Consider the following 72089-nt stretch of genomic DNA (forward strand, 5'->3'; position numbering starts at 1 on the left):
GGCTGATTGGGATGTGCAAGCTAATTGGCTGATCGGGCTGGATGAGTCCATCCCCTGAGGGGTAGAAGAAGGACAGGAAGGAAACACCAGAGGGAGTAATCAGCGCTAGCTGAGTTCAGAGATCTCAAGGAAGGGAGCCCTCTGATCCTCCCCAGTCCTGTGGGAAAGGATTAAAAGTTGAGATGTGCTGTATATAATATTGCTGCATGGGAGTGTATTGGTATTGGTGATGGAAGTGTAAATAAACCACATGAAGTTGCCAGCCAATGGAGAGAGTCTGAAAGGTTCCTGTGGCATCTTAGGATGGGACGGCACATGCCCTGTTGCAGGGGGAAACAAAGAAACAAACAAAAATTATAACTTTTTTGGTCAAAAACCAGAAGCTTTCAAAGCATTTCAGTGAAAATATTTACCTTATGCACATATGTAATGGCCAAACACAATCCATCCTTCCACACTTACTCAGGTAAAACTCCTCCGGGAGTCGATGAGAGCAACAGCTGATGTGTAAAAGTGAGTTAGGAATCAGGATTCATTCCCCTGTTTCTCTGTTAAACACATAAAGAGGAAAATGTTTTTTCTTTGATGAACACATTAATAACCTTGATTTTCCAAGCTGAGGGAGATGTCACCCAACCAATTGGGAGGAAATTCACATAATTTCATATCAGACACATGTATGCCTCCACATACATAAAACAGATTATAACTTAAGCCTTTAGAGGAAGCTTACTGTGCTAATATTTAAGACAGGTACAGTGATAAATAGCTTCATGAATACAGAGAAATCTGTGCTAACTATAAAACTGCTGTCGGTAGAGAGAGATGGAGTAATAACTCTTTTCTGAGAAATAAGGGGGAGGTGGAGTAAATGGTGATTTATTAACTCCAATGAACATATACTGTTTAACAAGTACAGCAAATGGAGGTGAATAATACATGAAAACTGCAAGGCCTTCAACTTGGTGCATAGAGAACTGGATATTAAATCCGTGGCAGTGGAATGGTAAGTGAGGCAACTGAGAAGTGACAGAATATAATGTACAATGAAAGTGGAAATGGCCCTGATCTCAATAGCCTCGATGTTATAGGGCCCTAAACATAGAGACAACTAGATTGTCGTATGAAAATTGTGTAAAAACTTTTGGTGTAGCTAGGGGCCCTGTAGTGTGTGATATGTGGTGCTTAACTTATGGCTTTCTTTCACACTTGAAATGAGTCACAAGTGGTGCTTGACGCTTTTATGATTCAACGACATCTCTGAAAATGCAAAACAACCATGAGCTCCGCACTGCCAGCTATTCCCTGTCCAGATCACGTCCTGACCTAACCGCCGGGCTTTTTGGCCTGACAGTCTTTTGTGGGATTTCTCAAGCCCTAGAACCTGCTTCCAAGATTTCCCAGTGCTGCAGCTGTGAGGCTGACAATGAATAGACTAGAAGAAGAGAATGCAGTGAATTGGGGCCTGCCAGGCCAGGACCACCCAGAGGATTCAGGGGGCCTGGGGCCCTCAACAGCGGGTGGTCCCCGCTTCGGCGGTAATTTGGTGGCGGGGGGGGTCCTTCCTCTCTGGGACCCACTGCCGAAGTGCCCCGAAGACCCGCACCGGGGGCCCCCACCGCCGAATTGCCGCCGAAGACCCAGCTCTTTGTCGGTAGGTCCCGGGGCGGAAGGACCCCCCGCTGCGGGTCTTTGGGGCACTTCGGCGGCAGGTCCCGGAACAGAAGGACCCCCCCACCGCCAAATTGCTGCCAAAGACCCAGAGCAGAAGAAGCTCCGGGGGCCCAGGCCCCATGAGAATTTTCCGGGGCCCCCGGAGCAAGTGAAGGACCCCGCTCCAGACGCCCCGAAAAACTCTCGTGGGGGCCCCTGCGGGGCCCAGGGCCTGGGGCAAATTGCCCCACTTGCCCCCCCCCCAGGCGGCCCTGTGCCAGGCTTCAATGAAGACAGATCCTGAACTCTTCAGACCTACTATTGTCTAAAGAATATATTTCTTTTATGACAGTTTTTTTCTTTTGTATGGCAAAAATACCATGGCAACAGCGGTAAGGACATTTTAGGCTCTTCAGGTCTCCAGACAGGCATCTATATCAATCTGGCAACTGCAGCAGGATTCCTGCTACCACTCCGTTTTGGAGTCCCCTAGTGGCTAAATGCTATAATCACTCATTTCCCATTCCCACCCATCAGTTCCAAAACACGATGATAAATGGTTGGGGTCTAACTACATTTTTTGGAATTTTTGGAAAATCCAAAGGGAGATCAAAACACACTGGGTCAAATTAAATACTTCTGAGTATTTTAATAAAAGAAAAAGACATGAAGGGCTAGATTAAAAAAAGTGGAGGATGAGGTCCTGCCAACCTCTTTAACGGTTAGATCCTTAAAATATTCCATCTATAATCATTACATTTTTTTCTTCCAGTGTATATTAGATATCCTGTCATGTGTTGTTTCACTACCATGGATTTATTGTTCAGTATTAAATGCACAAAATGTAAGGCCATATTTCATAGCCCCAGTGAGCACTTGAAGCTCATAGAAGTGCAAATAGGCCCAAGTTGCAGAGTCTGGATCTGTACCCGATCTTCCCCAATTTCCAGGGGGTTTGAAAACAGGGTTTTTGCTTTGGTCCCCTTTCCACTGAGAAGGTAAGGAAATAACTGATCAGAGCTCAACAAAATGGAAATATTCTATTGCACGGGGTATGTGGTTCAGATAGCTCTAGACATGCTGGCCCCGTAAGACTTGACTCCTGAGCAGCAGTGCAGCCACTCTCTCTAAGTTTCTTTTTATTTTTTTCCCCTTCTGTTATAATTGTTTGGTGGACATTCTGACCATATATTTCTAGATTCCAAGACCGAAGGAACCACTGTGATCATCTAGTCTGATCTCCTGTATAACATAGGCCAGGCCGTAGAACTTCTCCCTAATAATTCCTAATCTATCTCTTTTAAGAAAATAAAGTCCAATCTTGATTTTAAAATTGCCAGTGATGGAGAATCCACCACAACCCTTGGTAAATTGTTCCAGTGGTTAATAACTCTCACTGTTAAAAAGGTATGCCTTATTTCCAGTGTGAATTTGTCTAACTGCAACGTCCAGCCACTGGATTCTGTTTTATCTTTCTCTCATAGGTTGAAAAGCTCATCATTAAATATTTGTTCCCCTTTAGATACTTATAGACTATAATTGAGTAACTTTTTAACTTCACTTGTAGTCATTAACATTCCTAGAGGATTGTCTTTAAGATTTACGGGAGTTAGTTCTGCTATCTTCAATTAAGATCTTCTTAACTAACCTTTCAACAGGGCATAGCATACCTCTTCACTTTCTGCTGCAAACGGTTGTGTAATATTGTGGTGAGCTGTTATATAGATTCCACGTTCCTCCCCAGAGTAGGCCACATTTCAGCGAAGGGTGAAATGATTCATAGACAAAACCTCTTCACTCCTTGAAGTGAAGTTTGTTAGTGCTTAGAAATGAAAGTCATTATGTAATAAAACAGTCAGACGCAGCTCTTATTAATATCTGGAGAACAGGTTGCCTGTCACATTGACACCTCATTAATGGAGGCTGGTGTTATCTGAAAATGGATAACACACAAAGGTGCATTTGGAGGCCTATTGTAAACCCTGTTGTAGCTAACTCTGTTTGCCAGAAGCTGGGAATGGGCGACAGGGGATGGATCACTTGATGATCACCTGTTATGTTCATTCCCTCTGGGGCACCTTGCATTGGCCACTGTCGGAAGACATGACACTGGGCTAGATGGACCTTTGGTCTGACCCAGTGGCTGCTCTTATGTTCTTAAAACGGGGTAGGCACTGCCTAATCTGTCTGCTCTGGTAAACCTCCACTGTTTTGTTCTCAGCCAACATAGAAATAACACAAGAAATGTCCATTGGACAGTACTTCAGCTGAAACTAGGAAGATCATAGGCACATGTAAACTGGACTTTATTTTCAGGGTTTGAATGTTGAAGGGGAGGGAAAAATGATACTCTCCCAAGTTCCACCCATAAACCGCACTCTGCCCATCTGAGACACCAAAACAAGACATTGCCTGTAGTACAGCATACTGAGGTTGAAAATCTGATCAGCTCACATTAATCTGAACTTCTGAAGGTTCATTCCCCTTGGATAAGGTTCAGATTCAACCGTGAGTTGAACTCAATTAAGGCAGAAGCATGTGAGACACCCGGCATCACGGGATGACTTCAGAATGCAAGCATCCATTTAAAAAAATCACTTCTAGCACTGCTGGTTGCAAAGAAACGGTTGAAAATGTGAATTGCATGTAAACTGAGGCAGCCATGCAGACAGCCTTCATTCAGGGTGGAACAGCACCTGCTAGACCCAAGGGGGAAGCCAGCAGGCCACACATTTGCCGCCCAAGTTTGAATCAAACTTTAAAAAGGCTTGGAAGGAAAGGAGGAGTGTATGGGATCTGTGCTTATTTCATCCAAAGTGTTTCCCCCCCATCCCTCCCTTATGTTCTCTTCTCTATATAGAAAACATTAAAAAGCACTTTAGGATCCTCAAGCCACTCAGGCACTGGACTGGCTGAATGGTTTCCAATCCTATAATTTTGTACACACAGAGGGCCTCATGCAGCGGAGCTTTTACTGCTCTGTAAATGGTTCCATTTTAACTCCCTTACTCTTCCATTTTACGGTTACAACTGCACTTGAAAACAGTCTTAATTATACTTCAGTAGAAACTTTCTAGTTCCCTCCACACACACTTGCCAGTCTTTGAAATTAGTGTATAACTGTGCCCCAAGGTTCTCTCTATTCGCCTGGTGTAGAAGAGCTCATCTTCACTTCTCATTCGCAGCTTAGATGAAGAGGGCATGTTGCTGCAGCCCTTAGTTCCACTGGATCAAATGCGCCCCTGTGCAAAAGGGTTTATGTTAGACTGAAGTGGTGCCATGGGCCTGGTGCTGGGCCTCTACACAGAGGTGAATTTCACCCAAAGAGCCCTCACAGAACTGAATGATACCCACTTTGAAGTGCACCAGTAGAAGCGCTGGCTGATTATATTTAGAGGTGATAGATGCAAACATAGCGTGTGGCGCTCCAGTGCGTAGCTTTCGCCTGGGGAAAGACCATGTCACAATGCTGAAAAGCGGGGATGGAGTTTCGAAGTGGGTCATACTGTGCTTGCTCTGCTGTGTGCTGAACCATTCACTAGATAATGGAGAAACAAATGGAAACATCAGCATCAGGATCCCAAGGCCAAGAGACCAAGCTAGAAGCATAAAGCAGCAGAGGTCTCAGTAGTGAAAGAATGTCTTTTATTATCCAATTAACCTAATAAACTAACATCTAAGGAGAGAATTCAAGCATACAGTTACCTTGTATTTTACTTACCAAGACCAAATCCTGCAGTCCATTATCAGAACTTCCTTTCTGTGGGACTGATGATGAGATTGCGAAGTTCAGCTCTCAAATGTATGTCCTTCATCTCCCTTAAGATCTTCTCTCCTGTGATATTTTGTCTTCCTTACCTAGAGCATTATAGGATCAGATTCCTCAGTGGGTTTCCTTTGTTATTAAACACTCTCAGAGGGCCACAGCAGAACCCACATTAAGATATGATCCATGTCCCAAAGAGTTTGTGTTCTATGACAAGTATAGGCTGGGGGGAGGGGGTGGAGGGGTGAGGGAGCCTTGATACATCAATTGCTTTGCATTCATACGTAACCCCAGCAGTGTCTTGAGCAATATACAGTTGGGTTTTCACAGTGCACAAAATCTGTATTTTTGGAGTGAAATAGCACTACATCCTTCCCCCCACACCCAAATAACAAAGTTTACAGAGAATGTAACACAGTTTTTGAACAACCCATACTGGTTTAATTCAGGGAACCATACAGGAGCTTGTTTTGTGCAAGGCACAAGAAGGAAATATATGTGCGTTCACACTCGGCAAGTGACTGAAAGGGCTGAGAAATGTCCCTGAGATCTGGACAAACAAATGCGATGAGTAACTGTGATGGCCACTCTTGTTACCAACACGTCAGGGATTGAACCATGCACCTCTAGAGCTACACCAGCCTGAACTAAGCTCTGTAGACTGGGACTGTAACACTTCATATACTTCCTGGATGGGCACAGACAGGGCTCTGTAACACACACTCAGCAGGGGGTTACATAGTGATCCCTCTGTGGTGGGTCACTTCTTCGGAGAAGATTGGAAGCTGCTTTTTGGTAGACACAGCACATTAAAACCCTCTCTCTGACAGCCCACACTAGGTATGGCCTCTCCTGTACATGCAGTGAGTCTTAGGGTATGTCTACACTGCTATAAAACACCTGCTGTTGGCTCAGATCAGCTGACTTGGGCTGCGGGACTATAAAATTGCAGTGTACACATTTGGACCTGAGCCCAAAGTCTACACTGCAAATTTATAGTCCCACAGCCTGAGCCCCAATCAGCAGACACAGGCCAGTCGCGGGTGTTTTACTGTTGTGTAGACTTACCCTTGGTGAAAAGCAGAGAGGATTTATTTAAAGAGACAGATGTAACACAGCACAGGTAAAGTAAACCGTGACTACTTTTAACAGGTTTGAGCATACGTTTTAACTGCATTACTAAAAAGGCAGTCAGCTGCTTTTGGTGGTGGTAGCCTCAGTCCCCATGGATTCACACCCACAGTAGTATTCTCTATATCCTACACAATGTCATGTGACAATGGCAAAGACCCTCAGAAAAAGTCCTTTCTTCCGATTCTGAATGAGGAACCTTATTAAAATAAGGAAAATCAGATTATCTCTAAACGACCCTCTGAGTAAAATCCTGGCCCCATTGAAAGTCAACAGCAAAACTCCTGTTAAATTTAATAAAGCCAGGATTTCTTTCCGTCTTTTTTTCTCTAGAACTTCTCCCAGTTCATTGCAGTCTGGCTAGTCCAACCAATTTAAAGAAGCAGTACACCTGTTCCCCCACACAGCAGCAGAGGACCTTCTACATTTCACAGCACGCCCACGGCATTGGGGCGTGGCAGAAGGTATCTATTAACAGACCGGAGAATCTGTAGTAATCACAGTGCAATACCAGACAGGTCAGCAGGAAGGCAATAATGTCAACATTCTGGTCTGTTCTCACATCTGCCTTGTGCAATGCACAAGGATCCCTCTGCAACGAGTTACAGACAGCTTAAGAGGTGAGTCTATAACTTCTTTTTTCTATGAGTCTTTTTTATGGGGCAATACAAAATCATTCATCGGTTGCTGGATCAGGAAGAAGCACCCATATATAGCAAAGTGTGCCAAGTAATGCTTCCCGGGGGGGAAATATCCAGCGTGTCTGATTCTTCCCTTTCTGACAACTGTGTTGTCCCTCTGCCTCTGCTCTTGCTTGTGGCGCTCTCAGGGAGAAGACTTGGTAGGACTTCTTAATGGACCAGAACATGAGGAGAAATAATTTCAAACATTCAAGGAGGAAATGGAGGGAATGGATACATTTATAAATGAGTCTCTGGCTTACAGACACTTTTGTTAGCAGCCTCAGCAGAGAAGCTAAGGAACTAATGAGTATGGAGAGTGAGCAGTTCTCTTACTCCAAAGCATGGACAAGCTTCTGTTTCCACTGCCCTATGCAATGCCTGTTCTACCGCTAAACTCACAACTGGTGGAGGCTGTGGAGCCAAATCCACCTTTTACAAGCTGTGATGGGGTGTAAAAATCCCACATTGAGCAACAAGAGGCTAAGGAACTGCTGTGGGCTCAGCCAGCCTCACCCTGCCACATCTATGGCTGGAGCTAAATGGCAGAAGAACAGCTCATTTCGGGGCAGACCAGAGAGGAGAGGAGACCTGCTACCAGCAGCTTCAGGGAGATGAGCTGAGAGAAGGCACAATCTCTCCCAAAACAGCTTCCCCAAAGCCCCTCCTTGCAGGAAGGGAGGACCTGCTGTGGAGACAGCCTGAGTGGGAAGCATTGTTCTCTCATATGAACTCTGGACTGGACTGATGCCCTTTATTTTTGTTTGGACTACCCCAGCAGGGGAAAGCCTGGGCTGAGCTGGCCCAGGAAGCCGGGCCATACCCCAGGAGGAGGCAGTTGTCTTCACACTGCCTTACACCAGATGACGACTTTGGGACAATTGCAGGGAGGTGGTAGGAAATGGCCTAGGGAGAGCAGCCTGAAGCCTCCTTGGCTGTCAGAACACTGATAGCCCTGAAAGGTCCCTGGGTCAGAGCCTGGTAGAACAGGAGGGCCCGGGCTCCCCTACCAACAACCCCCTACATGTTACTGGCCTAAGCACTAGGCGGCGCTCCCCTACCAACCAACCCCAAGTGAGGGTCATCACACAAGCACAAAAGTTCACTTGCTTTTAAATAAAAAAATCCAGATGTTGCCTTAGCTGAGTAGACAGTGTTCTGTATTTAGCACCTTCTCCTCTTTGCAAAACTGGAACTGATTTGGGGGCATTATCTGGAACTCAGCTGTGTCTGGAAGCTCAGCAGTCAAGCTTGAGTTAATTCTACACTCAAGCTATGTCTATGCTGCTGCAGGGTGAGGGTGGGATTTTCAGCCCATGTATATGTACCCACGTGCGCTGTGTTCTGGCGAGCTTGCCAAAAATAGCAGTGAGGATACAGCATTATAGGCATCAGCATGGGCTGCACAAGTGAGTACGTCAAAGGGAGGTCAAGCGGGCTTGTGCAGCCCATGCTGATGCCTGCAATGCTGCATCTTCACTACTACTTTTAGAGCACTAGCTAGAGTAGATATACACAGGCAAACCACACCCCAGCGGCAGTGAAAGTGTACCCTAGGAGAGTGGAGAGCAAAGCGAAGATACAGCAGTTATACACTGAGATTGGAGAGTGGATGAAGACTTAGCAAAAGCATGTAGGTTTCTATGGGGATTAGATGAGGGAAATTTTTCTGTCCTGATTGCAAGAGAAATCTAGCAAACCCTTCTGATAAAACAGTGACTTCAAGATTTTTTTTCCCGTGACCCCTAGCTCTCCCCCCCCGGGCCAACTTTTTTCCACTGAATTGAAAATAACGGGGTTTCATGTGTGTAAATCAGGGCAGAATGGTGGACCTGAGTGTTTTCCACAAAACAAGTATCTTCTAAATAACAGAAGATTCCTCTGCTCCACAGCCATGCGTGAGGTGGTATACTTTGCAAGCCTCCCCTTTAGGCATTAAGGTAAACCTTTCACAATGCAATGGTACAATGTTGATCACGTGTAGCAAGGTACTTCATGTATTTCTCCAGGGAAGAAGATAGGAAGGAGCGCCTCAAAATGGAACTTGGAGGGATCGTCAAGACACACACGGTCTGTTTTTTTTCCCCTGTTGCGTTGCACTGGTCATTTACAGCCATCAAAGTGAGAGTAAAGCCTACCTTTGCGCTCACTTCACCTAGGTGAAATTGACCACACAAGGTGCGGGGTAGTGGAGAATCAAGTCTACAAAGATAAATCTTGCTCTTGCTTAGACCCCTTGCCAGCCCACCAAAGTCATTGGGATTAGAAGTGAGTGAAGCCAGTGAGGATTCACAGATGTAAAAGAGAACAACATCTGGCCAATAGAGCCATGAGGCAACTACATTTATGCCTGTTACCATGTGCTTACTGTAAGTGTAACCCACGCCTGCTTGGTGTGGCACTACCTAGACCAGGTAGAGATTGTTGAACCTGCTACAGCCTTGGCTAAGAGAGAGATGTCTTTTAGCTCATGCAGCAAGCTCCAGAGGTTCAAGGTTTGCTGCTTTTGCCAACTGGGGTCTGTCGGTGCTACATAAGCAGGAGATCAAATGTTGACTTAACAATGAATGGCCCCATTACTGGCCATATTGCAAACACCTTATCACATTAGTTACTAACATAACTTTACATCCCTCTGTGAGAAGCATTGCAGCCAGCATATGCTGATGCTTGCTTTTCTTCTGCCTCCTTAAAAAGCTAGATGCTAAATTGTATGTAATGATAGACACGAGTGGCCAAATTTTGATTACAGTTACACAGAATTTGGCCCATAGTCAAGAAACAATCCTTCATAAATAGACACCGTCTGTATGTCCCTTCCTTTCTTCTTTCTAGTTAGTGACTATGTGTATCTGCGGGTCTGCCTGCCTTTGAGTTCATCTCTTACAAGTGTCACCTTCCCAAATCCCCCATTCTTTAGTAAGCCGGGTGCCTGCTGGCATGAGATTCTTAACGGGCAAATGTGTTGTGCAAGATATGTTGTTTATCATGTCAGTCATTATTGCATTTGAATTTACTGAGGTTTTCGGATGGATCTGTTCGAGATTAATGAGCTATTTGTTCTCAGTCAAGCAGCAATGAGAAATGCTCTCTTGACTCTAATGAGTTGTATGGATGAATCAGGTTTTGACCTTTCGTTTTCAGCTTTTTTTTTCCCCTGAGAAGTGATGGATTGTTGACGGCTTGAGATTTTTTGTTGCTTTGGCCAAGCATGTAGTAAAATTAACACTTGTTGCCGCGGATCTGGGCATTAGGCACTGTGTATTGTTTCAAGCGTGTCTTTCATATCTACATCTTTATTTTTAATGCAGAGGAAGCCAAGATAAGTGATTTAACTTTGACCTATCACTGTAGTAATTAATTTGAGCAACGTTTCTTAAGAAGTCTAGCCTTCCCTGAAGCATGCACATAACTTCCATTAGCATTCATTGGAGTTATGTGTGTATACAAAGGCATAAACTTCTAAGTATCTACTAATCAGGTAACAAATGATCCAATATTTCCTATGTTTGTTGTCTGTACTTTGATTTGACACATTCACAATGTTTTGTATGTTTGCATGAGCAACATTTTATTAAAGAACTATAGCATTTTTAGGAAACAACTCAAGTCTGATTACAAGGCTGCTATTTAACAGTTACTTCAACAACATAATGGCAGCAACCTGATTCAGTAGCTTACTCAAAGTGCCTCATATGTGTCTGTCTCTCTCTAGCCTACTTCCTTTAAAATGTCAGCAGACTCCATAAGGCCTATAGCCAAAAGTCACTTCCTGACAAAATTAAACCAGTTTGGAAGAAGAAGTAGGAGACTACCTGGTTTTCCCAGCCAGTTTGTCCAAAAAGGACTGCTTGGTCTTAGCAGCAAGTTCACCAGGCAAGCAGATATGCCTGGCTGTGCTGATGAAGCAATACCGGCAATGCTCGTGCTAGTACTCTCCATATCATTTCAGCAAATAGGACAGTGCTTAATTACATCAGGCTGACTTTCAGTGGGAACTGGGTTATTTTCAAAGGATAACATAGAAAGATAGATAAAAATATAAAATTCTCTTGCTGCCAGATTCCAATGTAACTGTATTTCTTAGAATTTAGAACCCTAACACAAGAACCCCAAAACAGAGAGAGACAAAGCAGGCTTCTCCCTAAAAGAGAGGAACAGCTCAACCCACCTGGCTCTAGGATGGCTTTCTGCAGATTATCTGAAACATAGATCACATGCTTTCCTGCAGAGCCCCGTAGCCTGCAAGCAGGATCAGGCAACCCTTTAGGATTTAAAGTGACAGCTTGTAATTTTTACACAATTCTTAACACACCACAGGTTCCTAACTCTCTTGGGCCCCTTCAAGAAATCCCAGCCCTTATTCAGAGTTTGAATTTTTCAATTGTTCCACATTTATCCCACAATAAATATGTATCAAAAGTTAAAGTGATGCCCTAGGATTTTTAAAAAATGGGTAGGCACATGATTGCATGCCTGCTTCATGCATCCAGGAATTGGGGTACTATGTGCAAAAATGACTGGTGCTGCATATCTCTGTTTGCAGTTATCCAATAGTACTCTCTGAAATTTCACCTGAAACTACCTCACTAGGAGCCCCCAACTCACTACAGCCCTCTCCCCTGCTTTCACTCTTCACCCTACCTTCTATCTGCACTTTAAGTGGCTTCTCCTGTGCAGCCGTTAACAATCCCAGGGATCTGAAAGCTGAGTGAATGATCTGCAGCAACCAATGGGAGTAGGGCACCTAACTGCTTTTGACCCGTTGGACAATAAAAGGAGGATACGTATCAATAATAACTAGCCAGCATGCACATTCTAGAACACATTTTATGTCACTGAAGCTGTGGAACCTCGTTAGGGACATTAGCTGTAGAGCTGGTATTTTGTAACAAGGTAGGCATACAGGGGAAATTAGTTTTACATTCGTCTGATATGGTGGGCTTCAGTTCAACCACACAAAGGTGAACCACAGATTCAAAAATGTTTATTCATATGCTGAATACGTCTGTCTTTCCTCCTGTGCATTTTTTTTCTCCTTGTCTTTACTAGTCTAGCACTTGTAACTACAGCAATAAATGTTGGCTAGTCCTGGCAGGCCATGACAGCCTGAAGGCTTAAATGTAAACAAGGCAGAGCTGATTACTTTTCCCCTTGGGGGCTACCCTTTGCCCTGTGGGCATTTCTTTTTAAAATAGCTTCCCTCTGCCTGATACCACTGTTATCACAGATACAATTCCCAACTTGACTGGCTGGATCTCAAATGAATCCTCTGTGTTCAAGAGCAGCATGCTGCATACACTGGTTTCTGTTGTGCTTCCTATAGGCCGTGTAGCAAGATTTGTATGGCTATTTTTTTGCTCAGTTTCTTTAACAAACTGATAGACTAGTAATCTAGTTTCTCTGCCCCACTGAGGTGGCATTAACAAGATGGTGATATCTAGTTTTTACATGCATTTATCCAGTAGAAAAAAAACTAGCAATTAATGCTGGGGTTGCCAACCCTCCAGGATTGTCCGGGAGTCTCCAGGAATTAAAATGTAATCTTTAATTAAAGGTAATGTCATGTGATGAAACCTCCAGGAATTCATTCAACCAAAGTTGGCAACCCTAATTAAAGCATACGATGGCAATAGGTTTCTGCCACTCATTCATATAACCCTGGGAAAGTCATTTAACTCCCCCCTGCCTCAGTCTGAGCCTTTTGTAAAATGGGAATCCATATGTATGTATGAATCCATATGTATGTATGAAACTGTTGAGAGTCTTTGGGTTAAGATTAGAAGCGAGAGCAACAAGGGTGATGTCGTGGTGGGCGTGTGCTATAGACCACTGGACCAGGAGGATGAGGTAGACAAGGCTTTCTTCGGACAATTAACTGAAGTTTCCAGAACACAGGCCCTGGTTCTAATGGGGGACTTCAATCACCCTGACATCTGCTGGGAGAGCAATACAGTTGTGCACAGACAATCCAGGAAGTGTTTGGATAGTGTTGGGGACAACTTCCTGGTGCAACTACTGGAGGAACCAATGAGGGACCATTCTCCTCTTGACCTGCTGCTTACAAAGAGGGAAGAATTGGTAAGGGAAGTAGAAGTGAGTGGGAACCTGGGCAGCAGTGACAATGAAATGGTTGAGTTCAGGATCCTCACAAAAGAAAGAAAGAAGAGTGGCAAAATACAGACCCTGGTCTTCAGAAAAGCAAACTTTGACTACCATAGGGAACTGATGGGCTGGATCCCCTGGAAGGCTAATATCAGAGGGAAAGGAGTCCAGGAAAGCTGGCTGTATTTTAAAGAAGCCTTATTGAGGGAGCAGGAACAAACCATTCCAATGTGCAGAAACTGGCAGGCAACCAGTTTGGCTTAACAGTGAAATCTTCTGTGAGCTTAAACACAAAAAGGAAGCTTACAAGAAGTGGAACCTTGGACAGATGACTAGGAGGAGTATAAAAATATTGCTCTAGCATGCAGGGGTGTAACCAGGAAGGCCAAAACACAACTGGAGTTGCAGCTAGCAAGGGATATGAAGGGTAACAAGAAGGGTTTCTACAGGTATGTTAGCAACAAGAAAAAGGTCAGGGAAAGTGGGGGACCCTTAATGAATGGGGGAGGCAACCTAGGGACAGATGATGTGGAAAAAGCTGAAGAACTCAATTTTTTTTTTGCCTCGGTCTTCACAGACAAGGTCAGCTCCCACATTGCTGTCCTGGGCAACACAGTATGGGGAGGAGGTGAGCAGTGGTGAAAAAACAAGTAAAGGACTATTTAGAAAAGCTGGACATACATAAGTATGCCAGATCTAATGAATCTGAGGGTACTGAGGGAATTGGCTGATGTGATTGCAGAGCCATTGGCCATTATCTTTGAAAACTCGTGGCAATCGGGGGAGGTCCAGATGATTGGAAAAAGGCAAATATAGTGCCCATCTTTAAAAAAGGGAAGAAGGAGAACCCGGGAAACTACAAACCAGTCAGCCTCACTCAGTCCCTGAAAAAATCATGGAGCAGGTCCTCAAGGAATCCATTTTGAAGCACTTGGAGGAGAGGCAGGTGAACAGTCAACATGGATTGAACCAAGGTCAAGTCATGCCTGACCAACCTGATTGCCTTCTATCATGAGAAAACTAGCTCTGAGGATATGGGGAAAGCCATGGATGTGATATATCTTGACTTCAGCAAAGCTTTTGATATGGTTTCCCACAGTATTCTTGTCAGCAAGTTAAAGTATGGATTGGATGAACGGACTATGAGGTGGATAGAAAGCTGTCTAGATTGTTGGGCTCAATGGGTAGTGAGCAATGGCTCAATGTCTAGTTGGCAGCCGGTATCAAGCAGACGGACCCCAGGGGTCAGTTCTGGGACCGGTTTTGTTCAACATCTTTATTAATGATCTGGATGATGGGATGGACTGCACCCTCAGCAAGTTCACAGATGACACTAAGCTGCGGGGAGAGGTAGATATGTTGGAGGGTAGGGATAGAGTCCAGAGTGACCTAGACAAATTGGATGATTGGGCCAAAAGAAATCTGATGAGATTCAACAAAAACAAGTGCAGAGTCCTGCACTTAGGACAGAAGAATCCTGTGCACCACTACAGGCTGGGGACCAATCGGATAAGTAGCAGCTCTGCATAAAAGGACCTGGGGATTTCAGTGGATATGAGTCAGCAGCATGCCCTTGTTGCCAAGAAGTCTAATGGCATATTGGGCTGCATTAGCATACTGGGCTGCAGGACCATTGACAGCAGATAGAGGGAAGTGATTATTCACCTCTATTTGGCACTGGTGTGGCCACATCTGGAGTATTGCGTCCAGTTTTGGGCCCCACACTACAGAAAGGAGACAGTCCAGCAGAGGGCAACGAAAAATGATCAGGGGGCTGGGGCACATGACTTACGAGGAGAGGCTGAGGGAACTGGGCTTGCTTAGTCTGCAGAAGAGAAAAGTGAAGGGGGATTTGATATCAGCCTTCAACTACCTGAAGGGGGTTCCAAAGAGGATGGAGCTTGGCTGTTCTCAGTGGTGGCAGATGACAGAACAAGGAGCAATGGTCTCAAGTTGCAGTGGGGGCAGTCTAGGTTGGATATTAGGAAACATTATTTCACTAGGAGGGTGGTGAAGCACTGGCACGGGTTACCTAGGGAGATTGTGGAATCTCCATCCTTAAGGATTTTTAAGGCCCGGCTTGACAAAGTTCTGTCTGGGATGATTTAGTTGGTGTTGGTCCTGCCTTGAGCAGGGGGTTGGACCTCCTCAGGTCTCTTCCAACCCTAATTTTCTATGATTCTATGTTGTAAGGGTAGAAGAGACAACTATGATCACCTAGGCTAACCTCCTGCCATATAATTCCAATCAGTAATTTCTGCTTCACTTAATACTTGAGAAAAAAGATACCTTTGCTCACCTCTCAGCAGCCAGAAAGCTGGGCCCGTTCCCATAAACCATGATTCATGTGTCCATCAGCTCCAGACTGGCATATGTTAATTCCTTTTCCCTAGCAGAGTGAGATAGAATAGTAGCACACACAATGCTTCCACAGCTTCCCCATTAAGGCCAGTCAAATCTCCAGCATGCACCAGCCTACCACAGGTCTTCTGTGACTCCACTGGCTGCCAGCTTCTTCTGGATCCAATTCAAGGTCAGGGCACTCAAGGACCTGGGACCAGGCTACCTCAGAACATGTTTCCCCATCAATGACCATCAAGATGGCAGCCATTCTCAGAAATGTGCTGGACCTGCCTAGGGTAAAACTATCAGGGGCCAAAGGCAAGGTGTTCTTGGTGCTATGTGTGTCATATCTGGGCCCAGCAGAGGAGGGAATGCAGACACAGAGGAGATCACTTAAGCACAACTAGCTGCTGTGGAAATGTTTATGGTTTATGCTACGAAACTGAAATCAACACAAAATTGAGTCTTTTCACTGGGGGGAACAGGGGATAATGCTGAAACATTTAAAGGGAGAGGACATCACAATCCTCTGCTTATATTGTTAACAAAAACACTATATAACCTAAGAGTTGCAGATGCAGACTCTTAAACTGCAACAGATTATTTTGCCTTGGAATAACAGCTCACTAACAAAGCAATTTTTAAAGCACACTCTCTTGGGGTAATGTGTTGTGGCAGTGTCCTGAACAACAGGAAAAGTCAGTGTTAAGGAATCAACAGGACCTTGTACCAAAGTTTCTCCCAACAAGTCATCAAAATTAAGATTTGTAACAGAAGGAGGTTTGGTTGAAGGAAGAGAAAGTCCTACTGGAACATCCCTGGACTCCAGTACTTGTTGAGGCTGCAATTGGTCTGTATGTCATTTCCATAAAATATCACTGGATAGTTTTACCACAAACTGAACATGTCTCATGCATTTTACAAGTTCTCTAGATACCCATTTCACTCCATAGCAATAGTTAGGAGTCCACACTAAATCTCCAGCTTGAAAAGAATGATGATGAGTCTCACATTGTCCATCAATTTGCCTAGCTTGGGACTTGGCCACATCCGAGGCAACATCAAGACATTACAGGTCCCAACTGATACACAAAGATTGCTTCAGCAAAGAGTTACAGATGACTCCTGGATCATAGCATGTGATATGTTCCTGTAGACAAGCAAGAAAATGTCCAATTTCTGCTAATGACTCAAAATAGACTTATTAGCTTTTAAGGCTTGCATAAGTGTTTGTATAAAGCACTCCACTAGTTCATTTGTAGTAAGATGGTAAGGAGCTGAGCATATGTGATGAATTCCATTTAAAGGTAGGAACCTCTGACATTCTTCAGAAGAGAATTGAGGTCCATTGTCACTCTTGTCTACCAACTGTAACAGTTTTGGCTAAACTGTGGTCTTGGTAGTTGTAGTACACCTCTAGCTCGATATAACGCGGCCCAATATAACACGAATTCGGATATAACGTGATAAAGCAGTGCTCTGGGGGGGCAGGGCTGCGCACTCCGGTGGATCAAAGCAAGTTCGATATAACGCGGTTTCACCTATAACGCGGTAAGATTTTTTGGCTCTCGAGGACTGCGTTGTATCAAGGTAGAGGTATATAAGTCATTCTAAAAACTTCTGGGCATTTCAAATGGGTATCTACTTTGACCAAAAACATATAACCTTCTAAAAGTCTATCAAAGACCACATGAATCATGTCCGGAGAGTCTGAGGCCATGGCCAAGGGTGTAGACGACTGGGCCAGGATCAAGCTGAATTTGCTGACACATAGTACAGCAATTCGTCTTCTCAATGTCTTTGTTGTTCTCTGAACACTAGACATGACTCTGGGCTATGGTTTTCATCTGTACAATGCCAAACCAACCTTCACGAAGAGATTCCAAAACCTGAGACCAAGTGATTTCAGAAGGATCACTTGCATTCCCTGTAAGATCCAACTGTGATCCACAGATAATTCATGTTGATATGACACAAATTGTGTAAACTGGGGATATTGTTGATCCAACGTTGTACCTCGTAGTACTATTCCCTACACAAGAGAAAGCACATCATCCTTAGTGGTTTCTTTATTGATGGGTAAGCTGTCCATCAAACTGAGATAGTACACTTTATACAAAGTTTCTTTGGGTAGGTGGGAGCTTGGGCAAGACAGGCATGATAGCCCATCAGCATTTGCTGAGTCCCTTTACAGAGCTGAATAGCATTGGAATGAGCTGACAGTAGCAATTCCCAGTTGCATATGAGCAGCAGCTAATGACGGAATTCCATGTTTTGGTCCAAAAAATTAAATGAAGGGTGATGATCCATCAGCAAGTTAAAATGTCTACCATACAGATAGGTATGGAACTTCCAAATTCTGAAGATAATGCTGAGAGCTTCTCACTCTATTTGCACATAGTTCTCAGGTGTAGTGAGTTTACATGATGCAAAGACAATTGGTTTCTCCATGCCATTAGGAAAAGAGTGGGAAAGAACTGCATCCACTCCATATGATGAAGCATAAAAAGCACATTGCAATGGTAGTGAAGCATCAAAGTGTGTAAGAACTTCAGCTGATGTAAATAGTTTCTTTGCTTCCTTATATGCACAATCACTCTCTAGTCCATTTTCCTTTTTTCTTTGATTGTAACAGTTCATATAAAGATGCCAATATTCTTGACAGGTTAAGCAGAAATTTACTGTAGTAAAATTAACATAACTGTGACAGGTTCTCCGACAGGGGTGCTTCAAGAACCACCTTCTCTCTCTCTGGTGATTTTGTTAAGTCCATAACATCAACTAAATGCCCAAAGTATTCACCTGAAGGTTTGAAAACTCACATTTGTCTTGACATACTCTCAGGCCATGGTCTTTCAAACATTGCAACACAGCATCCAAATTTCGAAGATGATCCTCTTGATCCTTTCCTGTAACAAGTCCTTAGTCATCCAAATAATATTGAACTCCATTCAGTCCCTTCTGGATCTCATCCATGGCTTTCTGAAACAGGGCAGGTGCCAATGTGATACCGAAAAGCAACCAGATGTAATAAAATAAGCCCTGTTGTTTGTTGATTGTGAAATATTTGTGAGATGCTGGATCAATTTCCATTTGTAGGTATGCACTGAGCAAATCCAAGTTACTGAAACGTTGTCCATCAATAAGTATAGCAAACAAATCTTCAATACAAGGTAGTGGATAGTGGTCTGCACATAAAACTGGATTCAGTGTCACTTTGAAATCTCCATGAATTTAGACTGAACCATCCGTCTTGATCACTGGTACAGTGGGTATAGCCCATTCACTCTGTGAAACTGGTGACATGACTCCAGTGTTCAGTAAATGGTCCAAATCAACTTTCTACTGGAGTATAAGGTGCAACTCTGGGTGTACAATATTTTGTCTGGCTGGCTGTCAGACTTAACAGTGAGCTTTGCTGACACATTGCTCATCTGTCCAAGTTCTTCTTCAAAAATTTCAGAGTCTGTCCAGTATTTCTTGAAGATTTTGAGGTGTTGTCATGATTAGTGTCCATCTCAGTACAATTCACCTTGAGATTCTCAAGCTAATAAGCTAATAATTGTGGATACTTTCCTTCAATCACATTCAAGGATAAAACAACTGATTTTCCATCTAGCTGAACTTTCACCTGGAGTATCCCTTTTGGGACCAAGTTTTCTCTAGTATAAGTCTTCAGAACCATGGAGGTTTCTTCCAAAGGAGCTTGTGACAATGGCTGGTGTCAGATGCAAAAATCAGTGAAACGGCAGCTCCATTATCAAGCCCCACTCTTCTGGAACTCCTTCAATCACAGGTGTGACTCAAAAGCCATCTCTGACTCCAGCTTTCAATAACATGTACTGATGGATCTTGGTCAGTGTCTCTAGAGCTCTTGTCTTTTTCCACATTATGAATTCCTACTTCCACCCTTTCTTAGGTTCAGTCTTCATAGGAGTTTTCTTGGTTGAACGGTTACTCCGTGTTGCTGATTGTTGCACTGTGCGACAGATCACGGTGATGTGTCCTTTCTTCTGGGAGGTCCTGCAAATAACCGGATGTGCCTAGCATCCTTCTCAGCATGCGTAGTTTGCACACAATGGCCATATGGAAATTCCTTACATTCCCGTGTCCTGTGTCTCACTAATTCATGAGATAAACTTCTCAGTTTGCACTAAATTCCTTCTCTGCAGTCTCCAGGGCAATTGCTACTTCATCAGTCTTCTTGAACATAATCTCTGAAGTCAATAACTTCTTCTAGACCTGGTAATTGCATAAAACAGACACAAATTGGTCACGCAGGGCATCACTTAATGTTTGTTCAAACTGACAATGCTCTCACAACTTTCTTATAGCAGTAATGAACTGTGCTACCAACACCACGTTTTCCTGATATTGCTGATTAAACCAGTATCATTCTGCTATCATTGAAGGGATAGGAGAACAACGTTCCTAACATGCTGCAGTAATTGCAGTATACGTGGCAGTTCCAGGCACAGTTGGTGGTGACAATGGGTCATGCAGCAGTGCAAATGCCTTCGGACTTATCACTGTCAGTAAGGTTGAAATTATTCCATCTGGAATGGCACTGCAGATTACAAATTGCTCAAAACATTCTAGGTATGTCACCGTAGATTTGCAGTTGTCGTCTAATTCACCAGTCTGGCCCCCAAAAGTTTCTCTGCTGTCCTGTTGGACTTCACACCCTCCAGGATGCCTTTTCTGTCACAGGGAGACTATTTGTTGTTACTGCACTAATAGGCGCCAACTTCCCCTCTTTCCCCTGGGTGCTCGACGCCCCCTCTGCCCCTGGCCCTGCCCCCACCCCACCCCTTCCATGAGGCTCCACCCCTGCCCCAAAGTCCCTTCCCCAACTCCACCCCCTCCCTGCAAATATGCCAACTCCTTCCCCAAATCCCCACCCCAGCCCCACCTCTTCCCCACCTCCTTCCCTGAGCATGCCACTTCCCGAACCTCCCCCCTCCTGGAGCTTGCTAATGCCACCAAACAGATGTTTGGTGGCGGCCAGGCGGGAAATGCTGGGAGATAGGTGGAGGAGCCGGGGTGTGGTGCGCTTGGTGGGGGTAGGGAGGAGGAGGAGGTGGAGTGACTGGGAGGGGAGCTTGGCTGACGATGTGTGGAGAGCACCCACTAATTTTTCCCGGTGGGTGCTCCACCCCTGGAGCACCTATGTCTCCACTCGATCTGCCTCTCCTGGCTCTGTGCCAGCACTGCAGAGGGCACTATTCTGTCTTTGGCTGTATTTGTGCTCCCTCTGCTGGCTATCGTCCCTCAGTGCAGGCTAAGCTGTTTGCCAGTCTGCCTGTTTGCACATGGTTAGTTGACAGGGCTACGTACCTCCCCATCACTGCTTTGTTTGAAGTAGCTCCAGGCAGCAGCCTGTTCCTTTGTTTTCTTTTTAATTGATCCTCCTCCTCTCTAGCTGGCTGGTTCACACTGTCCCAGCAGCAAAAAGCAGCAGTCGGTCACTTTGTGTCTCCAGGAGAACTTTTCCCCTCCTTTTATGGCTACTTTTTCTTCTTCTTGTTCAGGCAATGGGAGCACTGGACATTCATGTGCCCGAAATCCTTCATTGCCAAATGATCTAGCTGGACCCAGCAGAGAAGGAGATACAGACACAGAGAAGCTCATTTAAGCACGGCAAAACTGAAATCAACACACAACTGATGCTTTTTACTGGGAAAGGGAAGAGTACTCAAATATTTAAAGGGTCAGGACATCACAGTGGCCTAGTCTGTGGTACTGTCCATCGACGCAGGTCAGAATGTGTGGTTTTAGAGCCGAATTGAAATCCCATCTTTTTGCAGAAGCCTAGGGGTCTCTGTAATAGGAGGATACAGATTTAAGGAGCTGAATCCTAGGGTGGCAAAAATAGTCATAGAATCATAGAATATCAGGGCTGGAAGGGACCTCAGGAGGTATCTAGTCCAACCCCTTGCTCAAAGCAGGACCAATTCCCAACTAAATCATCCCAGCCACGGCTTTGTCAAGCCTGACCATAAAAACCTCTAAGGAAGGAGATTCCACCACCTCCCTAGGTAACCCATTCCAGTGCTTCACTACCCTCCTAGTGAAAAAGTTTTTTCTAATATCCAACCTACACCTCCCCCTCTGCAACTTGAGACCATTACTCCTTGTTCTGTCATCTGCTACCACTGAGAACAGTCTAGCTCCATCCTCTTTGGATGGATAGTCCATTTTGGTGAGTTGTATGCTTATATTTAAACTTGTATATGAATGTCTATACTGCAGTGACTGGCATCCTACCACCCACTGTACTTCATAGAGGTGACATGAAGTTTTGTGCTTAAGATATGCTTAGGTTTTGTGAATCATTTTGAGACCCTCAGATGAAAGGCACTATGTAATATTGCACAAGGTCCTGGCCTTCAGGCCTGAAAAGATAAGTTTAAGCGGGGGGGGGGAGCTACAATGAAAGAGCTGGTTACCCTCAAGGCACTTGGTTACCATTGTGGTATAAATACTGACAGAAGCAGATTCAGTAACATTGGCTGAATAATGTATTTGATTTCACAGTATTTTTCAAACACACTGTTTGACAGCATCTTGTCTTATCCACCTGACTTATATAAGCCGTCTTGAACTGTTCCGTCTTGAATATAATAACCATGGATCATTAAAAAGAAGTTACATTTGCACTAAACTGAGATAGGGAGAAAATACTGTACAGAACCATGCAATGACAGAATGAGGTGTATGTTAGAATTGAGCTTCCCAGGTTTCCATGGTAACCATTAAACTTTGCCCAAAATTCAAACTCTTTTAGCGGTACATAAACACTCTGATTTTTAGTGAATGTAGCACTCGGTCCAAGACCTGATAGGCCTGAAGTTCTCTACCCTCGGAACTGATACAACATAGGCAATGGCCATGCAACTTTTCCACGGTGTCTTGTGACTTAGTGGTGACCTGAAGGAACCACTAATAGAAGTGGGAGGTAGCTTCGGCTCCATGTTGATTGAAACCTTGGCTTCTCAGACACAACAGCCAGCAGGGCTGCCACTTGTGCCACCAGGTGGTAATGACTTTCAGTTCTTCTCAGTGTATGTACTGGCAGTATGGGCCCACACAACCTTCTCAATAATCATCTCCATGTGTTCATAGCTGGATTCTGCCAAAGTATCTAAACATTTTTGCTCAGGAAATCAGACAGCACACTTGTTAGAATAGCTTTCCAGTGGGACTTCCTCTCTGACCAAAAGAACAGCCTTTGCCATGCTTCTGCTCCTTGCTGGAACTGGAAGTGCAGTGGCAGAACACACTGGAAGAAAAAACCATGAAAAACCATTGAAAAATAAAGTTGGCTAAATATTTATGTACTTAGAGTCTGATTTCATGTGGGTTCAGTCTGAGTTTCAGGGCAATGTTTGGTAGGATGATGATGATGATGATGAATTATTTATATTACAGTAGCTTCTAGAGGTCCCAACAGACATTGGCAGTCCTATTGTGTCAGGAGCTGTACAGATACATATCAGGAGCCAATCCCTCCCTCAAAGACCTCACCATTGAATTAGATAAGACAGACAAAGGGGGGGGAAAAAAAGGAAACATCATAAAAACGAGACACCAAGAGACTATATGACTTGCCCAAAATTACAAAGGGAGCATCAGAGCTCAAATCCCAGTTCAGTGTCTTCACAACAAACCCATACTTCTTTTCTGGGATTCCTAGTTTGTCTGAAATGGTTCAAATATCTCTGGAAATAGTCCCTGTGTTGCTAACGATTTTATAACTCAAGATTGTCAAATGCACAATAAGCACTGGCATTCAAATGTGCCGCCGCCTAAATGTTCCCTTAATGGCTGCAATGTTTTCCTTAGGAATGAAATGGACAACAGGTCTGGTTTATTTGTTTTTGCTTCTTTTTACAAATGATTATATAGTAAAGGTGAAGAAGACTCTGTTTTATAACATATCAAAGCATTTGTTTCACTATTGACATTTTTGGTGCTGGCTCTCTGGAGGCCCCTGCTGCTATGAGCTAATGCAAATTACATCAGGAAATCCAAGGGACTTAGTAAACGCTGAATATTAATTCAAGATGTTTTTTCAAACTGCATAAACAGTATCATCCCCCAAATCCAAAGCAGATGCAAACAACGTTCAATGAATAGCTGTGTTGTGTTTTTGTCTGGATGACATCCATGAAAATGGACTTTTTTACCCAACAAGTCAATTTAACTTGTGGTTCTACTATACCAGCTCGCCACGAATTCAAAGTGGGCAGGGGTCATTAAGGAATCTACTCCTGTGCCCAAAGGATCTCCCAAGTCATGATATGGTGTGGACTCATCCTTCTTTTTATTGAGTGACATGCCTTTTCCTGATGCCACCCATGGACTGTTACATGTGAAAGGAAGACTGGTCTTGTTTTTAAAGAAGCAGAGTGGGACTCAGGAAATCTATGTTCAATTTCCTGCTTTGTAACAGACTTTTTCTGTAATCTTGGGCAAATCACTGGATACATCTGTACAGCTGTTGCACACGTATGACAGTGGATAGCAATAGTTCCTTTTTCTTGCCAGTAGCAGACAGTGCCTGTCCCAAAGAGTTTACAATGTATATGTACAGCATCAGGCATGGGGGGATCTCAGCTGTGGCCTCTAGGCACAGTGGTAATACAAAGAGTGAGTAATACTTACAGTGGGAACCATTAGACACATTTTATGACCCTGAAGTGACTTATCACAATGTCCCCTATCTTAATGTAATGTGACATCCTTGGTTGGGTCGTCAACAATGGGAATCGAACCCTGGACTTCTGGAGCTAAAAAGCCTGTGTCATAACTATAAAGGGAAGGGAACAGCCCTCCTATGTACAATACTATAAAATCCCTCCTGGCCAGAGACACCAAAATCCTTTTACCTGTAAAGGGTTAAGAAGCTCAGGTAACCTGGCTGACACCTGACCCAAAGGACCAATAAGGAGACAAGATACTTTCAAATCTTGGTGGGGGGAAGGCTTTTGTTTGTGCTCTGTTTTGGGGGTGGTTCACTCTTGGGACTAAGAGGGACAGGACATCAATCCATGCTCTCCAACTCTTTCTGAACAAGTCTCTCATATTTCAAACTTGTAAGTAACAGCCAGGCAAGGCGTGTTAGGTTTAACTTTGTTTTCTCAACTTGTAAATGTTCCTTTTTGCTAAGAGGATTTACCTCTGTTTGCTGTAACTTTGAACCTAAGGCTAGAGGGGGTTCCTCTGGGCTCTATGAATCTAATTACCCTGTAAAGTTATTTTCCATCCTGATTTTACAGAGATGATTTTTACCTTTCTTTCTTTAATTAAAAGCCTTCTTTTTAAGAACCTGATTGATTTTTCCTTGTTTTAAGACCCAAGGGGACTGGATCTGGACTCACCAGGAATTGGTGGGGGAAAGGAGAGGGGATGGTTAAATTCTCCTTGTGTTAAGATCCACGGGGTTGGATCGGTGTTCACCAGGAACTTGGTGAAGAAGTCTCTCAAGACTATCCAGTGAAGGGAGTTAGTATTTGGGAGTGGTGGCAGCAAAACCAGATCTAAGCTGGTAGTTAAGCTTAGAGGTGTTCATGCAGGTCCCCACATCTGTACCCTAAAGTTCAGAGTGGGGAAGGAACCTTGACAGCCTGAGTTCCTATTGCCTGAGCAAAACCACCCAGCTATTAGGCCACTGCAGATGCTTAAACCTCTGTGTGGTCCCATCACTAGAAGAGAACAGTGAGCCATCCTGTGTAAATCTGCGTTATGCTAAGTATAGGAAGATCTTATAGTAACTGAGTGTTTTAATGGCACCCACTGTTTTGGGTGTTGCCTCTGCTTCCCTTGGAGTTCTATGATGACACAGGCATATTTCTAATATAGCACAGGGCTCTGCCCTTGGTTGATACTTGGAATGTAACCATTGGCCCAGGAAGAACTCACACCATCTTGTGATTCCTCAGGGACACACCCATGCATGCTCAGTGACATCACTAGCAGTTGCACAATTGCCCTGTATGACAATTAGAGATGCTGGAGCAACAGGTTCTGCCTTAGAGGGTGCAAAAAAATATCATGATATATTATGACTTTCTATGGCTAAGAAACTGTTGTGAGGGGGATGTCTTCTTTTCTCCTAGAAGCTATAAGCCTTTGCTTTTGGAGGCTAGGAGGCACATGAAGTTTCCATGGGCTACTGTCAATGAAGACAATTTGCTATGGAATTGCTCTCAGTAATTCTAAAAATATGGAATCAAGCCTGGTATTACTGGTTATATCATTTATGAACATGACATTTATTTCACGACAGAACTGTATTTTAAAAACAGCAGCTTAATGTTGTTTCTGTCTTGCTGTCAATGGTAACCAGCCAGTCATTTATTGTTTGTGGATGCTAAGTCATACATAACATTGCCGCCCATGAATTTAAACTAATCAGCACTCTCAGTTCTCTGTTTTACAACTGGCCATAAATGGTTTATTTATGGACTATGTGAATAGTAATGTGTCCCTGACTTCGCCTGTTCTGAGAAATAATGACAGGCAAAAACAGTGTTCAAATAGTCATCAATTAGTTATGTGATGCTGCTGAAAAAAAAAAAGGCAAATGCGTTTCTGGGATGAAATAACAACAGGTTTGTTATATGTAATTACTCTGCTTTATTCAGCACTGAATAAAGGGTGAGGCCTCATCTGGAGTACTGTGTTCAGTTTCGGGCACCACACTTTTATGAAGTGTGGACAAACTGGAGACAGTCCAGAGGAGAGCAACAAAAATAAAAAGTTTACAAAACATGACCTATGAGGGAGCGTTTGAAAGAATTAGGCATGTTTAATCTACAGAGGAGAAAACTGAGTGGAGACCTGTTAGCAATCTACAACCATGTAAAAGGTTCTTGTAAAGGGGACAGGGATAAATTGTTTTTCATGTCCACCAAGGGTAGGATATGAAATAATCAGTTTAGTTGGCAATAAGGGAGACTTAGGTTAGATATTAGTGAAAAACTTTCAAACACTAAGGATAGATAAGGTTACCTAGGGAAGTTGTCCTTATCACTGAAGGTTTTTAAGAACAGGTTAGACAAATCCTAGTGTACTTAATCCTTTCTCTACTTCGGGGGGCTGGACTAGATGACCTTCTGAAGTTCCTTTCAGCCCTACATTTCTATGAGTCTTAAAATTAAAAAAAGGTGGAATGTGACAGCAAAAAATTTGTGGCGAAAAAGGTGGTCTTGTAGTAGAGGCTCTGGACTGGATCATAGATCTGATATACAACCTCATTATCTGTCTCCCTTTTTTTTCCATTAAAAAGCAATTTTGTCAAAAATGGATTTTTGTCAGATGAAAACTTTTGTGAAAATTTTCTTGTCAGTTCATTGTTTTTCAGAAAACTGTTTTCAAAAATGAAAATGTTTCTACCAAAACTTGAAATATTTTAACCAAAAATCATTTTTGAATATCAAAAATTGTTACAGGAAATAAAAAATATTTTTTAAACAGAAAACAGCTTTCAAAAACTGATTTTTTAAAATTTATTTTCAGTTTTAGTTTTTCAATGAAAATCTGAACAAGTGCTCCTGGGAAATTTTGATGAAAATGGGGGAAGGGGAAAACGAAAAGAAAAATAAATTTTCAATGAACATTTTTTTTAAAAAATCCAGTTCTATAAGATCCTGTGGTTAGGGCATTGGCTAAGAACACGGGAGACCCAGATCCAATTCCCTGCTCAGCCATGGACTTCCTGGGTGACTTTGGATAAATCGCTTAGCCTCTCTGTGCCTCAGTTTCCCAGCTGGAAAATAGGTATCATAAAGCTTCTGTACTTCCCAGGGGTGTTGTGAGGATAAATATATGAAAAATCATGAAGCACTTTGAGATCTACTGATGAAAAGTACTATATAAAAATGATCATTATTAGTGTGAGTGTCATTAACACAACCGAGATGTGTGAGTATAAATTAGATATCAGAACTGAGACACAGAGATTAAATAATTTCCCAGTGAGTCACTAGCTGAGCTGACAGTAGAACGGAAGAGTTCTTGACTTCCAGTCCTGGGCTCTAAACTCTTGGCCTCAGTCTTTTCTTACAGGCCAGCAATGTTGAGCTAAAACCACGAGTCATGATTTTTGAACTTAGGTGCCTAACTTCAGAAGTCTACACTGATAGTCACCTAAATAAACTTGGCCTGATTTTTCAGAGGTACCCACTGTGACAGAGACCCCTTGGAAATGGGTCCCCTGTTCTTTGCAAACAACTCTTACCTCAGACCTGATAAACTCATTACAGCAAACACATATCTTGCAGGATTCTTGTCCAAAAAGAATAATATGTAAGATATTTACAGAGAGCTTGTAACATATCAAGGTTCGTAATCACTGGGAGCTGTATGTATGGGTAATATTTAAGGATCAATGTATTTATACTGAAAGTTTGCTTTGTGGAGAAAAAAGGAGACTTGTCACCAGGATGTCCCAGTAACAGCCCATGTGGGCAAGGGGAAATTGTCACCTTGCCCTGTCTGGCCAGTGATGATGCCATGCAAGGCTCAATTGTTTAACCTTGAGCAATAGACTTCGAAGTGGAAACCATCAGAGGCAACAACAAACAATCAAAATCACCTAAAGATAAAATATGAAACTTCACAAGGCAGGGATTCAACCTATATGAATAGAAACAAAAGATAGTTTTCAGTATAACAGCGTGAGGGGAAGGACACTTGCACTCATTCACAGAGGAAACCGCTTGAGGAATGGGCAGATGTGGAGGGGTGGGGATGGGAATTCATGAAAACTTGGATCCTGGTTTATCTGAAAAAAAGCCAGCTCTGCAAAAGACTGAACTTTTGGGGGGAATTCTACTTTATTATACAGCAAAGGTGGCTATTAAGTGTAGACCCAAGTTCATGTTTTATGTTTTGTTCTGTGTTGTAATTGAGTGTTTCCATCATTTTCTTTTGTTTCTAATTAAATCTTTATCCTTTCCTAAATAAGCTTACTTTTGTTTTATCATAAGTGCTCACCAGGGGCGGCTCTAGGATTTCCACTGCCCCAAGCACGGCGGCACGCTGCGGGGGGCGCTCTGGTGGTTGCTGGTCCCGCGGCTGCGGTGAACCTCCCGCAGGCATGCCTGCAGATGCTCCACTGGAGCCGCAGGACCAGCAGACCCTCCTCGGGCACGTCTGCGGGAGGTCCACCGGTGCCGCGGGTCCAGCGGACCCTCCGCAGGCATGCCTGCGGGAGGTCCACCGGAGCCGCCTGCCGCCCTCCCACGGGACGCCGCCCCAAGTGCGTGCTTGGCGCGCTGGGGTCTGGAGCCGGCCCTGGTGCTCACAAGTGCTTACAAGTATGGTTTTACGGGAGTGGTGGTTTAAGGGAAAACTGGAAAACTGGGGTACGCTGCTCATTTGGGTGCAAAGGATCTGGAAATTCTGTGAGAAGCCAGTGTCAGGGGCTGGATATCACAAGGGGAAGGACCCTAAGTCTAAGGGACTCAGGGATTGGGATGTCCCTATTGCTAACCTGCAAGGCAAAGTCTGGGCTGCTACAGCCCAGAGGAAAGAGCTTGAGTGGCTGAAAGGCTGATGGTGCTAGGGAACTGACACCCGGCTACCACCAGAAAGTTTCCCTCTCACTGGAGGTGACTAGCTGTCCTGGGCACCCTGAGAACAGTCACACCAACATACAGGCAGTCCCCATTAACTTTAGTGGGTAAATGGGTGCTCAGCACCTTTTAATATCAGGCTACTTTGCATTAACATGTGCTATAACTAACATCCATCCGTGTTTGGTGAACAGGGAGACTGATGGTAAAGGCCTTAAACTCAAAGGCACAGGTAGTTGGTGTAACTGCTGCAAGGACTAAACTACTATTTGAATTTCTGGATGTTATTGTGCATGCATGTAGATACATAAAACCTTATTGGTCATTATAAAATGAGTGGCAAGAGAAACAGAAGAAGCGACATAATTTTTAATGTCTCTTCATTGGAGGCACTGGATATCACAGGAGAAAACCCACAAGGATAGCAGGTGAAAATATCCATATTACAGAGCCTTTCACATGTAGGCCACCAGTTCACAGTGCCTGACAGTTACTGCCATTTGAGTGTGTTGGCCCTATATGAAATGGGGACAGGTGGACCCATTACAGAGCCACTGGCACCTTTTAGGGTTGAATCCTGCAAGGTGCGGAGCTCCCTCAACTACCACTCATTCCAGGGTACTCAGCAGCTCAGAGAAGGGCTTCACAACTGGTGGGATGAAGCAACTGATTAGTTGGCAGTCTCAGCAGAGAAACCAAGCACTGAATGAGTCCCGGACGCTCTGGTGGCACCTCCAGGTTAAGGTGAAGGTGCACTGAAAGGGGTGAAATGGGGGCCACGGGGGAAGTTTGAACTGTTATGGTGGTGTCTACACAACAAAGAAAAACCTTCAGCTGGCCTGTACCAGCCAACCCAGGCTCGCAGGGCTTGGGCTGCGGGGCTGTACCATTGCTGTGTAGACTTTCAGGCTGGGGCTGGAGCCTGAGCTCGGGACCCTCATTGAGCCTGGGATCTAGCCCAAGCCTGGAAGACTACACAGCAGTGAAACAGCCCCTCAGCCTGAGTTCCACAAGCCCTATTTGGCTGGCATGGGCCAGCCGCAGGTGTCTGGTTGCTGTGTAGCCATCCCCTTACTGACCACACTGCATCTTTCCAGTGGATAAAGGACTTCAGCGTCTCGGGTTGCCAGTTCATTATCTATCACAAAAATTTAAAAAGTATATCTTAAAAGGAGAACAAGTTACTCCTCATTTTGGATGAAGATACAGTAATCAGATTCTTCATGTTCTGCACTGATGTGAATTTGTTTAGCATTTGCTAAACACTGGTTCAGTAATTCCTAAAGTGCTTGTATCTGACAATGCAAGATGATTGACAGCCATTGAAGTGCTCTGTACCTTGTCTTATTGAGGTGGGAGGAAGGGAATGCATTTCTGATGAGAACTGGAAATTAACTAGAAAAAAAATCACAGAACTACCACTTGATTACCATTGGCTCAAGCAAAATTTCTTTTCATAAGAGTTGTTTAATCATGTGCTGAGCCTGGAAGTCCTATCCTATTAAATAAAAGCGGTATGAGACAATATGAAAAGTCCATCTCTGCAGCATGAAAATTCAGCTCTGCTTAGAGCTCTGCTGGTGTCTAAGTGAATTTGCACTGACGAAACCAATGACTTGTCAGATCAGAATTGGTCTTTCATCCCTGTCCTTGTCTTTCTTATCATATCATCCATTTTTCAGGAATTGTAAATGATTATTTCACTTCTGCAGCAGGCATTAAGGCTATTTTTTGCAGGGGAAAAACTTAAAAAGAAAAACAAAAAAGAGATGCATTGTTTTGCAGGCCCAAGTAACACATCATATAACAAACCCAGCTCATTATTATGCATTATCTACTGCTATTTGCTGCAATGCAATATTTACACTTTGGCATTAAGGCAGGAGATGGTCCTCGTTATGCGGCACAGCCACCGCTGATAAATCGACACAATGGTTTTTCAGAAACATGAAGAATTGAAAATGGTTCATCTGGGGATTGCAAGCACTATGAATTCTTTATATCTAACAGTTGGCCTGCACTGACCCAAAGGATATTAGATTTCTTAGGAGCAAACATGCTATGCTGAAATGTACTTAAAAACTCTATCTCGGCGGCCTGCGGTGGCTGGCCCCCCATCATCACTGGCCTTTGCCAAACAGAGCTTTCATCTCCCTCTGTGCAACCCTTGCTCCCTTGCCTTATGCCTCCTGCTGGTTGCCTTGCCTCTTTCATGCTGGCATGATGCAGGCCACATGCAGGGGTTGGGAGGGGTAAGTGAGTGCAATAGTGGATGCTGGAGGAGGTTGCTCCCAAGCCCTGGATTTTAATAGCCATGTCGCTGGGATTGTTTTTACAGCTGGCAGGCCAGAGTGACCTTTGGCTGCCTCGTCTCATTTCTGTTGGCTCCTTCCTCCTGAGTCCCCATCAAATCTGCTTCTATTGCGGCCATGCAAGGGGCTGCGCTGGGGCTGCTGTTATGGCCTGCAGAGCAGCAGGCTCTGACCTTCCGTTAAGAAAAAGAATGTGATATTGAAGAGCTGCCCAGTGGCCCAGCAGACAGCACATCATGCTGCTCTGTCAGCATTGAGGCTTAGCCCAGGCATTGACCTATCAGTGCTGGCACAGCTGATCAGCATTTAACCAAAGTAGAGTAAAGCAGAGTCCTTTAGATGAGTGCTACCTGGGAGGCAAAATGTTGGCAAGACTCGTAAGGACTCTATATTTAGAGAGAGACACTCTACCTACCTCGAAGGCGGTACAATACATATGATGCTAATGAGAATGCCTGACACTTCTGTAGAACTTCTGAGAATCTCAAAGCACTTTGCCCATAGGAATTAGTTAAGCCTCACAACATCTTTCTGGAGTAGTTAGGTATCAATATTATTCCTATTTTTTGCTTTCTGTCGGGGAATCAGGCACAGAGGCGCATTGACTTATCCAAGCTGCTTACAGAAGCCGTCCAGACTCTCAGTCCTCTGATCTAGCCACTAGATCAACTGTCTTCCCTCCCCTTCTCTCTGCAGAGTCCCCAGAGTTATGCATTCTCTTTCTATCCCTCCTATGTCCATGGATCTCCTCCATTTCCTGCTTCTTAAAAAGCCCCATTAACTGAATAAGCCTGCTTGCAGGGGAAAGCTGGGTGAGGTTTTTCCACCCAGAGTCCATCCAGGTTGCTTCTAACACTGACTGGTGTTTCTAGAGAGCTGCTTGATGCTGACCATGGCCCCTCTACAGCACTCCAGCCCCTGTCACTGGGACGCAAGCTCAGATTTCCTGGGTGACAGCATAGTGCATGGTGCTGCCACGACTGGTCCAGGCCAGCCCCTTGTTTGAAAGATAATTAGAAGAATGTGAGGGAGGGAGAGAAGGGAATAGAATTCAAGAGGATGAAAGGCTGTCAGGTAATTGAGACAATCTTTAATTGAACTATGCTTTCACCGCCTGCAGCACACAAAGAGCTTTACTGCGCCGTTGCTGTGGAAACCTTAACTTTGAGTTTCCTGACACGTGATTAAAATCATAGACTTCGATGTTTCATTATCACAGCGAGATTTCTCATAGGGTAGCCAGCACAACAATGGAGCCTGAAGATTTAGGGCCAGTTTGTCCCCTCTGATTTTTAGCCACCAAGGCAATTCCAGGAAAGAAATAGCCACTCAAGTGGACAGAAATTTAGCAGAGAGAGTTTAAGTGGCATCGTTCCCCAGCCCTACGAAAGCTCCTCCATGTGGATACTGCACGGATGGGACTCTGTAGCCTTTGAAGACCAAGGAGGAAGCAGAGCCAGGTGAGAGCTGCTGTACATGGGCATAGAAGGTCCGATGTCCTTGAGTGTGCTCCCAACAAATGCTGGATTTCCTTATGGATCTCAGGACATCTGCATGGTCAGAGGGGCATTGTGGGTGGCCAAACCCTACCCATTGGAGGGAATTATGATGCGTATGACTTATTGTTTGGCATTTCTACACACGATCATAATGCAATCAGAGATAGGGCCTTTGATTACAAATGATGCAGAAACTCCATTTGTGCTTTCCCCTTCCCTTTGACCCTCCAGTGGCTTTCAACAGTGGAAACTAAGGGAGGGACTGTGATGCATTAATAACATTTTGAAAGAGGAAATGCCCTTACTCCACCCCCCTCCCACACAACATCACTAAACACATATAACCTCCATCCTAGTTATAACCTTCCCCCTCCCCTCAACTCTCCCGCCTACTCTCTTAACTTCTCTCAACCACAGCTGACATTTATATTTAACTCTGTTAAGCATTTTGGATGAAAGATGCTATATACAAATTAATGGAATTGCACAGGAGCAGGGTAGATTTTGACCCATGACTCACCATTTTGAATCCCGCCACTGTTCCGTCTAGCCTGATATCCAGGCAGTGGCTTACATCTCATGTTTCAGGGGAAGAGGAGAATTACCCATAGCACATCTAGCCACTGGTGCAATTCTGAACGTGGGAGCAATGAGTAATTTCTGACCTCCTGGGCAATTAGTTTATGCCCTGCAGTAGGATGTTTGATTACCCTTCTTATAAACTTAGCTTGCAGTGTTAATGACTGTAAAATTATCCAGTCTCTTATTAGATCCAGTCACAGAATTTGTCTCAACAATTTCCAGTAGCAGTGAATTATCTTGTTGACCATCTGCTGCATAAACGGTTTGTTCCAAACACACTGTCCTTTGATTTCTTGGGTCCATCCATGCAGCAGGATTATAAAAGGGACAGATCATTTTTCACAATACCCTTCATAATTTGAACTCAGTCAAGGCCCCTCAATTTTGTTCCATACTAAATATTACTCTTTATTTTTTAAAAAGTATGTAAATCCTGTATTTTAATAATAAAATACCTGATTTTAAGAGATGGACAGGAAATGGTTTTCTTGTCCTAGGAAAAACTGACAGTTTTAAAAAAATTTTCCCATCCCAAATCAAGATGAAAATTCAATCTAAAATTTTTTCACAAACTGACAATCCAAAACCAAACCAAAAATGATTCTGATAGTGTATCATTTCAATAGCTTTAAAATATTTTGTCTTGATTTTAACCTTTTAAAAATATTTTTACTATAATTAGCTTAAATTTCTAAACAAAAAAAGGCATATTGAACTGGAAAATTTGATTTTTTTTCATTTTTAAAATGTCAAACAGTCATTTCAATAATTTCAAAACTTTTTTTTTATTTTGTTTTCCTAAATGAGAAATTTGTCATAATGGACTCTATCCCTCAAACAGTCATGGTTTCAACAAATAGGCATTTTCTAATGAAATATGCTTATCAAAAAATTCCTGACCTGTTCTACTGATCTTGTCTCTCATTAAAATTGTACCTCAAAATGCTCAACATACCATGGCAGAGTTAATATATAATACCTATGAGTAAGGGAAGTGAGAGGGGTGAAAATTCTCAGCTGAGAATTTAACTAAGTTTGGGAATTTATGAGGTGGACAAGTTCAAGATGACTGCTTGACTGGTGTACAAAACAATGAAGGCATAAGGGTTATCGGCACAAAGAGATCAGAAACAGATTTGGTCCTTGCACTCCTCACATGCATGGACTAAGGCCTTAGATTTTCCAGTGGGTCTCCTCTGGCACTAGCCAGTAGAGGTGGGCTATTTTGAGGGGACAAGCATATGCTGCATGTATGTATCTGGGACAGGTCTAACCCGTTTTCTGTCAGTATTCCTCCTAGAGCTGTTATGCCTCTGGGATCACCTATCATTGCACAGTCCTTCTCAATAATGTCTCCCTTATCGCCCTGTGACAGAGTGCTGAGAACAAAGCTACAGAATAAAATGGAGGGGGCTACTTACGCCTCAGCAGAGTGGTCCAGTGATTAGGGGCTGTAAGCTTAAACATTAGAAGACTTGGGTTGAAGTCCTTCTTCTTCTACAGACTTCCTCTGTGGTTGAGTCTTCTGTTCCCTATCTGTACAAAGAGGCATAATAGTGCTTTCCTACCTCAGAAGGGTGTTGTGAGGATAAATACATTAAATATTGTCAGGAGCTCAGACACTACAGTGGTGATTACCTTCCATAGATAAAAAGAACAAATCCATTCAATTCTGAAGAGTCATGATGCTCTTAAAGGGATTAAATGTTTGGCATAGCAATCCTTGTAATGTCTATTGAGTACTTGGGATACAGTTTTGTCAAACAGAAGGCACAGCACTTTAATTAACCAAAACTCAGATCACTCTGAGTCTTCTGAAAGCACTGGAAGGCTGAACACCAGTACTAGCATAATTACTCCTGTTAACATTACACAGTCACTCATATATTGTTAACATGGTACCAGTATTGTCAACCTAGGCACTCAAAAATCATGTGCCAGGCTCCAAAGCATCATGATATTTTTAAAATAATATTTATACATGTGGGGTGTTTTATGTTGGCCTCCAGGCTGCACTTAAATCACATTTTCAACGTTTTTGCTGCAATCATTAGGATTAGAAACTTGCTTTAAAAAAATAGCTGAGACTCTCACATAATCACTGGACACCAGGAGCTGGGGCTTTAAGAAGAACACTAAATATTGTTAGACTTGCAATAAAATCACCCTGTGGTACCTATTTTATATAACAAAATGTTCTATTAATTAAGCTAGGTAGTCAGTAATTTACAACAAATGGTCCCTGATCCCTCACTAGGGTCATTAGATGTACCCAAAAGAGAGAATTATAAAAAAGTAGGATTTTACCCTAATTACATGTATTTTTAGGGTAACTGGCTACATTTTCTATATTATAGTATTAAATTTTTTGGTGTGTTTTTGTCTTGACTCCATGAAAAGTATATTATTATTTTGTAAAAAATTCAAGTATGTCTGTGTTCTTCCTTTTATTAAATGGTTACACTTCATGCTGTTGAATTGTATTTTATCTGCCAGGGCTGGAAATTACATTATTTTGGAAGGATCTAAAGGAATCTGGAACTTCCTTAAGTTGCTTGGTGTTTCTTGTTTGCATGTTTCAGAATTTTGACTGTCTCCCTAGTGACGGTTGCTAAGCTATTCTGCAACATACTGGTGGGCGATCCTTACAATGCTGAAAGTGCTATCATTTTTGTGAAGAGAACCATTAAAAGAACCATCTGATAGTTCTTTGGGATGGGACTTCAGTTGCATTTTTCCCAGCTATTGCTGTCAAATTTCTCCTTGACATGCAAAAGGGGTGAGGAGTTGGGGGAGGGAAATTGGGGAGCAAAAGTCACTCAGCAGATAAAATTAGAATTGGCCAAGCAAACTTTGTATGTGGCTTCCTTGTCTATTGTCACTGATAGGAACACGAATTAGCATGACTCATTTAAGCCATTGATTCATTAACTCCAACTTCCTGCTTCTGGAAGTGGCCAACAAGGTATTGCACAAGAGAAAGGTGAGACCCTTCCATGTATTGTACTAGGCAATTGTGAAGTGCTATCAGTGATCTGAGTAAGTGGTGGGGGAAGGATAGAGATTTACCTTCCTGACTCCTTGCAAGCATCAGCTTATGGCCTGAAGCATGTGATCAGAATAGCTATATTTAATTTGTTATAAACACATAGGAGAGGGCTATTTATTCTCTTCTCTCTCCATTGAATTTTACATGTATGCACAGGTGGGAAGTTACATTCCTATGGTTTTCTTCTTTTAGACTAAGGTGACCATATATGCCCCCCAAAAGTTCTTATTTTCATGGTGTCTTATTTTCATTGGTTTTATGAAAAAAGCAATGATTTATTTTGTGAACTCCTGCAAACTGTCCTCCTGAAGGAGTTGTGAGCGGGTGAAAATGACAGCAGGCTTGCTGAGGTGGCTGTCCACCATCTCCTACCAGGCCTGCCACATGTTGCCACTCTTGTTTCATTAGCAATCACAGATGCGTACACTGCCAGACTTGTAAGATAGATATCTTTGTTAAACATGGATAGAAACCAGTGTTACGCGATGAGAGGCCTGCGTTTGTTTGGTAGAAGCCTGGCCACCAGCTTATGTTCCTGAGCTCCACACTAGGTCCTTCCTGAAACCTGACCCTTTGTCTCTATTGCCACTCATGCTACACCCTCCACAAGGCTACTCGTGACCAATCAGTGTCCTCTGCCTACCTACTCAGATCCATGGGATAGCACGAATAGGAGTGGAGTAGTTTGGCAGAGAAGGAGGAGAAGAAGAAATGACCATCCTATTCCACTGTCTCCATACAGGTAGCAAAACCCTCCAGTGCCATCTTCCTTGATCGCCAACAAAACCATTCCCTGTAGAAACCAACTCCTGCAACTGGTGCTTGATTACTCTGTTTTAGCATCCTTCCGCTATACTCTGAATTTTTAGGTATTGTTATTATTAATATAACAGTGGCACATTGGGGCTACAACTGAGAGTAGGGACTCATTGAGCCAAGCACTGTACTTACACATAGTAAGAGGCAGTTCCTGCCCCAAAGAGCTTACAATCAAAATAGACAAAGCAGATACAAGATGGAAAGGGAAGCAAAGTTGAAGTGGGTGGAACATTCTTTAATCAGAATTGATTTGCACTATTTGTTCAATTCTAGTTTTCATCCAGGGAAAAAATAGGGAAAACTTGCTTTATTTTTCTCTTAAACATAGCAAATAAAAAGTAGACCACTCTCCCCCACCACGATAGAACCAACTTCTTCTTTGTACATGGTTTATCCATATGTCTGGAGGTGAGTGAGAAACCTCATTTCAAGTTTAGCTTTTCATACTGTGCATAAAAATGTTAATTGCTGTAATCAACTTGTTAGAAGAACAAGTTGGCAGTCAGTTCTCCTAAATGAGTGCTCCTATCTGATGTTTTAGACACACACATGGATTTTCCACATTGATCTGACATTTCAGTTTTAGCGTCCAAAAAATATAAAAATAAAGTGTAGAGCAGGAGGCCCTTAAAGAGGAATACTGTTGTTAGGGTGCTACCCTTGGACTCAGGAGACCAGCATGCAATTCCCTCCTCAGTACAGACTTCTTTTATGACACTGGGTAAAATTTTCAAATGCTCCTAAGTGACTTAGGTTCCTAATAGTGGGATTTTCAAAAGTGCCTAAGCTGAAATAGGCACCTAACCAGCTTAGTTGCTTTTGAAAATCCTGCTATAAATCCCACTTTCCAAAGTAACTTGGGAATTTAGGAGTCTATGTTCCATAAGCTTGCAATAGTACTTTGGCACTAAGTGTCTAAAACCCTTTTGAAAATGAGATGTAGGCTCCTAAATCAGTTAGGCATTGCAATGCTGAGTAGAGCAATAAGAATATAAGAATGGCCATACTGGTTCAGGCCAATGGTTCATCTAGCCCAGTATCCTGTCTTCCAACAGTGGTCAATGCCAGGTGCTTGAGAGGGAATGAACAGAACAGGTGATCCATCCCCTCTCGCCCATTCCTAGCTTCCAGCAACCACAGCAAAACAGCTTTTGGCAAAAAGTTCAAAGCATGGTTTTGCATCCCTGCCCATTCTGGCTAATAGCCATTGATGGACCTATCCTCCAAGAACTTATCTAATTCTTTGTTGAATCTCGTTATAGTCTTGAGCTTCACAACATCCTCTGGCAAAGAGTTCCACATGTTGACTGTGAGTTGTGTGAAGGAAAACTTCCTTTTGTTTGTTTTAAACTTGCTACCTATTAATTTCATTCGGTGACCTGTGTCATTCTTCTGTTATGAGGAGTAAATAACATTTCCTTATTTACTTTCTCCACCTCGATCATATCCCCCCCAAGTCGTTTCTTTTCCAAGCTGAAAAGTCCCAGTCTTATTAATCTCTCCTCTTATGGCAGCTGTTCCATACCCCTAAGCATTTTTGTTGCCCTTTTCTGTACCTTTTCCAATTCCATAGATGTGGGGCGACAATATCTGCATGCAGTCTGCAAGATGTAGGTGTACCATGAATTTATATAGAGGCAGCATAATATTTTCTGTTTTATTATCTATCCCTTCCCTAATGATTCCCAACATTCTGTTTGCTTGTTTGACTGCCACTGCACATTGAGTGGATGTTTTCAGAGAACTATCCACAATGATGCCAAGATCTCTTTCTTGAGTGGAAACAGCTAATTTAGACCCCATCATTTCATATGTATAGTTGGGATTATGTTACCTATGTGCATTACTTTGCATTTATACAGTGCCTAAATACCTTTAAAAATCTGGGCCTTAGGCACTTAGAAACTTAGGTCTCATGTCTATTAAAATGTAGGCTCCTAAGTGCCTATGTTGCTTTTGAAAATTAGATATGTAGTGTAATTTTCAAAAGCACCTAAGCAGGTTAGGCGCCATTGACTTTCAGTGATACTTAGGCTTCTGAGTGTCTAAGTCAATTTAGAAAATAGGATTCATCCTCCTAAATCACATAGGCATTTTTGAAAATTTTATCCTTGATATCTCTGTGCCTCAGTTCCACATCTGTAAAACAGAGATAACGGCACTTCCCTGACTCACGGAGGTACTGTAAAAAATAAACACATTAAAGATTCTGAGGAGCTCAGATGCTACAGTGATGGAGGTAATATAAATACCTACGATGGATGTATCAGTGAAAAACATGAATATAACACTAGGCCTTATAACACTAGAGTCTTTCATTGATGGATAATTAATAACCACTGTCAACAGTGATTCTGCCTTTTTTCCCCAAGGTACAAATGCCACCTATTTCAAAACTGAGTCTAAGGTTTACTTTCTTAGTACAGGTTAACAATCTGAAAACATTTCAGGGTGATATTTTCTGCTGTGCTGAGATGCGTTTTTTCTAGGGTTAAAGAGCAAGATAATGCTGTGTGATTTAGGGGTCGGATAATTAAGGGATTACAAGCACAACTTTTGTCATTATGTATGAACAAAGGAATTGTCATATTGGATCAGATCAGTGGTGTGTCTAGTCCAGTATCTTGCCCCTGACAGAAAGAGATGCTAAGAAGGAAGAACAAGAAGTATCATCACGGGCAATTATAGAATAACCTATCCATACGAGAGCTTCTGTCTGACCCAATCAGTGAGTGGTTGACTGAAGCATCTTATTTTTTATAATAAAAGGAGATGATTTTTATTCTATCTAGTGTAACAATTCTCAATTTCTGAGAGTACTTCATATTTGTAACCTGAAAAGTATAGAGGTAAATATCCATTGTTATAGTTTTCCATTATGCTGTAACACTGTGTGACAGGTTGTTCTCCACATTTAAGGAACAGCCTGGGTGCAATCACAGAGGACCATGGTCCACCACTGGGGCTGGACTATATAAAAAGGAAAAGAAAGCTGAATAGAGAGGGGCTATGCTGGTGATTGTGTGCATCAAGATACTGCTCCTGCTCCTAGAGAATTTTGATTTTCTGACTGTCTATTTAGTTGCATTGAAGTAAGGGGCTTATGGATTTTAAGTTGTTCCTTCCTCAACATGATGCATAAGAGAAAGGGAGAAATTCTGCTAGCCGCCTAGAACAATAAAAGACCTAGGAAACTTGCTTGCTGGTGCTGGTTTGGAGCCCTTTTTAAAAAGGATTTTTTGTTAGTTTGGTTTTGGCTTCCTGATCCTTGACCCTGCATGCCCTATTCTTAAATGTTCATACCTAGATCTGGTTTTAAAATATCTTTTATTTATTTTGCTGGAATTTTTTTTTATTTTATTCAACTTTTACATTTTTTTCCCAATGGAAAACAAAAAAAAATTAAGGAAACCATCAGTTTTCTGACTTTTGACAGAAGTTGAAAAGTAAAAATGTTTACTGAAAATCTTTTTGTGTTTTGTTTTTTTAAAGCTCTGGTGAAAAATTTTCAGCTGTCTCGGCTCGTAACTTTGAAAAACATTTAACTTTAGGTCCAAATTTTTGCATAATTTGCCTCTGCTCAAAGGTGAAATTTTGTTGGAAAACTTGAGCAAAATTCCTTTCAGCCGTTTTTGATGGGAGGGAGTGTAATGGGTTGAACTAGGTCCAGAAGCCCCCTGCTGGAGGCCTTGCAGCCCTACCTCCTCAGCAAGAGCCTCCAAGTTGCCTAGAGCAGATGTATGGGAAGCAGCCAATGAGGGCCCAGCAGGCTAGTATAAGAAGAGTTGTAGGGCCAGAGGAAGTTCAGTTTCTTGCTAGACCTGGAGGAGAGTGGAGGGTGTATGTGGCTGGCTGAGGGAGCTACAGGACTTTGGACATAGCAGTGATGGCAGAGGTCAAGGGGCATATGAAGGAGCTCCAGGATGGCTGCTGGGACTCCACCAGCACAAGGCCCTGAGGCAAGGGTGAAGAATGTGCTGGAGCCATGGGGAAGAGGCCCAGAGAATTGTAGCAGTGATGCAGTTTATCTAAAGGGATGTGGTGGATGATCTGCTAACTATAGGGTCCTTGGGCTGGAACCTCGAGTAGAAGGCAGGTCTGAGTCCCTCCCACCAGCCACTCGGAAAGTGGCCTGGACTTTGATACACCTCAGAAGGGGAACTGAACTGTAGTGGCCTAGCTGGAGAGCCGTGGCCAGAAAGGCCCTGAGAGGGTGAAGACATTGCCTTCAAGGAGGAAGCCCCGGGGCACTGCTCTATACCAGAGCAGGGACAGCTTGAGAGAGACATTACAGAGGGCACTGAGAGAAACCCATGTTGGACTTGTACCCTGGAAGAGGTTTGCTTTATTTTTATTTCACATACAGACTGTGTGTGACTTGGCTGGATTGCTGAGTCACTGAAGACTCATCACAGACAGAGAGAGAGAGTGCAGGCATGTGCACTCAGACAGGGGGTGCTCACAAGAGGTGAGGGCACCCCATTACAGGGGCATTATTTTGCAATCCTTTTTAAAATGGGAAAATAGGTTTTTAAGAATTTTCAGGGATGAAAGGATGGCTTAAGGGGATAATTGGCACCCCAAACTTCTAGGGCATCAGTAGCATGCTGTGTGTACCATGTCTTGGGGCTGATCTATACTAGAAAATTAGACTGACCCAGCTGTGTTGCTCAGGGGTGTGAAAAATCCACCCCCCTGAGCAATGTACTTAAACTATCCTAAGTCCTCATGTAAACAACACTAACTAGGTTGAGGAAAATTCTTTGTTGACCAATTACTACCTCTCAGGGAGGTGGATTACCTACCCCAATGGGAGAACCCCTTCCATCAGCATAGGTAGCGTTTGCATAGAAGCACTACAGCAGCTGGGTCACTGTAGCATTTCAAGTGTAGATAAGCCTTGGAGCCAAGCACTATAGGTGCTTCAGCAGCTGGGCCTTGTAGGCGCTAGCCCTGGTTCATCCCAATAACCACTCACACACATGGGTAAGGGAAAGGCTTTGACTATCTGTAGCCTTTTATTCTATTTAATGTTAATCGTACATCAGTGGGTTCGGCTCTGATGGCTACAGTTGCAAGTTCAACAGATTTACTTCGCTTTGTCCTGGATCTAGATTTCATAGGACCACATGAAACCATATGCAAATAACACATACAATTACAAGAGCATCTATCTTGTCTAATAGTAGTTTTATTAAAGTTACCAACAAAGCTATAAATGTCACAGCATATACAATTCCTAAAGATAGATATAATGGACCAATTATACCTACAGACATACATCCTCTTAGATGGTGTTAGAGTCTGTTGGCCCTCTCATGGATTGGCCATCAATAAGGGAGTGGTTCCTGCTAGAGTTTCCCATAGGAAGCTCAATTTTCCTGTTCTGGGTACCCTTTTTTGTGAGTCTGTCTATGCCTACATTCTGTGCATGTACACGAAAGTGTCAACCCTCTCTTTCTTATTGGTTTGTGTTTCCAGGGAACACAAAGAGACCCTGAATTTTATAGGCTGGTTAGGGTCTTGTCAACATTGACGTACCACCTTTGTCTTGCAGTTAGGGCACGTTAGACAATACTTATTGTTACATCATTTTATAATTTAAATTAAATCTCTCAAACTATACTTTCACAATATTACCAGTCGGTACCTCTTTCCCATTATCTTTTGGGTTATTTCTCGGGCATTGACTTGCATCATCGTTTGTCTCCAAGGCCTAAAATAGCTAAGATGAAGTCTTGCAGGCCTCAGCCTACAGGTTTTTCCATTTCAGCTTGTCTTACTCATGTCTACTACATTGATCAGTATTTAGAGGAACTATCTTATACTTTTATAATCTTATAAATCCACTCTGATTACAATGAATATATGTAATAGAAGATATTGATTAATCCTAGCATTACATGATAAATGGATACTAAACTAAAATCATTGGCTACATTGGGCTGACAAGAAAGGTTGCAGATATCCTAGAGCTTAAACAGTTACAGTTCAAATTATGGTATAATGGTTCTCGTTTGGGTCCCTGGGGTAGCCCAATCAAGCATCAGGTTTCTCCAGGCCTAGTGCCTGGGGTGCCTTCTCCAATCCACTCTCTCTTCAAGCAAATAAGCATTTGTGAGTTTCTAAGTCAGACTCAGTTATTGTCTCTCTCTGGGCCCCTCTGCACTGGCTCCTTGCCCACCTGCTGCTGCTGCTGCTCCCCCATAAATCCCACCCGGACCTGGTCCCAGCTGTATCTCCCAGCAGCCACACACAGCCTGTTCCTCATGTAGCTCTAGCCACAGCTCCTGGGCTTCTCTCCAGCAGCCCGTTGTCATGTGGTTCCCACCCCAAACAGGCCCTGGCATCCTCCTGCTTGAGGACCTTTCCCTTTCCCATGCTGTCTCAGGGAAGGGGGAGGGCAATAGAGAGGGGCTGATGGGACCTGTAGTCCCCTGCTTTGCAGATCCATCACAGGATCACCCTTCTGGCTTGACAGAGCTTGTTATCATGTGTTAGGAAGTCTGAGGAAAATGTGTTACTACAACTCATACTCTTCAGCAGGAAACAACATTAACTTAGCAGTTCTCTTAAACATCATCTCACTTTCAGTATGTGTTTAGCTGTTTAACTCTTTAGTGAAACACCCTGTAAACCAAGTTGAAGTGAGGCAAGGATGAGGTTAGGCTGGTCATGTCCTAGACAAGCAGTAGCACAGGCCTGGAAGCCTGGAACTCCTGAGTTCTATTCCACCTCTGCCCTTAGTATTGTTCGTGTATGCAATGCTCTACAAACAATATTTGGCCCTATGAGGTGGGTAGTAAGAATTCAAGTTATCAAATGGCTATTGTGAGCTCCCAAACTACCTGCTCTGGAGAAGCCTCAGGTCTGAGAAGCCCATGTAGGACTGTAAGTGGGGTTTTTTATCCACTTTATGCAGTAGGCTGTGGGATTTACAATCAGCCCCTATAGCTGGTTTTATTAAAATAACTGCTTCCTCTTCTTGATATATTTGGTTTAACCATAGTTGGTGAGCATGTGAGTACAGTGCAATAATTTTTTTTTAAATGGCAAGAAAATATCACAAATGCAATTGAGGGAATCATAGAAGAAACAATGGTTTGCAAGAAACATGATGCTGTTATTGATTTCATCTGATCCATCAAGCAAAAACAAATGGTGACCTTTCCCTCATTTAGCAGCTGGCAACAGTTTGTATACTCAAAGGCTCTGACTTAAAGATATGGTCACACATTAATACCAGTTATGGTTTCCTCTTTCGAGCTTTGAAGAATTCATGTACTAAACGGAAACAAGATCTGAAGACCCCACTTTTATTTGGGAGCTGGTTCATACTTTAAGCATTGTCCTCGGTGCACGACTGAAAGTGAATGATGAAGAAACGACTTCAGACTTTTGTGTTTTTTAAATGGTATCATTAAAAGATAGCAGGATTAAAACTTCCAAGGGTTCACTCTCCCCTCTGTTTGTATCATCCCTTCTAAGTGTTGAGACCATAGCTTCCTAGAGCATTGACTTGTGGCAGGAGTGGGGTACTCTTTAGGATATTACCTATGCAGCTTGAGATTGGTCGTCTATGATTATTTTTTCACTGTTGTTTAAAATAATTTAATCACACACTAAATCCCTGGAAATTCTGTTGCTTCTGCAAACTAGAGTCTCCAGATTTATAACCTACTTCCCCCACATGGGTTTGTTTTGTTTTTAAAACTAATTTCCTATATGTTCAAGTGCCAAAAAGTAAGTACTACAGTATAGTGGAGTGGGGGATTGGGGGAGGAAGACACTCCTGTGAGGTATTTTGTAATTAGAAACTATTCAGTAGCTTGCCAATTTTTTTTGCCAAATGTTGGTTTCTAATCTCAAGCAGATCCTTAGCTGATGTACATTGTCAGTGCCATTGAGCTCAATCTAGGTCTTATATAGTGCTTCTTTTCTTCTGTAAATCTCAAAGCATTTTACAAAGGAGGTCAGTATCCCCATTTTCCAGATGGGGAAAACTGAGGCACAGGGGATGAAGTGTGTTGCCCAAGTGTGGACAGCAGGTCAGTGGCAGAGCCAGGAATAGTAACCCTGTGTCTTGAATCCCATCTTAGTACTCTATCCACCAGGCCAATCTGCCCCAATGTCTATGTTCAGGCGCTAGTAATGCTCTCAAGTGACATGTCTGTGCATGGCACCACCTCCACCGTGTAAACTCTGATGGGATAAACTGACTTGCCCTGAACTTTTGCAGAAAGTCACTGTCTGAGATTTTAAAAAGGGAAGCTTAGTTCTGAGACTATTCACCCAGCTCAAGGGTATCTTATTTTGAGGGTTGCCCTCTATTTTAGCCCCTAAATTATCTACATTCCCTGACAGGTGGTTAGAAAGGGCAAAGGCCATCTCCACCTTGGTAAAATTTTGTCGCCTGGCTGGTAGTGCTGCTGCAACCTCAGAAGCAATGTGGCGCCAAGCCAGTGGGTCTCCACTGCCGTCCTCTATAGGCAGGGGGAGATGGAGGACCTCAGGCTGCCACTGCTGCTAACTGGTGGGGGTGGCTCTATCTTTCCAGTGCTCCGCACACACTGCCCTTGGAGGAGGGCAATGCCGAGGACTCCGAGCTGGCTCTAGGTATCTGGGGCTGGGGGGAGCAGCCTGGGAAACTGCATTGCCACTGCCTGGTCTCTTGCACTGTGCAGGCCCCATCCAGGGATATGAACTCAACTTCTGTTTTCTAGTAATGCTACAAGTGGCACAGGGTGGATCTGGGCTGGCTCACTCCCAGGCATCTGGCTGGAGCGAAGGGCCCAGACTGGCCATGGAGGTGCGCTAGTGTGGAGTGGGTGTGGATGGCACAAAGTGCCAACCCCACCCAGCAATTCAACTTTGTGGTTCAGGATCCAATCTGGGAAGACCCATCCCCTGCCTGCCGTCCCCCGCCTACTCCGCCCCATCCCGTTCTCACCCACTCTTCCCCAGAGGTCTCCATCTCATCGCCGATGCTATTCGGTAAAATTTTGGGAAATGTTTGGTATTTTTTTTTAGACTTCAAACCCTCCATTCATATCTCTCTCTCTCTCTCTCACACACACACACACACACACACACACACACACACACACACACGCGCGCGCGCGCTCCCAAGTGGTGCCCTGTTTTCCAAAAAAGGTGGTGTCTTCTCGCGTATTAAAAAAAATTATTTACATCAGACATGGGACTGAGGCTGTAGGAAGAGTTATTTACCCAGAAGGAAGGAATCCCACAGCATTTTAGTTTTCCTGCATAAATAACTCTTCTCTCGCTTTGGACACCACATTTTTTCCTGAAGCCTCTTCATAGCCTCACACACCCTCCCAGATGTCAAAGGGCCTGTTTAGTTGAAGCAGTTGGTTTTGTGGGGAGTTCTAACTCGGAGGGGTCAGATGTATGATTTGGCCACAGGCCCAGACACATTAGGCCATCTTCAACCTGAGGCAATGGCTGTGACCAGACAGTAAGGAGTTAAGCAAAGTACCTCAAACTAGTGTGGTGATGAAGCCTCTTGTGTGTGTGAGTGTGAGTGTGAGATGATCCACAACTCTTCAACTCCAGTTCTGTCCTAGGACTCTGCTCTAACAATTAACGATTTAGATTGGCAAAGGTGCATGTTTGAATGCAGAATCTCTTTCCAAATGAGCTAGCCCCTCACCCTTACCATAAGCCCAAATGAATGAACATATTTTTCTAAACATTCCTTTAACTTTTTAAAAAAGGGATCTATAGGCCTGTTCCTGCAATGCCAAATGGTCTTGTGGTTAAAGCACTGGAGTGCAGTCCAGGAGCTCTGAGTGCTGTTCCTGATTCTGAGCTAGACTTCTTCTGTGAATTTTTTCTGCAGAATGGAGAGAATAGTTCCTGACTCTGCCCTAAAGTCCCGCTATGACCCCTCTGTATGTCTGTAGGAAGGAGATTATGTTTCCTGTCCCCTGTACCTTGCCTATCTTGGCTATTCAGAGTGTAATACTGTTTGTTTGTACAGCCCCTAGCACAAGGCAGAGAGTGGGCCTTGACCTTGGTTGGGGACCTCTAGGCTTTACTGTAATACATATAACGTATGGTGAAGATAAGCCATTGGTAATGGAGAGAACCACACTTCTTAAATATGAGACCTGCTATCCTTGATCTCCATTAAATGCAAAAGCACTACAAATTTCCTCGGGATATTAAAACAGAGAGCAGAAGGCTTTAGGGCCACTTGACCAGTACCTCACCTCACTCTTTTAGTACATACACTAAGCCTGATTTTCAAGGAATTAAATGCATGAAAGTCAATCTGGAAAACTAAATAAAACCTCTACCATGGATTACTTGCAATTCAATTCAAAATAGCTGTTCCCAACATTGCTTTAATTTGCACTGCTAGTGTGTGCAAATATAACTCCACTTACATAATATCTCCATGTGCTTTACTCTTAACTGTGAGGTATTATTCTGTGGGTGTTGGGGAGTGGGGACAAATATTTATGTTAAATACAGAATATTAAACTTAAAGTCTACTACCTAATACTCTTAAACAAAATACTTTTAAAAACACACTCCAGTCACCTCAGCTATTAGCAATTGAAGTTTCAAATATGTTTTTGCTTTATCAAAGGCAAACTTGTAATTCGCAGGTTACAAGGGAGATGTAGTATTTTATGCGGTAGGGGATTAAGGCTAAATGGGACCTGAATCCACTCATACCAAAGAACCTGTGTCAAATCCAAATCTTTGACATTCCTGACTCCCTGACCTCTGACTTCCTTTCATTCCTCATGACGGACCCTGGCTTTCTCTGGCACCCCCCGCCCACATTCCTTCCCTGATACTGCAACAGTTATCTATATGATTAAATTAATGTACATGAGTTGTCCTGTTTAAATGTATATATTTACAGTATCAGAGCCATAGTGGCCACATGGGCAGTCTCTCAATCCCAAACAGAGCTCTGTGGGTCCTGGTTTAATCCTCACATGATTGACTACATCTGGTATTTGAATTACAGTGATACCTACAGGCCACAACTGAAATCCATACCCTTGTACTAAAGTGGTCATAGTTCTCTGATGCAGTTAACTAAAGCACCAAGTTCTTAGGCTGCAATCTTGTGAGTAGATTAGTTTTTTGTTGCACTGAGTGGCCCCTTTACAATCTGCTGTGCTAGCAGGGTACAAATACATAGTGATAGACAGGCCCTGCCTCCAAAATCTTACGATCTAAATAGACAAGACAGACAAAAGGTGGGAGGTGAAACATAGGCTCAGAGAGGTGAAGGTCACACACAAGATGAATGATGCAGCCAGGAACAGGATCCATCTCTCTTGACTCCCTCGCCAATGCCCTATTCACAAGACTCTGCTGCATCCTGGATTGACTTTGTTCATTTTTATCCTACAGAACAAAATTCTCCTCTGGTTTATATCTCATTTATCCTGAGCAGGGTTGCACAGGACACAGATCAAGGCAGAATTTGTCCCTCGGTAGTGAAAACAAATACATTCAATATTGCACCTCCCTGTGGAATGATGAAAGTTTGTCTCCACTAAAAAAACATAAAATCAAAATTGCTAATAATTGAAATGACTGGGGATTGTAATTTGAAAATATTTTGACTGAGAGGCTATTAGAAATATGTTGAATATTAAGAACATTCTGTGTTTATTTTCAACACAACTTCCTCTCACTGAACTAATATGGTAATAGAGGTTTACATTTAAAAGTACAGGAATAAAAAACCCTACATAGCTTCATTTAACATTGCAGGTCAAAACTTCTGAAATTCCTTCATGTTTAAGTTCCTGACTTTTCCTCCCCACTATAAACATGAGTCTCAGGTCAGCCCTTAACCACAAGGTCATTCTACATACTTCAGGGAAAATAATCTCGGTCAATGATTTAAAAAATGGTTAGTTATTTTGGGTGCCTCCATTTTTGGCTCTCAGCTGGAAACACCTTAAATAGGGCCAGGATTGCAAAAGGTGCTAAGCACCCATCGTCTGAAAACCAGGCCCATGTATGTTGCCCCACAGTGAGAGAGGAAAAATGGCCTAGTAGTTCGTTACCCTGGGTTACCCTGGGTCATGGCTGAGCCTGGGTCAAGTCCCTGCTCTGCCACAGACTTCTAGTGTGACCTGGGGCAAGTTACATAACCTGTCTCTGTTCCCCAGCTGTAAAATGGGGATTCAGATCGCAGAGCTATTGTGAGGATAAATACATTAAAGGATGGTGAGGTGTTCAGATGCTATGGGCCATATAAATACCCTAACTAGAACCCAACATCAATAACTGCTTTTGAAAATCTTAGTCCCTGGATTCAGTTTTAAGAATTAGGATGTGATGCAGGGGTGGAGGGTGCTGTTTTAGAACTCTCCCTTTTTACTGGCAATTTTAAGTAAACATGCAAATTCCACCTAGGAGTCTGACATTTTAGTTTGACCTTCCATTTTCTATGACACTGACTAATTACAAACTGAAAAGCAGAACTGTATCTAGCTGCATTTTGATTAAAATTATTTGTATTCCTGCTATGAGTGCTTGTACTGTACAACTACCGGCTATGCCAGCTGTGTGTGTCTTGTGCAGATCATTAATAAAGTTGCTTCGAAATGAAGTCCTCCTCGTGTGGCATGCTTCATTTTCACCTGATTATTGCTCCTCAGATTCTAATAAAGGCCTGATCTTGAGAGATGCTAAACATCCACAGCTCCCACTGACTTCAGAGTTGCAGGTTCTGTCATTACCTTTTGGGATCAAGGCCAAAGTTTGAGGATCCATCTTAGACCCATGATGTCCTTTTTTTTTCTTCCTTTTGTCTACTATAGTCATCCCCTTGCAAGAAGAGTTTGTATCTTCACATTAACTATGCTCCTAATCTGTCAGAGGAGCATGCAGAGCTTACAGGATTCTGGACACGATGTTGTCTTTTATTCCTAAAATGCGATTACAAAGGTAATTGGCTACTATATATCTGTCTGATGCTTTCTTGGCACTGCCTTCCACTTTTTCACTCCCCCTCAATATGCTTTAGTGTTGGAGCCAATAGCTGGGTCACCATTCATAGGTTATACTTGGCAGGCTTAGGACACAGATGCTGGACTCCATACTGGAAGGGCTGTGGGAGAATATGTGGCAAGCTCTTTGATTGATTGGCTCAGTCTCTGGATCTGTGGCAGCTGTGAAATTGCCTTTGAATTTGCTAAGGGTTAAACTGATGCCCTAACTTGATTTTTTTTTTTTAGATGTCCAGTTTCCTTTGCTATTCTTATCTGGCAGGAAATATGTACTATATGTAAGGACATATAATAGCTAATGTTATGTTCATGGCATACAAATAGAGAAATTAGATAAAAACTAGGACTGTCAATAAATCGCAGTTAACTCATGCAATTAACTAAAAAAAATATTAATCTCGATTAAAAATTAATTGCTATTAATCATTCTGTTAAACAATAGAATACCAATTGAAATGTATAAAATACTTTGAATGTTTTTCTAAATTTTCGTATATATTCTGTGTTGTAGTTGAATTCAAAGTGTATATTATTTTTATTACAAATATTTGCGCTGTAAAAATGATAAAAAATCAGTATTTTTAAATTCACCTCATACAAGTACTATTGTGCAATCTCTTTACTGTGAAAGTGCAATTTACAAACATAGATTCTTTTTTGTTACATAAATGCACTCAAAAACAAAATAATGTAAATCTTCAGCGCCTACAAGTCCACTCAGTCCTACTTCTTGTTCAGCCAATCATTCAGACAAACAAGTTTCTTTACATTTACAATGTCACCAGAAAGTGAGAACAGGCATTTACATGGCACTTTTGTAGCCGGCATTGCAAGGTATTTATGTGCCAGATATGCTAAACATTTGTATGCCCCTCCATGCTTCGGCCACCATTCCAGAGGGCATGCTTCCATGCTGATAATGCTCATGGGGAAAAAAATAATAATGCATTAATTAAATTTGTGACTGAACTTCTTGCAGGAGAATGCATGTCTCCTGCTCTGTTTTACCCACACTCTGCCATATCTTTCATGTTATAGCACTCTCGGATGATGACTCAGCACATGTTCATTTTAAGAACACTTTCACTGCAGATTTCACAAAATGCATAGAAGGTACCAATGTGAGATTTCTAAAGATAGCTACAGCACTCGACCTGAGGTTTAAGAATCTGAAGTGGCTTCCAAAATCTGAGATGGACGAGATGTGGAGCATACTTTCAGAAGTCTTAAAAGAGTAACATTCCAATGCGGAAACTACAGAACCCAAACCACCAAAAAAGAAAATCAACCTTCTGCTGGTGGCATCTGACTCAGAGGATGAAAATGAACATGCATCGATCCACAATGCTTTGGATTGTTATCGAGCAGAACCCATCATCAGCATGGGTGCACATCCCTTGGAATGGTGGTTGAAGCACGAACGGACATATGAATCTTTAGCGCATCTGGCACATAAATATCTTGTGACACCAGCTATAACAGTGCCATGAGAATGACTGTTCTCACTTTCTGGTGACATTATAAAGAAGAAGCGGGCAGCATTATCTCCTGCATATGTAAACAAACTTGTTTGTCTAAGCGATTGACTGAACAAGAAATAGGACTGAGTGAACTTGTAGGCTCTAAAATTTTACATTGTTTTTTAATGCATTTTTTGTACATAATTCTACATTTGCAAGTTCAACTTTCATGATAAAGAGATTGTACTATGGTACTTGTACTAGGTCAATTAAAATATATATATATATATATATATATATATATATATATATATATATATATATATATATTTACAGTTCAAATACTTGTAATAAAAATAACTATTAATTAAGCACTGTACACGTTGTATTTGGTGTTGTAATTGAAATCAATATATTTGAAAACGTAGAAAAATCTGAAAATATTTAAATAAATGGTATTCTATTATTGTTTAACAGTGTGATTAATTGCAATTATTTTTTTAATCATTTGATAGCCCTAATAAGAACACAAAATACTCTTTCTTGAAGGTTGCTGTTTAATGCTATTTAATTTCTTCAAACCTAAAACCTTAACACACAAGAACCAAAAACAGGCTGCTCCCTAAGGCAGCTCACACCACCTTGCTCTAAACTAGCTCTTTGCAGACTGAGTGCTGAAGGAGCCAGATCCCAAGCTTCCCTACAGAGCCCCCTAGCCTGCAAACAGGACCAGGAAAACCCTGTAGAATTTAAAGTTACAGCCGCCACAGTTTTCAGTACACCACAGTTAACATTCCCTCCCACAAAGAGCTTACAGTCTAAGAAACAAACAGGTGGACAAGACAAACAAATGGGCTGAGGTGGAAAGTGGGGCTAAGAAAAATGACAAGATATTCACAATTCTCGGCCAATCAGGAGCAGAAATCACAACTTGCTGCCTGCGTATACAGGGAGTAGCCCTGTTACTCAGAAGAAACGAAAGTCAGTCTCTAGTATATCTCCCCCGTGATTTCCCATAGCAACTACCCTCCACAGGGTCAGTGCTGCTTGATGGCTCAAGGTTGCAGCTGTCGGTTATGGGAACAGATTATCTGGCTGCACGTGCCCCTTTAAGCATTACTATAGGTTTGAGGCTTGTACAAGACACAGAATCCCTGCTTCTTTTAGACAGAGGGGCTACACAAAATACAGTGGGAGATCAAGAAAGTTCTATCTGAGTGGGTTGATTGTTGTAATGGGTGTGGGAGCATTTTAAGAATAGGATTTCAAAGCCTAATAAAGAGGAATTAATCAACCCCTACAAAACCTCTAGGAGGTAGGCAAGTGCCACCATCTCATTGTGCAGGTGAGTAAACTGAGGAACAGAGAGATGAAATGATCCATCCAGTGTTACACAAGAAATCTGTGGCATAGCTCAACCAGTACCCAGGTCTCCTGGCTCTCAGTTCTGTATCCTAAAAGCATAAGCCTGACCTTCCATCTTTTAACGGCAGGCTTGCTACTTTGAGGCCATCCTAATCAGCCTCCATCCTAATAAGCCTCCTAGGGGATTTTGTCATATCTTAAGAAATGGAAAACTCCAGATGCATTTTTCAAAAATGCTTTCAGTGACTTGAATTTGCAAGATTTTCCAAAGACCACATTCTAAGAATAAGTGATTGTTTGCTCTGCTCTTGGCAGATCTTGTTGGCATTTCTAGCTAGTCTGTGCGAAGGAATTATGGCCTGATTTTTACAGAGCTGCTAAGCAATTGCAGGTTCCATTGAAGTAAATGGGAATTCTAGGTGCTCGGCACTTTTGAATATTAAACCTGTTACTTTGAATTCTATATGGACCTTTTTTTTTTTTTTGAGGTGAGTAGAAGTTGGGTTTTCTTTATTTCACTTGTTTGTTGGTTTCAGCTGGAATCAGAAGACATCTCAACATATGAGACACTGTTTTTTGTGGTATTTCTGGACCAACTAGAGGCTGGAATAGAGTGCCAGGATTCTTACAAGAAAACTTGTTCTCATGAGACTTCCAGTGTGATAATGTAGGTTATATATGTTTGATTCATTTGTGGTTAAAGTAACCAGCCAAACTTCTCAATGCTTAATTAAACTGGCGGTCAAATGGAAGTTCATTTATGATGAATGTATATACAGAGAGAGCAACTATTTTTTGGGCGCTAATTCATGTCCATGTTTTCTGGCCTAATGGCCTGCAAGTTGTTCTTCAGCTTGTTTGGAACTGAATAAGATTTGCAATAAGGAACAACTCCAAAAGTCTAGATTAAACTAGGACTGTTCAGCATGCAAGATGCTGCTCTTTAATAGCATCTTTAATAGAATGGGGTGAATACTAAAAATAAAATTGGCAAATATTGGTTTGAATAATGATTTTTGACTTTCAAGTATGTTAGTAGAAAGGAAAAAAGGTTGCAAACGCTAATCCAAATAGGTACTTAGAAAGATCTGTTTGGGTTTGGAAGGAGAAACAATTTTGTATGACCTAAGCAACCATTTGCCTAGTAAGACTTATGAACAGCAACCAGTGGAGATGGCAAATATGTCATGAACAATCCATAGGCTGTGTCATATGTTTATATAAATCATTCATCAGATAATCTGAGTCATGAAAAATTCATAAGGCCAGATCGTGTCACCCTTACTCACGTTGAGTAGTATCTGACTATAGCAGAAGTGCTATTGGCATCCATGGGACCACTCATGCAGTAAGGTATTACCCAATGTGAGTAAAGATGGCACAATATGCCATTTTAACAGTGAGTGATTGGGTCATTAACCACTGGAACAATTTACTTAGGGTTGTACTGGATTTTAAATACTCCATCACTTGACATTTTTAACTCTAGGCTGGATGTCTTTCTAAAAGATATTCTATAGCTCAAACCAAAGTTATGGGTTTGATGCAGAAGTTATTGGGTCAGATTCTTTGCTTGTATTATGAAGGAAGTCAAACTAAGTCAGCAAAAAGAACAGGAGTACTTGTGGCACCTTAGAAACTAACAAATTTATTTCATCATAAGCTTTTGTGGGCTACAGAATGTTCCATTCTATGCATCCGAAGAAGTGAGCTGTAGCCCAAGAAAGCTTAAAAATACTCCTGTTCTTTTTGTGGATACAGACTAACATGGCTGCTACTCTGAAACTAAGTCAGGGTTTCTTAACAACTGGATTGTGACCCAAAATTGGGTCACTGGAATGTGTCAACATCATGTGGGAAGCCTGGGGAGGGGTCGGGTCAGCTCCTATCCCTATGGGGGATGGGAGGCCCTTGGGGGGAGCATGGGGGTTTCAGAGTCTTTCCTGCACTCACCCTGCAGCGGTGGCTCTGGTAACATGAGTCTGACTGGGCTCAGCTTCCCACTCTGGACATTACAACCTGGTGCATGGTTTAGCTGAGCTGCTTAGGTTTGGTTCAACTGTCCCACCATCACGATGGTGGGCTGTCTGAGCCAAATTTGAGTGAGTGGTGCTGTAACTCCAACTGTGACCCCAGAGGCTGCAATGCCTGGAGCAGGGAGCCAAGCTGCTCCAGCCCCATGGGATAGGAGTCTCAGGAACTACCGCTATGATATGCAATGTCCTCATCACGGGCATCTCTAGACAGTTCGCCGCCCCAAACATGGCAGCATGCTGCAGGGGGCGCTCTGCCACTCGCCGGTCCCGAGGCTCCGGTGGACCGCCCGCAGGCATGCCTGCAGAGGGTCCGCTGGTCCCGTGGCTCTTATGGGTAAGAAATATTTTATTAGCCAAATGTGTTTTTTTGGGGGGGGTTGTGTTGTTTTTTGCACTAAATCTATTTAATAGGTTGTGACTGGTCATTGAGGTTTACAAATGGGTCCTGAGCCCCAAAAGGTCAAGAACCATTGGAGTAGATGATCATAATGGTTCCTTGTAGCTTTAAAATCTATGAAACTATAATGATCAAAGTCTTTTTGCAGATGATTCCAAAAAAGAAAACCAATTAGATTAACAGAATAAATTGTTAGCTACAAAGAGTTTGCTTGACTCTTACATTTGAAGGTGTATTATCTATATATACCTATATGCAGTTATACAGATATAGAATACTTAAGTACATGTCTAATTTAAGTGAATGTAACCTTTTGAGCCAAAAAATAAACAATCTAACAATAGGAAAAACTGCAATCTGTTGAGACATATTTGAGTTATTTTGCAGTAATTGGCTTGGCAGCAGGTTCAGTCACAGATTTCTGTTTCACAGATTGTCCCCAAATGAATAAAAGGTTTGCTTTGAAATGTAATTAATATTGTGTTCAGCTGCAAGACTTTCTCAGGTTGTCAAAGGAATTCGAAGGAGGTAGTTACAAAAATGAACAGGATGAAACAGCTACGCTGAAATGAGCTGATGGACAGCACACCAAAAAACCCTCAAACTAAACTGGACTGAAATAAATAGTGACAGTTTTTCAGGTGTTGACCGTCAAAATCAGCCATTAACAAATACTTCTAGTGATGTTGCACAGGATGTACAGGTATCTCCGTTGGCTGTTAAGGTAATCTGTGATGGTGAACTCATTCGTTTGATACAAATTGAGAAGGGCGAGGAGACTAGAAATAGCTCCACTCTCCGGTGACAAAAGCTATAAAGCCATGAAGATAGTCATGTAATATCCTTTCCATTGCTAAATTAAATATATTCAACTAAATAAGTTTGGTTCAATGGGGCTGTCGGGTAAGTGTCTGATTGGGTTTACCCTAACCATACAACACAAATGGAAAACACTTGTGTTGGTTTGTTCTCACAGTTAAGGGTTTGACTAGATTATTTCTACAGCCATGTGTTTCAATGTCTTGCCATGTACAAAATTCAGGGCAAGATTCTTACTGTGCTGAAGCAAGGGAATGAAATTGGCTATTTCTCCAATTCGGTGTATCCAGGTGTGTAGGGCCCTGCGTCAGGAGTCCAGGAAGCTCCTCAGAAGTTGGGGGGCACCAGCTCCCGAACCATGGCCCTGCCCTCACTCTGCCCCTTTCCTGAGGCCCTGCCCCTGCTCTGCCTCCTCCCCTGAGGCCCCATCTCCCACTCGCTCCTCTCCACCCCCTCACTCTTCCACCCCCCTTGCTCGCCCTTAAGGCAGGTCAAAAGTGGGAGAGGATTGCCATCCCACTTTTAAAAGGGATGGGGTCATGGGCCCCTGGCCCTCCCTGCTTACTCCTTCTCTGGAGCAAATGTATAGAAAGGGGCAGGGAATGGCCACTTCCCAATTCACTGACCAGAGTAGCAAAGCTAGTGCAGGGAAGAGGGTGGCATTATTTTACCTTCGGTACAGATCAGCATAAAATGACCCTCCGCCTCCCTGAGAGCCAGGAGGAAGTAGGGAAGGGATTGTGACTCAGCGGAGCATTAGAATGGTCCAAAGGTTTGTGTGCTGGCCTTGGAAATTGATCCAGTTCCCTGCTTCTCCACAGACTTCCAGTGTGACCATCGGCAAGTCTCTTAGGGCTGGATTTTTAAGGGTACTTAGGTACCTAAAGGTGCAGAAAGCCACCTACTGGGATTTTCAAAAGCACCTAGCACCTAACTCCCATAGATATCAATAGGACATATACAACTTACCTGCTCAGGAGCTTATATGAATCCCACTAGGTGCCGATCTGCATCTTCAGGTGCCTAAATACTTTTGAAAATCTGGCTCTTAGTCTTTTGATGCCTCATTTCCCAACTGTAAATAGGGGATGATATTTTCCTACTTCCCAGGGGTGTTGTGAGGAAAGATTGTGAGGTGCTCAGATACCACAGTAATGGGGCCCATATAAGTACCCTAGCTAGAATGTCTTCTGGAGCTATTTCTGGGGCATTGCTGCTAGTACACCATCCCTTGTTCTGGACTGTGCCTAATGCCACAGTCTAGCATGGTGTGATCACATTTTTATTAATGATCAAAATAATTCATTGCAGTTGTTGATGATGGCGGACTGATTTAAGGATCAAGAATGCCATATGCAGATTCCCTACCAGTCCAACCCTAGCAAGCTTGACTCAGCTTATCCTTCTGAGCTACTGCAGATACATTGAATTCCATGAAGTGGGGGAGGCGGTTGCACATACACAGTTTTTCAATTGAAACCTTAAAACCAAAGTTCCATCTGCTCTTTGTGGATGAGAGCTGTATGAATAAAACAAACAAGTATGTGGAGAGAGAATATGTATATGGGAGGTTGTTTTGACCCTTTGATTCACTTAGGTTCCGACATTCATGGGAGCTCAGCTTTATTCACAAGAATGTTTGTGGAAACCAAAAGTGTTACAAATACTCGTGCAACTAGATATTAAAGAGTCTACAGATCCTAGCTCCTACCACAGCCTTTTCAAAATACTTGTTCCTCCCAATATCCATAGATTTTTGTTGATAGGAAAGGAGGCTCCTTCCATTTATAAAGCTCAGGTCATCCAAATGGGATTTTATTTTATAAATAAGTAAAAGATATATGAATGTGTTTAACATTATAATGGTGTGCTTTAAAGTTCAATAGAAGCTTGATGTTGTCAGAGGCGGCATTGTGTATTCGCACAGTCATTGGCCGTGAGTTTCAAATGTTAGACTTTTTTCTGTTCAAATAATTACCTGCAAATTAGTTCCTTATGTGATTTAACAGGGAGAGTTTTGTGTGTGAGTAACTCATGTGCTTTGAGCTGATTTCACTCAGTGGTAAAGCTTAGTAAGAACCTGGTACTTAGGCAGCTTGAGTTGTGAAATGAAGCTGTTTGAGAAGGATGCTGTGAGACCGGAGAGAAGGAGGGGGGACAGGGATTGAGGCTGTGGCTTACTGTATATCCTAAATCTGGCTGGAAGATGGGCTTTGAACAAGCTGTTATTTTCCACATGGGAGTAGCACTGCTACAGTAAAATGCCAGATTTCATCCATCATAATGTCATGGCTCATATTAAAATGTCTTGAGGGACCTGAGGGAGGGATGGGCAAAAAACATCAAATCAATTTTCAGGCAATTGCTACGGTTTTCAGAACCTAAGCCCTATGTGATGGCATTATGGTTGCACAAAGGGAGGTTATAAATAAGGTCCATATATCAAGGGAAGAAATAATTTAGAAAAAGGCAGTTGATTTGACTTTTGCGTGAGGCTGAACATATGGTGGAGTACAACCAGGTTATCATTCTATACGTTCTTTACAGAGACAAGCCCCAAACCTACACATCAGAGGAATGAGCTCACCGGTGGAGTTCTAAAACTGACAGCTCGGGAGCAGGGTACCCCTGTTTATCAAGAAAGAAATGTTAGAGGGTTATTTTACATTTGTTTAACTTAGCATTTAATTGAGAAATCCAAGTCAAACATCATTATAGAACTACTTCTGGAAGCTTGAGCATTAACCTTTATATGGAGGTGGAACTTTTTACGAGACGCTTTGGAGTACAAGGAATAGGAAATTAGCCCCATGATAGAGTCCTCTAATAAGAGCAGGTAGACTTTTAAAGTTTAATGTTCTAAATATTTCAACAAGCATAAATAGATTTAGTGTGATTTTTTTTTTGAGACAATAAACTATACCAGGGGTTGGCAACCTCTGGCACGTGGCTCGCCAGGATAAGCACCCTGGTGGGCCAGGACAGTTTGTTTACCTGCCGCATTGGCAGGTTTGGCCGATCGCGGCTCCCAATGGCCGTGGCTCGCTGTCCCAGGCCAATGAGGGACCGGACGCGGCGGGTAAACAAACTGGCCCGGCCGCCAGGGTGCTTACCCTGGTGAGCGCGTGCCAGAGGCTGCCAATCCCTGAACTCTACTCTCACACTATAGCACATATAGGAGGATGTTTATGGGTATAGCAAACAGCTAGTTGGCCTAGAAGCAAAGAGAACCACGTGGGCAGACCCTTTTGCAAGATAAGGACCTGACATAGAAGAACTGAGGAAAGTCTAGATACAGCAGCCATTCGGGGCTCTTTTATTAGGGTCTGCACAGGTGTGAATGTCTGGCTACAGGGATCTCTTTCCCTGATCACAGCCTCAGTTCGTTCTTCATTGGGAGAATGAGATGTTCATGGAGAGGTGAATTATATCATGACCATACAGCCTCCACTTAGCTTAATGCAAATTGCCACCCATGATACCTTGTTTGTTTCATTCTCCCACTCATGTCTTCAAGCTTTTCCCCTGTAGATCTCCCTAGGTGTCAGTGGGTAACCCCCAGTCTTGATACAACAACCCACCATTGGCCCCTCATTTCAGCTCCTATGAAATTGAGATTTTAATTTAGAACAGAGTTCTCTCCTGCTCCCAACAAGGAGTGAATTCATTTATAGAATGACTAAAATGAAAGATACATTTAACGGGGCCAGCAAGCTGTGTACAGACCAAAACAGAGTAATCATGTGACATTCCTGTGACTTCTAGTCTCCTGCTCTGCATACACCTTCATTGAATGCTGGTAAGAGATTAAAAGCTGTCCAATTGGCCACATGGGGCCACAGGGCCTGAAAGCTGGGTTGGCTTGCAAGTATCATACTGGCGCTCAAGATATTTAAGTAAAGATTAAACTCCCTTTATTGATTGTGTCCTCCTCAAACTGGAGGAGAAAGGAGCCAGAACAACAATTAACAGCCCAGGTGGGTGAGGTAATAGCCTTTATTGGACCAACTTCTGTTGATGAGAGAGACAAGGTCTCAAGCTAAAAAGAGCTCTTCTTCGGATCTGGGAAAGGTAACATATAACAGGATTGTCAGCATTAACAATCAGACTAAGCCAAGACTTTACATGGTAACTAGCCCTGTGATAAATGAAGCAGGGGTAGGGGCAATCACCCTTTTATGGACACCCAGCCAGCCAGTAGCTATACAATCCCTCTTAATAGTTGTTCTCTAATTGCTCTACATGCAAAGGTTTAAAAAGTCTCACTGCTCTGCATAAGTAAAAGGAGGTGAGTGGGCACCCAGCCAAATGAGCCAATGGGAAGGCTAGAATTTTTTAAAATTAAGAAAAAACTCCCCTTTTGTCTGTCTATCGTTGTTCTCCAGGGGAGAGGTGGACAGGGCAGTAGCTATGCTGTAAGAACATTGGGCCAGGTATGAAAATATCATCAGTATCTACTCATTTAAAACTACTCATTTAAAACCCCAGATATGTAAGTAGATCAGGAAATGTCTAGGAAGACGCGATGAGGTTTATCCATTTTATTTCTTTATGGCTTGTGGATTCCTCTGTGCTTAACGCCAGGTGCTTTTGTTTTGCTTGTAACCTTTAAGTTGGACTCAAGAAAACTATTCTTGGAGCTTAATCCTTGTAGTTGCAATTTTAAAACCTAGCAATAGCTTGAGTTCTCAGACGTATTTTTTTTTAATAAAATTTACCTTTTTAAAGAACAGAATTGGATTTTTGTGTCTTAAGAGGGTTGTGCACATGTTGTTTAATTAGCTGGTGGCAACAGCTGATTTCCCCTTTTTTTTTCTTTCTTAGCTCTTCCCCTTGACAATTTCCCAAGGTACTTGACTGCTTTGTCGCAAATTGTCATCTCCATTGAACTGCCTTGGTCGTAAAAGAAAGTTTCCCGTCTGCTAGCATAGAGTTTTAATCTCAAACCAGGGGCCATCCAGAGGATTGTTACTCAGCTGTGGTTTGGTATCTTGTATGAAATGAGCTGCTAGACTCTGTCCCAGGAGACAAGTGTCTGTGTAACACCCTATCCACCCGCCTCAATATACACCATAATTAACACCAGTTGCCAGACTCAGCAGCAGACAAGAGCTGAATGTGCAGGGAGAGTGAACTCTGTTCTAAACACTTCAGGTGAGCTAGCCAAATACCTGATGCAAGGTGCCTATCTTCTGACATCTAGGATTTGCTTCCTTTGGTCCCATTTTATTGTGCTAACAGGTTTGACATGAGAAATAGCTTATTATTCTTTTTTTTAGCACTGACTCCTTTTGGTCCTATACATAAAAAGGCCCAGGAGTGGGAATTTGTTCTTTTCAGCACGGTCCATTGGGCACACTAGAGGACAATATCCTCCCTGATGTTACTGTGCATGCTGTAGCCAGTAATTGCTACTTTATAATTAAGAATTCAATCATGTAGCGGATATAATTCCATGTGGATGAATGAGCTTTTGAAGTAGAGATTTGATTTTAAGAAAGAAACATTTCTGGATTTGGGCGAGGACCACTGGAGCTTTGGTTGAGTGGTGAGAGTGCATGCAAAGTATCTGTGTCTGACAACTGAGTATCTATCTGTTTTGAAAGTGATGGCGTAAAGAACTTATTTTGTTACAACAAAAGATACTGGTTGTGTTATTGTCTATTTATAGTAAACTTGGCCTTCCTTGAGTGCCCCATTGTGTGGTGTATTGAGGACTGTGTTTTAACTGCAAGCTATCATGTTAAGAGTGGTGGTAACGGGGTACGGGGTAGATAGCAGGTCAGGGCATTCTGCAGCAAAGTCTGGGAGCAGAGTCAGTGTTCAAAGAGCCAGCTTAAAGCAAGGTTGGGTGAATTGTGACTTGCTGCCTCAGGGAGCAGCCTGTTTTCTCTCGTGTTATGGTTTTGACTTATCAGAAAGGTAGGGTTACTTTGCAGCCTTCCAGCAAGTGTATTTTTTTTAAATCAATTACTCAGTTTGACACCAGGAATATAACTTCAGCCAATGTGTTACCTGCCCATTTTCTCCCCAAAAGGAGGAGCTCGTATACTGAGCATACACAATTTGTGAGGAGAAAATGCAGGCTTCACAATGGGAGCAGGTTCCCTCACCACCACCAGTGTCACAAAGGAGAGGCCAAATTTGGGTGGACTTCTCAGGACCTGTATGCTGATTCATCTGTCGCTTTTTTTTCTTTCTAACCATCTCTCCAGATTTAGTAAGCAAATTGCATTCACTGGAACTCAGAAATGAAACGGGTAAAAGGGTATTGTTTTTTAATGGCACGAAGGATGGTCTATTTTCTACTGGAGACAGCCCTGCTCTAAAGGTCATTGTGGGCAAGTAACTTCTCTCAGTGCTTCAGTTTCCCACCTCTATACAATAGGATGATGATGATAATGCTTACCCACCCTTGTAAACCGTTTGGACATGTCTATGGGTGAAAAGCACTCTGTGGGCCAGGTCATCAGCTGAGGACCTGGTCATATAAGCTCTAAATCTTACTTAGTGTTAGCACTGGCAGAGTAAAGACCCAGCTCCACAGCAGGTTCAGTAGAACTTGGGTTTCCAGTAATACCTACTAAAGTGACTCTTCCATTTTGTGGATTGGATTCTACTTTCCAAAAGCAAAGCGGCACGTGTCCTGCTGTCAGAATCTGGCCCAGTTTTCACACAATCACTGGTAGCGATGTGTTTATCCTTTGCTGAGGCCTCGGTCCAGTGAAAACACTTAAGCACAGAGACACAAGAATAATCCCATTAACTAGTACTCCCCTCTGCAACTATTAGTACTTGCATGCTTCGAATTCAGCATGTACTTAACTGATTTGCTGGCTTCAGGCTTTAAAGTGTTCAGTCGCCATTCTCATATATATTGCTCAGACTGGAAATGTACTTGATTTTTTTTTCCCCAAAGGCAAGAAATAATTTCTCACCTTTTAAAGCGCCACTTGGCTGCAGATACTGTAAAAATTGTTACATCTTGTAGAAGTGCCAATTAGAGACAATAATTAGTTGACTGGCCTGCTTTAGCATTAAAATGCCTAGAACTTTGTCCTTGGCAGCTGGAGATATTATTTCTATGCTTGTCTAATGTAGGAAGTGCACTGTTTTATGCATGTTGATTTAGTAATCAAACAAGGCAAATGGTAACAGAATAGCGCTATCTTTTAAAACATTTTTAAGATTCCAGAATACCTTCTCTAATTATTTTTTCTATTGGTTTTAGGAACACCTTCCAATAGTTCAAATGATCATTCTTTTTGCATCAGATACATTTATAATAATTTATTTTAAGTGTAATGTAGATTTTGTGTGGGATTGACTTCCAAATAGTATCCTGTGAATTCAAATTGGGTTTTGTCATCTCAAGTCATATTTGAAAATAAAATCAAGTTGTGATTTACTCATGAAAATGTAACTTAGCCAAAGTGTGTGTAATTAAATGGAGTGCAAATCTGAGTGAATTTTTTGTATAAAAACTGATTATATATAAATATAAATTTAAAAATTGGTTTTAAAAAATGCAAATCCAAAAAATGTGAACTGCATTTTGACAGTATTCCTGAACTTTAGCTGAGTCCACAAGAATCTTCAATATCAGAAAAGCATCCTCATAAAAAAATACCTATATGTGGTTTTAATAATTCCCTTGTGTAAAGTAAAAGTTCTACTTTAACTGCACATTAAGTTACTTTTACTGAAAAATGCTCCCAATCCTATTTTAAAGACAAATTCTGCATTTTTTTTATTACTTAACTAGAACAGAATATTTTGGGGGGGGTTTCAGCACTTCTGACTAAAAAAGTGCATGCCTAGGTAGGTGTTGATTAATGGTGCTAAAAACACTTTGTGCGGGATCTTATGCTAATTACCCTTTATACCCTAACCCGTGTCATTTTTAACAATCTAAATTAGCATTTTCTCTTAGGACTAAGGAATGTGAGAATTGTGAAGTTGGCTCAGTAAGCTGAGTTAACAGTGAGAAAATTGAGATGTTCTGTCTTTTCATATTAACATCTGCTGCTTGTATAAAACGTGATATATTCTAAATGATGAAGATATTACCCTCCTCTTCCCTCCCCCCAGGAAAAAAAGTGTAATTTGTGACAATTTGTTATCACTAGTTCCAGGTAATCATGTCTGCAATAATGGATTTTTGACATGCAAGCCTTGAAAATTGGTTGCATTATTGTTGATGCAAGCAGTTTAGTTTCTTTGTTATTATTGCAGTAGAATAATGGAAGAAAATCTTAAAGGCACTGGGTGATAAGGAAAATGTTGCTCAGATAAAATCCTGATTACAAATGGTTCCAATTTGGTTGATTTTATATTTTAACAGGAACATAAGACTTTCTGGGCTTGTTACATGATAAAAATAAAAAGCCAGATTTCTAAAGAGAAGGGAAACTTGTATTATTGTTTTCACTCCTAAAATACTGTGCCGTTTACATGGATTTTGATTTTTAGATGGTTAGTTGATAAATGGCAGTAATCGATGGCAGTATGAGAAATCTCTGTTTTGAAAATGTAATGATCTCGCTCAGATTTCAGAGATGCCCAGAGCTGCTCATTATTAACATAATCAATAGTGCCTAAAATATTTCTGCACTGGGTGACTTCTATGTAAGAAGCAGAATCTTACTGTCTCCAGCTGAGCAGAAGTCAAACAATATTCTGCAGGCTGTATTTGTTGTTCCTGAAAGCACAATGTAGAAAAGAGCCAGTCGGTGCTAAAACCTTTTCGTTTGTTCCCAGAATTCAAGCACTTCCATCACACAAAAACAAAACAACAAAACCTGGAAAAGTATTGTGGGTATCTGGGTGCAAATGAGAGGTGTTTACACCATGCCAGATTGCTGGTTCCATGGTGATTTAGCCTTAATGGGGCCAAACATGTCCACCATTGGCTGGGAAAACCCTGCTCCAGTTTAAAGCAGCGTGTGTTCTGGCTATGCAGGATGTGGGAATACTAGAAAGATGCCAGCATCCAGAGCAGTCTTCCGGCTCACAGCTATTTCATAATGATGCCACTGTCTGAGCTCTAGGAGCAAACAAAGGTTGCAGGGAGCTGCCTTCTTTTCTTCCACTGCTTGGCAAGCAGGAAGAAGGGAAGGGCTTTCCCCTTTTAGCTTCCCTCCCTCTTCTGTGCAAGTTGGTAAGAAATACAGAAATAATGAGTTTGGCCCATGGTCATCACTTCATTAAAATGAAAAAAACCTTCCTGCCAGTTCAAATGTGATCTTTAAAATCTCTTTACTTGTCAGAATAAACTTTTGTCCTATTTTTAGCCAGAAAAATTTCAATTGCCATCTTTTTTTTCCACCCCAGAAGAATTGCTACTTAGAGACACAATACTATCCTTCAAAATCCCTGTAGAAATTCCCAGGAATCCAATTAAAAATGAGATTCCAGATCCAAAAGGGACTGTTAGGACAAAATAGCATACAAATAAATAACGAAAACAGTGTTGTTACCTTATTTATGCTAGAGAAGTCCATGCTGCTTTACAAAATATATAAGCAGTGATCATTAGCACATGCCAAAGAACTGAATACATTCTTTTGGAAAGTTTAACTAAGAGGCTGTATTGATAATAAAATATTATCTAGCTACAAAACTTCTGAAAACTGCTTCTAAAAACAATGCAAATTAAACCTACACCAAAAGTTAGACAAGTGCTTAAGTGTTTTGTTGAATCAGGCCTCTGAAAGTTAATAACTCTCCCTTGTAAGGTATAGAATGAACTCTGCTTATCATCTCACAGGACTTGGGTCTTTAGTCAACTACAGTAGTAACCAGAGGTTCTATAACAGCCTGGTCTCCCCATTTTTAGAGTCTTGGGCCAGCCAGCCCTGTTTGATTGTCAGACATAGCTGGAAATCAGTCAGAGGGTTCCTATAAAAGGCTGAGAGGTCTCACCTGAAGCAAAGCATTTCAGGAAGCAGGTGAGCTCCCATGGCAGGCCCTGGAGTGCAGGAGAGCAGCAGAGAGGCAAGGGGAATGAACTCTGGACCCCTGCAGCCTGCTTTGGTCAGGTGAATAACTTTCTTCGTCTTACTTTATGCCTTAAAGGATGGGCCAGAACAGATTGTTTCATAGGACTAATAGTCCTTCCTGGGCTGGGAAGACAGGCCAGCAGCCCTACAGGTGCCCACATTTCTGTCAATGGCAAACTTGTGTTTGAGTGCTGAGTTCTTTTGGCAAACTTGATTTTTATTAAACACATTTTATTTATGTTCTACAGTCTCGTGGCAGGAAAAAAGGCAAATTAGTTTAGTAATAGATTAACTTTCTACTAGCAACTGTTTGCAGTCTGGCTGTGCTATTATAAATAATGTTTTCCCTAAGTATTACAGTGAAATCTTGGATTACTTACAGTGAGCCGTATAAAAGATTCCAGGCCTCATTCTGCTGTGAGGTTCTTTCACTGAAATTTTACAAGAAAAGTGCATCTCAGATGGACCTACAAAACTGGTACTTTGCTACTCCCAAAATTGCACATGCCACTGGGTTAGGTTGCTGCAGGAAGGATGCACAAATCAGGAGTTGGGCTGCATCAACAAAAGCAGTGTAATAATCCAAACTTTAAGAAAATATACAAATATTCCTCTCCCATAAAGCAAATAAACCAGCTGGCTGTTTGATCTATGCTCTGAGGTGATACTTATTGGGGCTTTTTTTAAATTGAATTACAATAGCACTTTGGAAGCCTGTCTAAAGTCAATGTGTGGTGACAGAAGAGGCCACAAGTGCAGAGAGTAAGCAGACAATGGCACTCCAGCCCTGATCCAGCAAAGCACTTTAACAAGGGTGCATAATTGGGCCCTCTGAAGTCAATGTGACTACACATGTGCTTAAGGGCTTTGTTGGGTTGGTGCCAGAGTGGCCAGGATCTTGAAGCATCAAGCTCAGCAGAATCATCTTGCCGACATGCATACCCTGTCATGCAGTAGCTTTTTGAGAATGGCTGGGAAGTGCTTTCTCAATTGGAGTTAAATCCCCTTGGAACTCATCCTGATCTCCATTAAACCAGTGTAACTCCACTGACTGTGCTGACATTGCTCCTCCTAGAGCAAGGCTGAAGAAAATCAAGCCCCTCCTGGACGGTAACCCTCTAGAGAAATTAATTTATGAGAAGACTGAAGAAGTTAGTGTAAAGGGAAGACGGATCGTTTGGCTTTAGATTCAGTATTAATTGTTTGATTAATTTATCAGAATGTTTTCTTACTACTATTATTTTCAAGAACAGTAAAAGTCTGGGAGAGCATAGATCAATACAGAGGCATTTGAAAACATTTCCTTCTGTTCATTCTTGGGGCTAAATCTCTGGTTTTCCCATCTGGATCAGCTTTTGTCTCAATGGCTGCAATCTCCTTTTCTCTGTCCTCCCTACATTTCTGTTGTCCTCTGACCCTGTCAGTCTGCTAATATCTTTACTACCTCCTATTGTTGGGTCACATCATCTCATGCTTCAGATCCCTTTCTTGGCTTTTCCTTTCTTCTCACATGGACTTCATGGTCCTGGTCTTCCTCTTTAAGGAACTGATTGAAAGCCCACTGAAGTCTTGATAGGTGGAAGGTAATGGCTGCTCCCAGCTAGCTAAGAATTGGGGACAAACCACAGTAAAAACTTTATCTGGCATGTTGGGGGAATGGGGTGTGTGTGCTAGTAAGTCAAAAATTCCAGTTAACTAAGAGGGAGGGAGTTTGGGTGTGGGAGGAGGCATCAGGTGCTGGATACAGGCGGTGGTCACTTGGGGTAGCTCCCCGGAAGCGGTGACATGTCCCTGCTGCTCCTAGGCAGAGACAAAGTTAGGTGGCTCCGTGCACCGCCTCTGTCCACAGGCATCTCCCCTGCAGTTCCCATTGGCCACAGTTCCTGGCCAATGGAAGCTGCAGAGCCAGTGCACAGGGTGGTGGCTGCACGCAGAGCCACCTAGCTGTGCCTCTGTCTAAGAGCAGCAGGGATATGTTGCCGCTTCCGGGGAACTGTCCCAATGTGGAATGGGAAAATAATTAAATTTCTCTAAAATTTTGCAGGACAGGGAAACCATTTCCCACTCTAACTGTAACTCTTTGGGATAGTGACTGTCACTTGCTATATATTTGTACAGCACCTAGTGCAATGGAGCCTCAACCTGATTGGCCTCTAGGTATGACCATGTCATAAACGTTCAGTAACAACAATAATGGAGAGCTTTCCATTGACTTCAGTAGGCTTCCGATCAGATCTCAAATCTACACAATTCCACCCCTTTTGTTTCTTTCTCCCTTTCCTCTCTCTCCTTTCCATTTGCCTTTGTACTTTTTTCCCGTTTGCTCTTAGAAACAACCTCCCATGTGCCAACCACCCTCCCAGTCTTTCATCTCCCTCCTATGAATCAGCTTCTTACCTGCATTTGTCTCTGTCTCCTTACACGTGAATTGTTGTCGTCAACATGTATATGTAGCCTTTGGGAGAGCGGGTGAGACGGCATGTGCTGAATGACGGCGATAGGCAGACATCCTATCAGCTCTGCATCTCATACATAAAATGCAAACAGCATCATTTCCCAGCTTTTTCAATGCCGAGTTAAAATCAGTATCCCCTGGATAATGGGGAGCTAATGCCAAACCCAGGCAAGATTGAAACAAAGCTTGTAAGAAAGGTGTGGGGGGGGGCATTTCAAATAATATTTTTTCCTCTGTAACATTCCTCAGTATCCAGAGGATCTGTGCTTGGATCAGTACATCAGCACAAAGCCTTGGGGTCTATGCTAATGGATGTTCACTAACCCCCAAAAAGCTCATATACACTTGTGGCTGGCCAGCGGACTGTGACAATCATATCAGTCTCAGATCTGGCCACAGTGATTGTTATTGCTACTCATGGTACTTAAGAATGAAGCCAGGTGCTCTGGAAAAAAACTTCCAACGGGGACAAATCACAGCCACCCAGCTGCTTAACAACATAGTTTGTCATGAGTTCTTCACCCTGGAGTTCTTCTTTCTGTACCACCTCAGCACTGAATAGAGCCTAGTTCAAGATCTCAATCCTGGTATTCAAAAGTCACTTTGGCATTGGCCTTAGCTACTTGAGAGATGCATGACCCCGTCCATCATCCCAGTACTTGACGCTGACACCTACGTTCCATCAGAATAACCGAAATGTGACACGTGGAACCATCCACTTGGGTGCAAGAGGGTGAACTTTTTCTGGACTTAAACTGTAAAAAAATTCAGCAGACCTGGATTCTAACCCAGTTATCTCACCTGCCTTCTGTATGACCCGGCCAAGTCACTTCATCTCTCTATTACCCCAATGCATGTGCACTACGTGTATACAAATCGTAAACATTTTGGGACAAGGATAGGCTTTTACTGTGTGACTGCACAGTACCTAGCACAAAGGCTTCCAATCTTGTTTAGGGCCTCTAGGTGCTACTGCAGTGCAAATAATAATGGTGTCTTTCCCTGTGCTGCCAGGCACCTCGCATGCTGTTGCACACTGAAGAAGAACGCTGAAGCACAGTGGAAAATATCAATATTTATATTCAAGGCAAGGCTGCAAATGCATCCTGGAAACGAACTCTGTATTGGAAAAATATACGTCATACAGGAAGAATGTCACATGGCATTTGTTTTGTTTAGACAATGAGATACTTGATCAAATAACACACATTGAAACACTGTTTGTTAAAAGCTTAAAAATCCTGAAGAAATCATCCTCCCTCCACCCATGAAGCCAACAAAAAGTCATCCTTTAGCACTTTTCTACCAGGATGTGAAACATTTCTTAAATATAAGATTTTCTCTTTTTTTTTTTTTTTTTGTCAAGCTGAGACAAACACAGTATACACATTGAGTATACACATTGTTTTCAAACATTCTCCAATTTGGATAGCGTCCTTGCATTTTTCTGAAAAATCTGTAGATACTTAGAATAGAAACTCACAATGGTGCTGTAACCAGTGTACTGTGCTGAAAATGTACAGAATATTTGTGTGCATTTGAGAATGATCAAAATGATAGAACTTAAGGTTGTAATGCTGAGGAGAAAAAACATACAATTGTGCAATTCTATTGATTCAGGAATGCTCCCTGGGTTTTCAGGTTAAGCTTGGTGATGGGAAATGAATGTGTTTACATATCTTACTCTCTTTGAAGCCAAACGCTTACTGTTTTTAGCTCTTCATTGTGAAGTGAGAACAGGGCTGAACACTGAAAGCAAAAAGGATATCAGTGATTTTTGTAGCCTAATCCGTTTCAATAACACAATGCAAAACTGGTTCGAGCCCCCACCCAGTGACTTGGGACAATTACATATCACCCCCCTGGGTGCCTCTAGGAGGCAATACTTCCCCTCTCGCAAGCACGGAGTTTGAGTGTAGCAAAATCCTTTTAATAAAGGAGGGAAACAATGTGGCATCATGTTGGGGAAACACCACAAACAGGATTCATAACATAAACCATGAGCAAAAGACCCACCAACTATGTTTTGGCAGTGTCCTTTTCCCCTTAGGGTAAGTACAATCACTTCAAAGTCCAACAACCCAAAAGTCTCTGTCCCTGGTCAGTGCCGCCCCAGAGTTCAAAAGTTTATCTGCAGAGTTTTACACACACCCCCCCCAGCCTGGGTGGAAATGGGGAGTGGGGCACATAGGGTGTTAAGGGGCACCTTACGTGGTCCGAGGCTGACTGCCCTGCCTCTCCATGGAGTTCTGCTGCAGCCTTCACCATGAACAGCTCCACTCCACCAGCCACTCTGTTCCTCCAGCCTACCTGTGAGCCACTCCAGCTGTCCAGCCGCTCCAACCATCCCACAAACTGCTCCACTCCGCTCCGCTCACTGTTCCATGGGCCGCTCCAACTGTCCTGCAAACTGCTCCGCTCTGCCAGCCACTTAGCGATATATCTTCAGGCTCCCCCACTAATTAACACAGCACTCAGTGATCTCAGTTCAGTAAGTTTCTCTTTTAGTGATTTCAGCTTGTAGTATGGGAGCCCCAGTGCTGGTGCACCAATGGCCCCAAGTGAATTCAGCTCAGCAGCCTCCAGCTAGACTCCTAAGAGAATCAAAATTAACTCTGCTATTCAACAGTGGAGAGAGAAAGCAGTGCAATTGGTGTTCTAGGCCCTTAAAGGGGGCCCATATCATCACATACACATACCTGTCCCCCACCTCTCTCAATTCACTGGGTTTTGGAACCCATGTCCCTTGTCTAGTGAGTGCTACTTAGTTGATGGTGAGACCCTTTGTCATAAAACAGTTTCATAGTCCCTCATTCACATAATCAGGGTAACATCAATTGATGTCACTGAGACTATTTGTATGTTTAAAGCTATGCACATGCTTTGTATCCTGCTGGATTGGCACTTGTTTGTGGAATTGGGTACCTAAGGAGACAGCTAGGAATACAAATATAGGCTCTTGAAGGGAGATTCCTCCTTTCCTGAGGGAGGAGACATAACCTTGAATAATTGGGCTTAGAC

At 42.6% G+C, this 72089-nt stretch overlaps 2 long non-coding RNA genes across 2 annotated transcripts; both read right to left on the bottom strand.

Annotated features, from left to right (window-relative positions):
* Positions 1–4267: 4267 nt before the first annotated feature.
* On the bottom strand, positions 4268–12001 carry LOC123361862. Its single transcript, XR_006576254.1, has 3 exons — positions 11875–12001; positions 5375–5511; positions 4268–5191 (listed from the first exon to the last, which is right to left on the bottom strand). It is a non-coding gene; the product is annotated as an uncharacterized LOC123361862 (long non-coding RNA).
* Positions 12002–22358: 10357 nt separating this feature from the next.
* LOC123369021 lies at positions 22359–35520 on the bottom strand. Its single transcript, XR_006578965.1, has 3 exons — positions 35293–35520; positions 35076–35190; positions 22359–22960 (listed from the first exon to the last, which is right to left on the bottom strand). It is a non-coding gene; the product is annotated as an uncharacterized LOC123369021 (long non-coding RNA).
* Between the last annotated feature and the right edge of the window lie 36569 nt (positions 35521–72089).

The sequence above is a fragment of the Mauremys mutica genome, chromosome 1 (assembly GCF_020497125.1).
Source record: "Mauremys mutica isolate MM-2020 ecotype Southern chromosome 1, ASM2049712v1, whole genome shotgun sequence".
In the NCBI taxonomy this organism is placed as follows: domain Eukaryota; kingdom Metazoa; phylum Chordata; order Testudines; family Geoemydidae; genus Mauremys; species Mauremys mutica.